The sequence below is a fragment of the Garra rufa genome, chromosome 14 (assembly GCF_049309525.1).
Source record: "Garra rufa chromosome 14, GarRuf1.0, whole genome shotgun sequence".
Lineage (NCBI taxonomy): Eukaryota > Metazoa > Chordata > Actinopteri > Cypriniformes > Cyprinidae > Garra > Garra rufa.
The window spans coordinates 38,411,685-38,483,773 of record NC_133374.1 but is presented as its reverse complement, the minus strand read 5'-3'; the positions used below and the strand labels follow the sequence as shown (position 1 = coordinate 38,483,773).

The 72,089-nt window shown below is 35.9% G+C and overlaps 2 protein-coding genes across 2 annotated transcripts; both read right to left on the bottom strand.

The window, feature by feature from the left end:
* Positions 1-16,672: 16,672 nt before the first annotated feature.
* On the bottom strand, positions 16,673-33,039 carry LOC141284429 (rho GTPase-activating protein 31-like). Its single transcript, XM_073817406.1, has 5 exons — positions 32,420-33,039; positions 22,509-22,611; positions 22,223-22,367; positions 20,738-20,820; positions 16,673-16,784 (listed from the first exon to the last, which is right to left on the bottom strand). Exons 1-5 carry the CDS (start codon positions 32,517-32,519, stop codon positions 16,673-16,675), a joined length of 543 nt encoding a protein of 180 aa, XP_073673507.1. The 5' UTR covers positions 32,520-33,039.
* Positions 33,040-49,046: 16,007 nt separating this feature from the next.
* Positions 49,047-70,348, bottom strand: LOC141284814 (beta-1,4-galactosyltransferase 4-like). The gene is made up of 7 exons (XM_073817831.1): positions 70,283-70,348; positions 66,161-66,591; positions 62,139-62,371; positions 58,927-59,114; positions 55,926-56,048; positions 55,589-55,693; positions 49,047-50,583 (listed from the first exon to the last, which is right to left on the bottom strand). The coding sequence occupies exons 2-7, from the start codon at positions 66,417-66,419 to the stop codon at positions 50,442-50,444; spliced, it is 1,050 nt and encodes a 349-aa protein (XP_073673932.1). The 5' UTR covers positions 66,420-66,591; positions 70,283-70,348; the 3' UTR covers positions 49,047-50,441.
* Positions 70,349-72,089: the final 1,741 nt, after the last annotated feature.

Below are 72,089 nucleotides of genomic sequence, written 5' to 3'. Positions count from 1 at the left end.
AAGTTTAGGTAGTGTTAGAGTTTGGTTTAGGAATAATTAACTGTTATCGCTATGTAACCAGCAGAGCTTCTCACAGTAAAGTTTTGAACTCTTTGTGAATCATTTTGTACCTTGGTTCGATTGATTCAGAGTCTCAAAGTTTGCATCTCACAGATGTGAAATACATACTGCCAGGCACATCTGTCATTGGCCAGTGCTGTCATAAAATTTACCAGCCAAAATGTTTTTTTTTTGTTTTTGTTTTTTTGTTTTTTTACCGGCCATGTATAACTCTTTTTGCAAAAACAGGCAGTTATTACTACTACAATGACTAAACATATTTACAGAGTTTTTAATTTGTCCTGCTACTGATGTCTCTTTTAAATGCATTTTCCCTCAATTTTAGCTATTAACTATAGCTATTAAACATTATATAATTGAAAGCTATTATTTCTTATTTTAGGCTCTAAAATATATAACAGCATTTAATTTTAGTGATTTAAGTAAAACAATCTTCACATAAACTATAAATTGTATATGCAAAAAACTATACAAATTCATCTTTATGCAAGCCACAAAAGTTAATCAGCGACTAGAGCGGTCGATTGATGATTTCTCTTTTTCTTTTGTTTCTTTGATTTCCATTAATGACAGGCTTCAGCAGGTTTCACTGTAAAAGTAGCGCTGTCTCTTTAAAACCTGATGCACATGAAGTGGCTCTGACACACACACAGATATTCTCCCAACTCTTTACGGTCATTTTAGACTTTATAACTCATTTATAACACCTGAACCTAAAAAAAGCAAATGTGGCGTAAAACACAATCGCAAACATGCCGTCCAATTCCATGTCAGCTGAGCTACAGAGAAAGCATGATACATCCATAAAGCGAAACATATGGAGCTGTAATCATAACTGTGTACAAAAACGATTACAAGCATTCGCTGTTTTGCCACCTCTAGTGTTCATTTCTGTTGGAAACTGCTGTGATATGTACTTATTGGTATGTATTTTGCATCTTGTAAAAAAGTTCCCACAAGTATGTTTTTTCTAAGAGATCAGGTAGAGTTTGCCCATCAGTGTGGTTTGTGTGCTGGAGATCAAGTGAATGACACACACATATCATAATGGCATCTGGTCAAGCTCATATACAATCTGCTATCTAAAAACAGCCTCCGCATTGTTGGCCTTCAAGATTTTCTTAACTTCAGGTGTTGAGGCAAAGGTGATGGGGGCGTTGTGCTGCAATGTTTCTTTAACCTTTACATAGTCATTTCTGAAGTAAAGCAAATCTGTTGCCAGGAAATACAGCAGAGATGAATGTGAAATGCATTTTTGAACTAATACTGTATAATATCAGCCCTTGTGCTCTCTGAACAGATGTGTATTGTTTTATTGCCTACTGTAGAGTTTTTACTTACTTCCAACTCCCTCGCTGTCCTTTTTCTTTCTTAAAAAAACAAACAAAAAAAAACAAGCCATCTGCGATAGGCAAAGCTCTTGAATGCGCTAACCCGTTATTTTCCCCCTCCACCCACCTGCATCTCCCTGCGTCTTTGTCCTCGCCGTCTGGGACTCGTTTTCCTGTGTTGTCGCATTTGGCAAACAGGGCTGATGTTCAGCTCTCTGTGTGCAACTCGAGCAGATGCAGGGGGAGCCGAAAGCTGCCAAAGTTGAGCAGCAAGTTTTCGTTCTCTTGGAAGGGTGTTGATTTGCACAAATGCACTGCAGTGTTGTTATAGTGTAGGACAGAGTTTCTGCAGGTCTTAAAAAGGTCTTTAAAAAGTCATAATTCAGACTTTTACAAATTAGAGCAGAAAGTCTTTAGTTGGTAAAGTCATGGCATTAAATGTTGCATTTATTGCAAAATGTGTATGTCTGTCTTGTTTTCCATTACAAATATTTAAACATACTTAAATCATGGTACATGGTAACACCTTAGTTTAAGAACCAATTCTCACTATAGAATGTATATTACCAGCATATTGGTTGTTTATTAGTACTTATAAAGCACATATTAATGCCTTATTTTGCATGGCCATATTTTAGATCCCTTAAGGCGAGACGCTGCAGGTGAATAATTATTATTATTATTAAAAAAAAAAAAAAAAAAAAAAGAATAGTTATCACCTTACTTACCCAGATGATTAATTACATGAATAATTGCAAACATATTTTTGTATTACTAAGTTTTCTAAAATGTTAGGTTTAAATATGCAAACTATGCCATTATTTAAAGAAATTTTCACTAATTTGAATACATTTATATTACAAAAATCTAAACACTGGATTAAGTCATTTTCAAAATTCTTGTTGAATTTTTTTGACATATTAGAGTCAAATGATTTTACAAAGGGGATCTCAATTTGTAATTCGTAAAAAACAGACAGAAAACCATGTAGTTTTTACCATTTTTGGGGTTGTTAAATGTTATATCAAGCTAATTGTATATGAACAAATCTCTCTTTAAAAACCTTCAGGATATAGACAAGAATAAAAATGTCAAGTTTGGTGTGTGTAAGTGTTACTGAAGTGGAGATTTATGGCTCTGTGTAGGAGAAAAAACTCATTTAAAAATATGTATTGTAATTGAAATTGATTGACACAAATAGATAACGTGCTATAAAAGAAACACTTAACAGTGCCTCTCTTCCACTAGTCTGAAAAAAATACTTTATGAAAAAGCTAAAAGCCCACAATCTCAACAGCGTTTTTGCCTGCAGTGTCTCGCCTAAATTCTGCCCCATACCTAAACTTAACAACTACCTTACTAGCTACTAATAAACAGCTAATTGGGATTAAATTGGTAGGAAGCTTTACATTTAGAGAACACACTTACAAATTGTGTTACATTCAATGTATTCTTTACATTTTCTCTAGTTGGTCTTAAAAAGAACTTTACAAAGTCTTACATTTACCCCCCAACAATTTGCAGAAACCCTGGTAGGAGAAAATCTGAGTTTGAGAATCTCAGGTTAGGTGTCTACACGTGTATGTGGATTAAGAAAGTCAAGCATTAATTGGCTTGAATTTGCATTTTTAAAGATGTTGGATTTGTTTTAAAAGTGCGGCTCTGATGAGGCTTTGAGGGGATGAATTTAAAGATGCAACTTCTAAAAGAGGGTTTTAACACACTGACAGAAGTGCTGGTCTGTCAGCACACTAAAACCTTCTCTGAGACTGTTCTCCCTTTAAAGCAAGTCTTGTTTATGAGCTACTATAGAACGGCTGTAGAAGGATATAAAATTGCTGCTGTAATTTTATAATGGCATCTGTCAAGCTTGTAATAAAATGTTTAACAGTTGCCAGAGAAAACTATTGCAAGACGTTCTTCACGTCTAGGTCTTGACACAGGTTCACCGAGCTGAAATGTTTCGCTTCCATTGTGTGTGGAAATGTCAAGGCACCCCAGAAGTACTTTGTGAAGCAAAAGATGTGTGTGATTTAGAGAGTCGAGAGAGACAAGGTCTGCCTCCATTCAGAGGCGCTTCTATTTTTCTTCTTGCAAAGCTCAAAGTAGTCTGGTGTGTCGTTGCAGCAAAGTATGCTGGATAATTCCCACACAGCAAGATCTCACTGAATCGGTCAATTTGCACATGTAGCACTCCAAATGTAAATGCGATAATGTTTGGTAGTTGCTTTCAGAAAATGAAGAAAATAATCACGCAAGCTTTTTGAGTCCCATTAGCGCTGTAGCTTTCAGATGTAACGAGCTGAAATGAAAGGAAAGAAACTGAATGACTTGGAGACGGACACACAGGATGTGGTGAAAGACCAGTTTCAAGGACAGGATTGTTTTGCAATCTAACTCATCTCTTTCAGCAAGTTATGCAATCAAGATATTTAGTTTTTGTTCTTTTTGTAGTCAAATGTAAATCAGGTCTGCTCCATAGAGGATCCAATTATTTATAAAGTGTATAACAAAAAATAAGCAGAAATGCTAAGATAGTAACAAGAGAGATACCTGGGAAGAACAGGATGGTATACAATAGACTTGAAATAAATATGAACATAAATGTACTGTACAAACAATCACACCAAAATTGCAATACTGTACATGTATTATTATTTATTATTTACTTATTACTTTCAACCAAGACTGTAAATATAAACAATAAATAAATATCATTTGAATATTTAAAGATTTTGTATGTATGTATTCATTCATTCATTTGTTCAAAAAATGGGAAAATGGGCCTAGATTATTTATGTATGCATTTATTTATCAAGTATTTAAATTTGTGTGGATTCAGTTAAGTTTTAAATTACAAATTAATTTGCTAAGAAATTCATTAAGATATGACAACAAATATATTATTGTTATATATATATATATATATATATATATTATATGGTATATTTGAAATATTGTTTTAACATATTCTTACTATCATTAGAGGCCAAGCACTCTTGTGCAGTCTTCTTCTTTTTCTTCTTGCTTGTGGGAAAGTAAAGAAATTTGGCACACTAATAGAGGACAGTTAACATTACCCACAGCAAGTTTGGAGTCTCTAACTCAAACTCTCTAGAGCCACCACTTGTCCATAGTTTCACTCATGTTTATGCCAATATCTTGCATTTTAGAGGCAAAATATTTTTTTCCTCTAATTCCTTGGCTCATGCCAACATTAAAAACAAATGAATAAATAAATTCTACAGATTTTTTTAAATCTTTTTTTAGTGATTTTTCATAGTTCGAAAAAGCTACTTTGTCATACTCTTCCTAGAGAGTTTGTCTTTGAACTTTGAACTTTTGAATGGTTTGGTCAAAAATCTCAAAACTGGCCTCGTTAGATTTGCTCCAGCATGCCAAAATTTGGTGCAGTGGCCATTTTGGGTGATGCCCGTTTTGAATTTTGTCATTAAAAGTTATATTTTCTAACTGCATTGGTGTATCGTTACGAAACTCTGTATGTGTCTTTGTTACCATGCCCTGATGACACTCAAAACTTTTTGGAGCAGCGCCACTTTGTGGTTAAAACTTATAATGGCGTTTCCAAAAATGCTAATAACCTTTGAGTTTATTTGCCTATTGTAATGAATATATTCATTGGGCCATGCCGAAAACATAGATACCAGTTTTGACAGATTTCGATTTATGCTGACAACTTACTTTTTCAAACTCCTCCTAGATTGTTTGTCCAATTTTCACCAAATTTGACTTGGACCATGTTTAGACCATGCTGGCAACAAGTTATGGACTTTGTGTCGAAATACAAAACAGTTATCATTTAATGCATCAGCGTATTTGCTAGAATGATGTGTATACATCTCTGGTTTGCATACCTACAGCAATAAACAGTCGGTAGAAGCAACATTACTGGACCACATGTTCAGCCGTACATATGGGAAACCAAACACCCGAAAACAGTGCAGCTTGATCTTGCCAGCAATCAAAATTGTCAGCTGGCTCTCCTGGTGCGCTTTCTGTTTCACCGTGATAAACAAAGTATAAAAAAAATACTCACAGTACTCTCATGTTTGATATTTACGATTTGAGTTTGGGGACGCTTCGTCTCAATCTGGATTAATTCAATAAACATAATGACAAAACACAATTTAGAATTTTTGGGCAAAAAAAAGTTTTGTGACAAGCCTCAAATCAGACTACACCCCCCTATCATTCAGGGGTGCAAAGTGGGCTTAAAATCTGCCTTAAAATGTTCTAGCGTGTGGCCAGCCTTAGACAACGTCCGCACACAAATACGGTTAATATGTTTGCTGAGCACTGACCACACCACATTAATTTGGCAATAGTGACACCTACCTATTATTATTATTATTATTTACATGAAACAGTGTGGCATTGCGGTTTGGTGAGTTATGTTCGGCCTGACATTGCAAACAGATTGAACATCCCTCATCATCTACAAGCAGATCTCAACTGCTGCCTGAGGAGAGTAAATAAGCTTGTGTTCCATTAAAGAGCAAATACAGCATAGGCAGAGCTAAATACCGTCCTGCTCACAGACATACGGCAGAGGATGCATCACGATTAGAGCTGCATGCTGGCCAGAGTTGCTTATTGAGCGATTTTTAACAGCACAGGAGTTCATTAGTCTTACGCCGACAAGGAGAATGAGTCAAACAGTCAGCGGTGTACCTGCTTCACAGCTGATATCACACTCACCCCATATGACTCCTAATGAATGGCCTGGATTACACACAGATACTTTTTGCTCCTTGTGCAATGCTGTATGAGAGATGCAGCTTTCACTACATTACAAGTTCTTAGACAGACTGTATTACACAGAGCGAGCATGGGCAATAAATAAATAAATGCATCTTATTATATTCAGTGTAACAGACATTTAACTATTCTGAAGAACCATTTTTCCATTATAAAGGACATTTGTGTAGGATGGAAAGGTTCATGGATCCATCAATGGCCAACAAAGAACCTTTAAATGCAGAGTTATGCAGAGTTATAATTGACTGAACATTTAGACACACACTGAGTCTGTCCTTATTATGATTCAAAAAATAGCACAATGCGTTTCCATTTTCCAGGGTGTCATGAAGTTGCATCATGTGTTCAACAAAGTCAACATATCTGAGCGTTTGACTGATGAATTTCAAGTGGTTGTTTAAGCCTGTACAGATACTTCCAGTGAATGGATAATAGAGCATTCAGATCCCTAGAGAAGCACTGGTCATATTCTATGATCATGCGCCTATGAAAGCAAATCGAGGCTCATTACAGACACACATCAAATACAGTCTCATGCTGTTGAGCTGTCGGCATCCTTCTGCTTTAATCCATCTATTACAGAAACTCCAGTGGATTCGTAAATCGGTTTTGTCCCAGACTCATAAAATGCCAACCGGTTTTGAACAGTGCTGGTCAGAGGTCAAGCTCTTATATTGATTTTGTTGAAGTAGAAGTATAAATTCGATGAAAAATGCTTTTACATCCCACGACGCTGTGAGTCATTGCATTTGTTTTTTTGTTTTTTTTCCACCACAATTTTCTGCAAAACGCTAATGAGGTTCTCTGTCTGCTGGTCTACGGGAGATATTTTCAGTCTGTCTATTCATCTGTATAAACCGGTCCTCTGTTTCTTTCTTTTTTTTTTTTTTCTCAAATATCTCAGACGGTACCATTGAGAGGTATTTATTTATGCAGTAGCCTATTACTTGCAGTAGCGGGTGTATTGTGTGCAGCAAAGCAGGTAGTTTTGCAAACAGCTTGTAGTCATATATTGGATAGATTGCAACTTTAGAGTTGGACATTTTCCATTCCTCAGCGCGGCTTGAACAGCTGCAGATGAAAGCAGTTTTCCACAGAGAGAAATTGTCTTAGACAATCTGTGGCAGATGCCGTCTGAGACGTTAAACACTGCATTGTTTGACTACAAAAGCATTGCAGATGGAGAAACCTGCAACATCATCTGTTTTTGCTGTGAAGTTCATGTGCTTCTCTCCTCTTTCGTTTTAGCAGTTTATTGTTCATGTTGAATGCATGCATAATTAGTTTCAAATTAGTGAACTCGGGTAAGAATAAATGACCTACAGTAAGTCTAACTAAGTTAAGTGAAAACTAAACATATAATTGTATTACTACTGACAATGCTTTATCGCTGTCAATTACTCAAAAAAGTACTGTACATACTGTAAATGAAATGTCTCCCAAAGTTGTATGAATAAAGTTGACATGAATATATAAATATTTTCTGCAAAAAGCCACCAAAAGAGGGTAGACGTTACATTATTAACACAAAAAAACATGTATTATTTATAGATAGATTTGTTCTAAACAGTTCAACTGCCTGCTGTTCTTTAGAAAAAATCCTTCAGGTCCCACAATTTTTTGTTTTTCAGTATTTTTGTGTATTTGAACCCTTTCCAACAATGACTGTATGATTTTGAGATCCATTTTTTCACACTGAGGACAACTGAGGGACTCATATGCAACTATTACAGAAGGTTCAAACACTCACTGATGCTCCAGAAGGAAAAACAATGCATTAAGATCTGGGGTGAAAACTTTTGAACAGAATGGAGATCTGTACATTTCTGTTATGTTGCCTAAATATCATATTTCATTTCCATTTAGTACTGCCCTTCAGAGGCTATGGAGAATAGTTACATGTTTCCCAGAAGTTAAATTTGCCTCTCTTAATGCATCGTTTTTCCTTCTGGAATCATTAGTGAGCATTTGAACATTTTGTCCCTCAGTTGTCCTTAGTGTGAAAAGATGGATCGCAAAATCACACAGTTATTGTTGGAAAGGGTTCACATACAGTACACAAAAATGCAGAAAAACCAAAGAATTTGTGTGACCAGAAGAATTATTTTGAAGAACTGCAGGCAGTTTAACTGTTCAGGACAAACAAGGGACCCATGAACAACTATCACTAAATAAAAAACACAGCTGTGGATCATTCAGGTGACAACACAGTATTAAGAATCAAGTGTGTGTAAACTTTTGAATAGGGTCATTTTTATAAATCCAACTATTATTTTCTCTTGTGGACTATATGTAAACATTGTTTATGTAAAATATCTTATTTGTATGATCCCTCTTATTTTGGTAAAATAGCAGTTTTAGCAAGTAGTCGTTAACAATATCAATATAGTTTATGATTAGTCATTTGTTTTTTAGTTAGTCAGGTGGTTTGCTTGTTGGATAGTACTGTAAGTTGGTGGCTTGGTCACTTGATGATTTGTGTATAATTGCAGGTAAAGTGCCAGAGGATAAAATCTCAGGATATTGGCTGAAGCAATTTCTCCTTTTCATTATATTTGTAATTTATCAAAAGCAAGTCGTGGACCAGAAGAACAGAACAGAGCCGGAGGAGGGCCGTATGTATGATTAGACTGGGTGAGCCACTCACCACGACACCCGCAGTTTAATGGAGGAACATCATTACTTCTTCATTAAGTCTGAAATGCAGATTACATCTGAACAGTGGTTAAACAGAATGAGTCAGAAAGGAGGAGGAACTGATGAGAATGTGAGATGTGGAATAGACAGTGAAAGACACGCGCGATTTTCATTTCTTTCTACTGTACGGTCCGTGAAAGGCATCATCATGCATTCATTCAAGCAGTCTGTGCACCAATTAAAGGCAGGGTTGGTGATTTGGTTCAAAAACATTTTTTGTTATTCTGGTTGAAAGTGTCTTCACAAAGTGAGAGCAATCACTAAGTTAAGTGGTTTTGATGTGTTTTTCGTCTGTGGAAGTCTTAGGACTAGGCTACCATAGGCTGTCCTACTGTAGCTGCCTGTTAACATATGTATTTGCATACCTCTGTACGTCATCAGTGCACTCTATTACTGCAGACCGACTGAGAATGGAAATATTTATTATGGTAATATTATGCACTTTGTATTGTTTTAGGTTTTAAAAAGTTTTTTGTGTTGTCAATACGTCATTATTGTAAGTTAAATGCTGAAAATACATCAGTATTGTAAGTTTTAGTGCCCGTCAAAACTTAGTAAATGTATGTTTTGTAGAACCACATTTCTCATGAGATCATGTTGGCATGGGCATGAGGCATGGCTTTGGAGAGTGATTTGCAGGGAGATTGGGATCTTATGTTTTCAAGCTAGCATGCTATTGCTAGCCTCAGCGAAATCATCTACTCTACCTTTACCAATACGGAACAAAACAAAACAAGGATGGCTGTGATTACCTGCTTTTATTAATAGAATGCAATAATATACAGGTCCTTCTCAAAAAATTAGCATATTGTGATAAAGTTCATTATTTTCTGTAATGTACTGATAAACATTAGACTTTCATATATTACATACACTTACTTATGCATAGACTTTTCTTTTATTGTTTTAATATTGATGATTTTGGCATACAGCTCATGAAAACGTCTAGGTTACGTAGGTAACCCTCGTTCCCTGAAGGAGGGAACGGAGACGTTACATGGGAATTCGCTTAGAATCCAATCATCTCTGAGCCTTATACAAAAGGCCAATGAAAATTGGCGAGTGGCATTTGCATGACGCGCCACGCCCCGTACATACGGGTATAAATAGCGACGTCATGCGCCAGTCAGACAGGTTCTTCGCTGAGGAGCCGGGATGAGCCGGCGTCAGCGCGACGACAGGGACGTGGCAGGGGATGTAACGTCTCCGTTCCCTCCTTCAGGGAACGAGGGTTACCTACGTAACCTAGACGTTCCCCTTCAGTCGAATCACTTCGACGTTACATGGGAACTGACCCTATGGAACAAGCCACGTCCCTGCGCCGCGTTACGCAACGACCACGTGCCGGCAGGCGGACGTGTCAACAGGCGGACGTTAACGTAACCTTCCCAACGCCCTGGGGCCCGAGAAGGGGGGTCCCCAGGGATGCCAGAAACTGAAGCAGGGGTTGGGGGGGCGGAGACATGAATTCTGTCCATGTGAAAGTAAGAAATTCAATATATCCATAAGGGGGTTTTAGGGATATACGAGGGAAACAGAGGCCTTCTGGTTGACCCCTGGAAAAATATAGAGAAAAATAGCCACAACCTGCGGGGCGAAGGAGACCCGGCAGGAGCACAGTCAAGAGCTACTCCGCGTCTAGCCCGGACTGAGGGGCATGGAGGACCCAGGTTCGCCGGAGGGAACAAACTGGGAGATAGCGCACGGATCCACGTGGGAATGGCGCAGCAAGCCGACACTAGCCGTCCTCCCGGTCACCTGTCAGAACTCGGGAAGAGACGGCCTCTAAGCGAAGGTTGTAAAACCTGGCAAAGGTATTTGGTGTCGCCCAGCCGGCAGCTCTGCAGATGTCCGCTAATGAGGCGCCATGTGCCAACGCGTAGGAAGATGCAACACTCCGTGTGGAGTGGGCATGCAAGCCTAAGGGGCAAGGCTCTCCCTGATATAAGTAAGACAGGGAGATGGCTTCTACCACCCAATGCGCCAACCTCTGTTTGGAGACAGCATTCCCTTTCTGCTGACCTCCGAAGCAAACAAAGAGCTGCTCGGTGCGTCTGAAGTGCCGAGTGCGGTCTACGTAGGTGCGCAGAGCACGGACTGGACACAACGATGCTATAGCTGGGTCTGCCTCCTCCAAGGGCAGAGCTTGCAGGTTCACCACCTGATCGCGGAAAGGCGTGGTGGGAACCTTGGGCACATAGCCGGGCCGGGGTCTCAGGATGACGTGAGAATCGCCGGGCCCGAACTCCAGGCACGCTTCGTCGACAGAGAAAGCTTGCAGATCCCCCACCCTCTTGATGGAGGCCAACGCAGTCAGGAGCGCTGTCTTCAATGACAGAAACTTAAGCTCAACTGAGGCGAGGGGCTCGAAGGGAGGTCCCCGCAGGCCCTGGAGGGCGACGGAGAGGTCCCAAGAGGGTACGAGGCGCGGTCTGGGAGGATTGATCCTCCTAGCGCCTCTGAGGAATCTCACGACCAGAGGGTGCTTACCTAGGGATGATCCATCCACTGCATCGTGATGTGCGGCAATAGCGGCGACATACACTTTGAGAGTCGAAGGGGACAGCCTGCGCTCCAACTTCTCTTGCAGGAAGGAAAGCACTACTGCAATCGTGCATCTCTGTGGGTCCTGTTCTCGTGAGGAACACCAGTCGACGAATAGACCCCACCTCAGTGCGTACGCCTGCCTTGTAGAGGGGGCTCGGGACTGAGTGATGGTTTCTACCACGGCCTGTGGAAGGCCGGCGAGGTCTGAAGCGTCCCGTCCAGGAGCCAGACGTGCAAGTTCCATAGATCGGGACGTGGGTGCCAAATAGTGCCCATCCCCTGAGAAAGAAGGTCCTTCCTCAAGGGGATTTTCCAGGGAGGGGCTGCCGCGAGGGAAATGAGTTCTGGGAACCAGGTCCTGGCAGGCCAGTATGGGGCGACCAGGAGAACCTGCTCCTCGTCCTCCCTGATCTTGCACAGGGTCTGTGCAAGGAGGCTCACTGGGGGAAAGGCGTACTTGGGCCCCGGAGGCCAGCTGTGGGCCAGAGCGTCCCTGCCGAGGGATACCTCGTTGAGGGAGAAGAACTGCTGGCAGTGGGAGGATTCGGGGGAGGCAAACAGATCTATCTGGGCCTCCCCGAAATGCCTCCAAATCAGCTGGACTGTCTCGGGGTGGAGTCGCCATTCTCCAGGGAGGGTGGACTGCCGTGAGAGCTGATCGGCTGCACGGTTGAGTTCCCCCGGAATGTGAATGGCACGTAGCGATTTTAGCCACGTTAGACTCCAGAGGAGCAGACGGCGGGCGAGTTGTGACATGCGACGGGAGCGGAGGCCGCCCTGGCGGTTGATATAAGCCACAGTCGCAGTGCTGTCGGTACGCACAAGTACGTGCTTCTGACGCAACGTCGGTCGGAAGCGACGAAGGGCCAGAAGCACAGCCAACAACTCGAGGCAATTGATGTGCCACTGCAGTCGAGGTCCTGTCCAGGAGCCCGAAGCTGCTTGCCCGTTGCACACAGCACCCCAACCCGTGGTGGAGGCATCCGTGTAAACCACGATGTGCCTGGACACCTGTCCCAGGGGTACTCCGGCCTGGAGAAAAGCAGGGTCTGACCACGGGCTGAACAGGCGGCGACACTGCGGGGAAACGCCAATCCGGAGTGTGCCACGGTGCCATGCCCGTCTCGGGACTCGGTCGTGTAGCCAGTGCTGAAGCGGTCTCATATGAAGCAAGCCCAGCGGCGTTACCGCGGCCGCAGCTGCCATATGCCCCAGGAGCCTCTGAAAAGTTTTTAGAGGAACCGCTGTCTTGTGCCTGAATAAATCTAGACATCTCAGCACCGACTGAGCGCGCTCGTTGGTGAGACGGGCTGTCATGGAGACCGAGTCCAGCTCCACACCGAGAAAAGAGATCCTCTGCACTGGGGAGAGTTTGCTCTTTTCTCGGTTGACCTGAAGGCCCAGGCGGCTGAGGTGCTGAAGCACCAGGTCCCTCTGGTCGCATAGCACCTCTCGAGAGTGGGCTAACAGAAGCCAGTCGTCGAGATAGTTGAGGATGCGGAAACCTGACAGCCAAAGAGGGGCCAGGGCCGCTTCCGCAACCTTGGTGAAAACGCGAGGAGAGAGGGACAGGCCGAATGGGAGAACTTTGTACTGGTATGCTCGACCCTCGAACGCAAACCGAAGAAAGGGCCTGTGGCGAGGAAGAATCGAGACATGGAAGTACGCGTCCTTCAGGTCGATGGCTGCAAACCAATCCTGGGGACGAATGCATGTGAGCATGCGCTTCGTCGTGAGCATCTTGAACGGCAGCCTGAGAAGGGACCGATTCAGGACTCTGAGATCCAGGATGGGTCTTAACCCACCACTCTTTTTGGGCACGATGAAGTAGGGACTGTAAAACCCTGACCTCATCTCGGCTGGAGGGACAAGCTCGATCGCATCCTTCGCCAGTAGGACTGCGACCTCTGCACGCAGGACAGCGGCGTGGGTGTCTGAGTGGACACGAGTGTGAAGGACACCTCTGTACCTGGGCGGAGCTTTGGCGAACTGAATCGCATAGCCGAGACGTACCGTCCGTATCAACCACCGCGAGGGGCTGGGGAGCTGAAGCCAGGCCCCCAAGCGCCTCGACAGGGGTGTCAAGGGAACGTTGACCGACGTGACCGTGGTGGGGCAGCCTAGGGGGGGAACAGGAAGGGGAGACAAGCTGCTCTGAGCAGGGCCTACCTTCTTCCCAGGTTCCCGCGCTGGCGAAAGACAGCTCCGAGTCCGGCTCCGAGAGGGCATCCTGGTGCCGCCCGGAACGGGAACACGGGGCCGAGGCCCCGGAGGTGAAGGAAATTGCTCTTTTATTGAAGTTGTGGGTACCGCCGACCCGTGGGCCGGCGGCAGCGTTAAAGTGCACAACAACCCCCGGCCCTCCACCGGGAGCGGGGACGTAGATGTTCTCGTCCCCTGAAGAACAAACTTCTCCACCTCCGGGTTGCCCGCGTCAGGGACGTTTCGCGGCTCTTTTGCGGGTGTTCTTTGCAGGTCCCTGAGAGGCGGGCGGCGCCCCACCCCCGCGGCCGGCTCGACGTCGGGCCGTCTCCTTCTTGGGTTCAGCAGGCGACGGAGCAGGTTTGGTGGGGGCCGCGGGGGGGCGCCCTCGGCGACGAGCGGAGGAAGGCTGAGCCACCGGCGGCGGGATGGACTCGCGGCGAGGCAGGATGTGTTGGATGGCCTCCCTCTGCTTCTGGACTGCCGAGAACTGCTGGGCAAAGTCCTCGACAGTGTCGCCGAACAGGCCACTCTGGGAGACAGGAGCGTCAAGAAAGCGAGCCTTGTCGACGTCTGCCATCTGGGCCAGAGTGAGCCATAGGTGTCGCTCCTGGACCACGGCTGTGGACATCACCTGACCAAGGGAACGCGCCGTGACCTTCGTCGCCCGTAGGGCGAAGTCGGTGGCGGCGCGGAGTTCTTCCATAACTCCCTGGTCGGGACCACCCTCGTGCAGCTGTTTCAGGGCCTGGGCCTGATACACTTGTAAGATCGCCATAGCGTGCAGGGCGGTGGCGGCCTGTCCAGCGGCGTGATAAACGCGGCCCGCAAGAGCGGACGAACGCTCACACGCCCTGGACGGGAGATGCGGACGATCCCGCCAGGTGGCAGCGCCGCGCGGGCACAAGTGCACCGCTACAGCGCGCTCGACCCGGGGAATCGCTGCATACCCCCTGGCCGCCCCGCCATCGAGGGTGGTGAGGGGAGAGGAGCTGGGGCGGGGCCGTGATGAAAAAGGGGCCCGCCAAGATCTTGTCAGCTCCTCGTGCACCTCCGGGAAGAATGGGACCGAGGGGGGGCGAGGTGGAGCCGCGGGGGCCCTCCCCAGGAACCAATCATCCAGCCTAGAAGGATCGGCCGGGGGCGCCTGAGGCACCTCCAAACCGATCCCCCTGGCGGCCCGGAGAAGCATAGTCGACAGCTCGACGTCCACCTCAGACGGAGCGGCCACCTCTGGAGGGGGTCGCGCCGCCGAAGCGTCCGCCTCACCGAACGACTCTCCCTCTGATGCTGCGGTCGACATCTCATCCTCCGCAGGAGCACCGAAGGAGACGCTCAGCCCGCTGGGCGGGGAAGCGTACTGCTCCGGGAACTCGACGGGACCATGCTGTGTGACAGAAGACCGCAGGGCTTTCTGGGCCGGCGGTGCGTTCTGCACGGTGACAGTTAAGTCCCCCCCGCGTCTCGCCGCGGTGGCCGAAAAGCATTGGCGGCTTAACGACGGACCGCGGGAGGAAGACGGGGGGAGCCGCCTCGCGAACGAGCGGCGGGACTTCAGCATGGTCATGGTCATGCATTCGCAATGAATGCATTCACCATCCATGAACGCTGCCTCAGCGTGCTCACTCCCCAAACACGTGAGGCAGTGATCATGTCCGTCCGCAGGAGGGAGGAAACTACCGCATCCTGAAGCGCACGGCCGAAAAGCCATTCTGAAAAGAACGTCTTACGGCCGCGAGAAATTGCTCTTTTAGCTCCCGGTCTGCCCAGGGAAAAAGCCGCGGGGCGGCTGTGCACTCAACGGGACTTTTATCGCTGGAAAGCAGAGCGGCTGTATGGCCGTGAAAACGGCAGCCCGCAGGAGATCGCTGACGGTTGCAAAAGAATCTCTTTTAGTAAGCAACACGTCAGGAGAGAGAGCAGGAACTCTTTGAAGAACTTCTTGAAGAAAATCGGCTCTTGTAGAGAGACAACAGCTCAACATCAGACCGGATCTGAAGCGAAGAAGCTGTCTGACTGGCGCATGACGTCGCTATTTATACCCGTATGTACGGGGCGTGGCGCGTCATGCAAATGCCACTCGCCAATTTTCATTGGCCTTTTGTATAAGGCTCAGAGATGATTGGATTCTAAGCGAATTCCCATGTAACGTCGAAGTGATTCGACTGAAGGGGAAAGAACCTTTCTGTTTCACTGTTCTTTGTGGCAAAATAACCTTTTGTGAAACTGATTTTTTTTTAATGATTATTCTAAACGGCATTGTACACTGCAAAAAGTGCTTTTCTTACTTAGATTCTTTCTCTTGTTTCCAGTCAAAATATCTAAAAATTCTTAAATAAAGAAGGATTTTCTAGACGAGTAAAAATTGTTCTTGTTTTTAGTACAAAAAAGTCAAAATTAGATGAGTTTTTGCTTAAAACAAGCAAAATAATCTGCCAATGGGGTAAGAAAAATAATCTTGCTGTCTGCTTGAAATAAGTTTTTTTTTCTTACCCCATTGGCAGATTATTTTGCTTGTTTTAAGCAAAAACTCACTTAATTTTGGCTTGTTTTTACTAAAAACAAGACAATAATTTTTACTTGTCTTGAAAATCCTTCCTGATTCAAGCTTTTGTAGATATTTTGGCTGCGAACAAGACAACAAATCTAAGTAAGAAAAGCATTTTTTTGCATTGTACACTCTTAAAAATAAAGGTGCTTCATGATGCCATAGAAAGATTTTTTTGTCTAAATGGTTCCATAAAGATCTTTAAACATCTAAAGAACCTTTCTGTTTCACAAAAGGTTCATTGCGGCAAAAGAAGGTTCTTCAGATTATAAGAAGGTAAGAAAGAGATGGTTCTTTAAAGAACCTTTGACTGAATGGTTCCAAAAATGGTTCTTCTATGGCATCGCTGTGATTTTTAAGAGTGTAGCATGAATGCCTTTAAAGAAAATATCTCATCAATCATCAGCAGATTCATTAAAGCATGCATATAAACATTTTTGTTTAAATTGCATATAGTTGCAGGACAATGGGACAGTGGGTAATTGTGTACAAAAATGAAAGTAAAACCTCACCGGAGTAGATTTGGAGCCCACACCAGAGCAAGATTGCGAGTATGCATGTTGGTTTGGTGACTGAGGGTAGCTAAATTTGCCAAATGTTTGGTGAGGTATTCCAGAGTTCTAGAGACAAAAATAAATACATAAATTCACAAAATTCACCAACATGCACCAACATGCCAACTACCTCTCAGTAGAGTATTAGTAGACTGTCTGCTTAATATCTGCTAACTCTTTACTGCACTGCAAAAAATGCTTTTCTAGCTTAGATTTTTTGTCTTGTTTCCAGCCAAAATATCTAAAAACTCTTAAATCAAGAAGGATTTTCTAGACGAGTCAAAATTATTGTCTTGTTTTCAGAAAAAAAAGATAATATATTGTACATTTTTGCTTGAAACAAGCAAAATAATCTGCCAATGGGGTAAGAAAAATAATCTTGTTTTCTGTTTGAAATAAGATTTTTTTTCTTACCCCATTGGCAGATTTTTTTGGCTTGTTCTAAGCAAAAGCTCACTTAATTTTGAGTTGTTTTTCTGAAAACAAGAAAATAATTTTTACTCGTCTAGAAAATCCTTCTTGATTTAAGAATTTTTAGACATTTTGGCTGGAGACCAGACAAAAAAAATCTAAGCTAGAAAAGCATTTTTTGCAGTGTGTGATGGTCTCCAAACAGACATTCTATTGGCTATAAGTACACTCTTAAAAATAAAGGTGCTTTAAAAGGTTCTTCAGAACCATTTTTGGTTCCACAAAGAACCATTCAGTCAAAGGTTCTTTAAAGAACCATCTCTTTCTTACCTTTTTATGATCTGAAGAACCTTCTTTTGCTGCAAAGAACCTTTTGTGAAACAGAAAGGTTCTTTAGATGTTTCTTTATGGAACCGTTTAGATTAAAAAGGTTCTTCTATGCCATTGTGAAGCACCTTTATTTTTAACACTGCAAAAAATGCTTTTCTTACTTAGATTTTTTGACTTGTTTCCAGCAAAAATATCTAAAAATTCTTGAATCAGAAAGGATTTTCTAGACAAGTAAAAAAAAAAAATGTCTTGTTTTTAGTAAAAACAAGTCAAAAGTAAGTGAGTTTTTGCTTAAAACAAGCAAAATAATCTGCCAATGGGGTAAGAAAAATAATCTAGCTGTCTGCTTGAAATAAGATTTTTTTTCTTACCCTATTGGCAGATTATTTTGCTTGTTTTAAGCAAAAACTCACTTAATTTTGACTTGTTTTTACTAAAAACAAGAAAATTATTTTTACTTGTCTAGAAAATCCTTCCTTATTCAAGAATTTGTAGATATTTTGGCTGGAAACAAGACAAAAAATCTAAGCAAGAAAAGCATTTTTTGCAGTGAAGAGTGTAACTTTGCAAGTACATGTCAACTTACTCTAACCCTAACAAGTCTGCTAATACTCTACTAACACTTTAATGAGAGTTAGTAGACATACAGGTGCAACGTTACTTATAGTCAACAGAATGTGTTAAAGGGACCATCAAAATAAAGTAAAACCAATACAATGCATTTCAACCATTTCTACCAGAAATTACGAACTCAATGAACTGACAACGAGCGATGTATTTTTACAGCATTTATTAGCCTTTGCAAATGTTAGTTAATAAAATGTTCACAGAACTTTAACTACGTTAACAAATACAACTTTTGATTTGGAAATTGCATTAGCTAATGTTATGAATATGAAGTTTGAGATTTTGGGCTTTTTGGTGTTTCATAAAGTGTGTTTTCAGACTAGTGGAAAGAAAACACCCAAAAGACACTGTTAAGTGTTTCTTTTATAGCACTTTATCTATTTGTGTCAATAGATTTAAATTACAATGCATAATTTTAAAGGCTGTTTTCTCAAAATGAGGTTTTTCTCCTACACTGAGCCATAAATCTCCACTTCGGCAGCACTTACACACACCACACTTTACTTTTTTATTCCTGTCTATATCCTGAAGGTTTTTACAGAGGGATTTGTTCAGATATAATTAGCTTGATTTTATACATTTTATTCCCCCAAAAATGGTAAAAAATATAGTGTCCTATTTTAGGTATTTTCTGAATTATGTGACAAAATGAGATACCAAAATCCCCTCTGTAAAGACATTTGACTCTAATATGTCAAAAAAAATGAAAGAGTTTTGAAACTGACTCCATCCAGTGTTTAGATTTTTGTACTAGAAATATGCAAATTAGCACGTATTTCATTAAATAATGCTCATTTGCATATTTAAACTTAACATTTTAGAAAACCTGTAATACAAAAAATGTTTGCAACTATCAATGTAATCAATTAACTGGGTAAGTAAGGTGATAACTATGAGTTAATTCTTTTACCCTATTCACCTGCAGTGTCTCGCATTAACTCGCGTAAAATTCTAAAACCTATATGACTTACTGTTTTTCTGAGGATAACAAATAGAGAAATGAAGACGAGTGCACTGGTCATTCTTTCACCATGAAGTTATAATAAACAGAGCTTTCAAACACTAGTTAATACGTCAAGTTTTCTTAAGTCATCAGATCAAAAGACTGAAATGTACATAATTACTCACTTATAATTTTCTTCTGCAGAACCGGATCAAACCGTTTTTGGAATGATTCATTCAAAGGTTAGTTTCCTTAAAGCATCATTACCCAGCTTTGAACTCTTGTTATCAACATTTTCCCCCAAGTGAAAATTATTTTCTTGTTTTCAGAAAAAACAAGTCAAAATTAAGTGAGTTTTTGCTTAGAACAAGCAAAATAATCTGCCAATGGGGTAAGAAAAAAAATCTTATTTCAAACGGAAAACAAGATTATTTTTCTTACCCCATTGGCAGATTATTTTGCTTGTTTCAAGCAAAAATGCACTTAATTTTGACTTTATTTTCTGAATACAAGACAATAATTTTTACTCATCTAGAAAATCCTTCTTGATTTAAGAATTTTTAGATATAAAAGGGCTCTAAATAATCCCAGCCGAGGAAAAAGGGACTTATCTAGTGAAACAATCGGTTATTGGCTAAAAACATTGACCATTTATAAACTTTTTTAACCTTAAATGCTGGTATTGTCTAGCTCTGTGTGAACTCAAGCTCAAGACAGTTAGGGTATGTCTAAAAACTCCCATCTCATTTTTTGTCCAACTTCAAAATCATCCTACATCACTGTTTTACCTTTTTTTTTTTTTTTTGTAAAGGGCGTTTGATCTTCTTTGCACGCTCACTTTGTAAACACTGGGTTGGTACAGCAATGTAGGAAGATTTTGGAAGTTGGAGAAGAAAACAAGATGGGCGTTTTCCGACATACCCTAACTGTATTCAACCAGAATATAAGGAGTTCATGCAGAGCAAGACAGGACGAGCATTTAAGGTATATAAAGTACATAAATTGTCCCAATTTTTAGAAAATAACCAATCGTTTCACTAGATAAGGCTCTGCTTCCTCGGCTGGGATCATTCAGAGCCCTTTCACTGCAAAAAATGCTTTTCTAGCTTAGATTTTTTGTCTTGTTTCCAGCCAAAATATCTAAAAAATCTTAAATCAAGAAGGATTTTCTAGATGAGTAAAAATTATTGTCTTGTTTTCAGAAAAAAAAGTCAAAATTAAGTACATTTTTGCTTGAAACAAGCAAAATAATCTGCCAATGGAGTAAGAAAAATAATATTGTTTTCTGTTTGAAATAAGATTTTTTTTCTTACCCCATTGGCAGATTATTTTGCTTGTTTCAAGCAAAAATGTACTTAATTTTGACTTTTTTTTCTGAAAACAAGACAATAATTTTTACTCATCTAGAAAATCCTTCTTGATTTAAGATTTTTTAGATATTTTGGCTGGAAACAAGACAAAAAAGCTAAGCTAGAAAAGCATTTTTTGCAGTGTATTCATGATATTTATGGTGCTTTTTTTATATGGTGCATTTTTAACTTTCAAAATATTGAAAAACTCGCCAGAATATTCTTCAGACCTTTACCATTTGTGTTCCACATTAGAAAGAAAGTCATACAGGTTTGAAATGACATAGGAATAAATAAAGACAGAAAAATGAACATAATAAAGGCACAGATGAAAGTAACCTCAGTAATGTCAGCTGTACCTGAAGTGGGAATCAGGAAGCTCTTTAATGACTCTCCTGATGTTTCGGAGTTGCTCCTGCTCCTCTTTAAATGACACTGCATCCTTCACACAAAAATACAGATGGACGAGCATTAATTCCTGGACCCATGGGTACATCTTCCTTTAATGTTTTAAATGTGTGTCTATGGTCATGAAATGAATATTAAACTTATTATTTGTACAGCCACACTCTTCAAAAGGTTCTTCACAGCGATGCCATAGAAGGACCATTTTTGGTTCCACAAAGAACCATTCAGTCAAAGGTTCTTTAAAGGACCACCTCTTTCTTACCTTTTTATAATCTGAAAACCTTCTATAGCCACAAAGAACCTTTAGTCAAACAGAAAGGTTCTTCAGATGTTAAAGGTTCTTTATGGAACCATTTAGACAAAAAAAAGTTTTCCTATGGCATCGCGAAGCACCTTTATTTTTAAGAGTGTACAGGAAACACATGTTTACTATCTAAAATATTACACGAGAACAAACCATCAACTTTATTAAGGCCTGAAATATAAAATAATAATTAAAAAAATATAATTTTAATTGAACAATTTATTGAATATGAATATGAAGCTCATAGTTGAGGAGGTAAAACCACTTTTATTAACACTTCAGTTTTATTCAGAGGCCCAAACTTGCAATTTGGTGCAGATTCTGATTTTTATATGGCCCAGAAATTAAATTAAATTCGGATAGCTTGTAATGTAAATCAATTAAATCTTTATAACAATATAACAAATAATATACACTGCAAAAAAATGCTTTTCTTACTTAGATTATTTGGTCTTGTTTCCAGCCCAAATATCTACAAATTCTTAAATCAAGAAGGATTTTCTAGACGAATAAAAATTATTTTATTGTTTTCTGAAAAAACAAGTCAAAATTAGGTGAGTTTTTGCTTGAAACAAGCAAAATAATCTGCCAATGGGGTAAGAAAAATAATCTTGTTTTCTGTTTGAAATACATTTCTTTTTCTTACCCCACTGGCAGATTATTTTTCTTGTTTTAAGCAGAAACAAACTTAATTTTGACTTGTTTTTTCAGAAAACAAGATTTTTTTTTTTTACTTGTCTAGAAAATCCTTCTTGATTTAAGAATTTGTAGATATTTTGGCTGGAAACAAGACAAAATAATCTAAGTAAGAAAAATGCAGTGTAAATATCAATTTTCACTCTATATCTCCTAATAATATGTTTTAGTAAGAAGATATTTCAGTCTTTAGTTGTATATTGTATACTGGTCTATATTTTGTCTAATGCAGTGACATTCAGATATTTTAAGCATCTAAATAATGTTTTAAACATCATTTTAAAATGTTTTATTAGTCTCCAAACACTGAGGGGGTTATAAAAGTTATAAAAAATAACGTTTTATTTAAAGCTCTAGGCTATTCTCTGAGAAGCAGTCTGTTTTTCGGCTCTTCTAGTCTCGTCCAGCCCATCCCTTTTTGATCTGACAAACTTACAGTAAATTTCTTGTAGAGTTCATAAGTGAGGAGCGGGTTGGGCAGCTCTCTGAAGTACAGCTTGCATAGAGAGCCCACGCAGTGGATATCCTGAAGATACACTTCTTTCGTGAGGTCAGGACAGGTTTCAGAGCAAAACTCCTGTCTGTATGCACACAAACACACAGATACACACATTCACTACAAAGAAATGATTGTATGCATGATTTAAGCAAGAGTTTAGACAAGTTCAGTTTTATAGGAAACATTGTGCGTCATAATAATGTGAGTCAAAAAATTGCCCCACCTGAGTTTCTGAATGTTAGATGTGATTCCTGAGAGTCTGTAGATTCCATCCACAATGCCATGTTTCTCTATGAACTCTGCACAAGTCTTCAGAACGTAAGGAACTAGACAAAAAACAGGACACATTTGTAAATGGCCATTCAGATATAGAAATAAAACTTTGTTTATGAAAAGATCAGTTCACCAGTGTTGGGGGGTAATGCATTACAAGTAACGCAATTTATGTAATAATATGACTTTCCAAGTAACTAGTAAAGTAACGCATTAGTTTTTAATTGACAAGAAAATGAGTTACTTTTTTAATTAAGTAACGGCAGTTGTTTTTTCCCCTCATTTATTGATTAAAAGCTCTCCTGTCTCCATGTTGAGAGAAATTGTGAGTAAGATGTTACTTTAGTTCTAGAATAAATGTGAACATGCATTAATTCATCTCACTCACTAAAAAACAGAAATTCAACACAAACCTGCAATAATTAAATATGTTAAATAATACAAATATCCTTTATGTATTTAATCCCATTTTATTAACCGATGTCTTTGCTGCCGACCTTCGATGATCCAATTCATCCAAACTAATAAGCAAAAATTACTCAAGATAATCTAACATTTGTTGTCTTTTTTTATTGCTAAAGAGTTGACATTTGTTCTTCTGTGGTCTACTGTACAGACGTCAGTTTACTTTTCTCTAAACCTGAGGCTTTTGCTGTGAAAAGGCTTTTACATTTGACAAAAATAGAACTTTTTATATTAAAAACAAACAAGCAAGCCCTGCCCGATTTAAAAAAAAAAGTAACTTAAAAGTAATGTAGCGCATTACTTTCCATAAATAGTAACTCAGTAACGTAATTAGTTACTTTTTTGGGGAGTAACTCAATATTGTAATGCATTACTTTTAGTAACTTTTCCCAACACTGCAGTTCACCCAAAATGACACTTTAGTCATCATCATATCAACAAAAGACTTTTTTTCATCATGGAACACAGATAATATATAATATAACATATAATAAAAGCACACCATGAAAGTTACTTTGCAGCATATATGCCTTGCACTGCAAAAAATGCTTTTCTTACTTGTTTCCAGCCAAAATATCTAAAAATTCTTAAATCAAGAAGGATTTTCTAGACTAGTAAAAATTATTGTCTTGTTTTCAGAAAGAAAAAACAAGTCAAAATTAAGTGTGTTTTTGCTTAGAACAAGCAAAATAATCTGCCAATGGGGTAAGAAAATAAATCTTATTTCAAACAGAAAACAACATTATTTTTCTTACCCCATTGGCAGATTATTTTGCTTGTTTCAAGCAGAAATGCACTTAATTTTGACTTATTTTTTCTGAAAACAAGACAATAATTTTTACTCATCTAGAAAATCCTTCTTGATTTAAGATTTTTTTTAGATATTTTGGCTGGAAACAAGACAAAAAAAAAAAAGCATTTTTTTGCAGTGTAGAATGAGAAAAGGTTTTTTTTTTTTTTTGTTTTTTTTTGAGTCAGGAGAAAGTGTGTATGGTTTGGTTGTGAGCACTTTAATGGCAGTCAAAGGAAAGGTCCATCATTTTTTTCCAGACATCTTTTCATCAAATAGATCAAATGTCACGCAAAAGAACTTAAGTTTCCCTACAATAGAAATCAGCCTTCCAGGCGTGCGTGCTTCAAAAGCATCATTAGTTCCGTCATTAGCAAAATAGTCCAACGTTTTGGTGTTTCTTGAAACCATATTTCCAACATACATTTGCCAGCACCATTGCAAAGTTGTGTCGTTGGAATTAAAACTGTAAAATGTAATAAGTTGACTTTGCACTAAAAAAAACAAAGTAAAGTGAAATAGAATTAGTATGTTGTACTGACAAATGTTTATAGTTTACTTACACAAGAGTTCTAGTAACCAGAGAGCATTGATTGAATATATTATGCAATTGCTTTGTTTTACTGTTGTTTTTACTCGCCAGTTGTATTTGCTTTCTTGTGTCAGTAGCACAACAAAAAGAGCAAATAAAATGGTTATTGTTACAATTAATAAAAATAAACGAAATAGAATTGTTACCATTGTTGTGATTGGCGTGTTGAAGGTTAAAGTCTGTGTGTGACTCGAGCATATTAACGCAAATATTAAAGGACTGTATCAACCCAATTAAAAGCTTCTCAAGGTGTTTATAAAGAACAATAAAACAGTAAAGGATCATTAGTAAACATGTAAAATACAGCTAAAAACTCTGATTTCATGATGCATTGCTGCATCAACAGGAAAAAAGTTATAATAAAATAAAGTTCCAAGTGCCCCAAAAAAGTTAGACTAATCACTATAATGGTAAGTTTATTTATTTTTAATTCAATATTAATTTATAAAATCAGCTTATGTGATGTACTCTCAAATATTTCAGCTGTATTGAAAGTTCAACATTCAAGATAATGTAAGAAAGATAACGTCAGACATGGAGGAAATTATTAAAAAATGTCTATTAAGAATCGCCCCACCTCAAAAACGTTTCTTTTCTTCCTCTTCTGTTGTTATTTTAAGTAAGCGTTACTCGAAGCAGTAAGTAAATTATTTTACTTGCATTGAAAGTAGCTGTAACTTAATAAACCCTAGTAAGTATAGCAACTAGGTAAAGATAACTAACTATATCTAAGTAAGGTAAACTATTGGATTTTACAGTGATATACAGATCGCAATCTGTGGTTAGAAGCATGTTTTCTTGTTAGAGATATGGACTCAAATAGATCATGCTCTTGAGCAAATTAAACAAGCTTACATGTAGTGCATTCTATTTCATTGCTAAATTTCATTTAAATATAAATGCATTTTAAGCTACATATTTTAGCTCTCACCAATCTTGTTTGTAAAGAGCGCACTTGTGCATAAAGACATATAAGAGAATCCTGGATCATGATTTAAGAGAGAACCTTTCAGAAAATGATTGATGAAGAGCCTAAGTGTGCCGACTTTTTTCTGTTTTCATTATTTATCAATATTTTTTTTGTCGAACACCCCATTTGAGAGTTTTTCAGCGATGCATGTGCTCAGATGCCATGCAAAAGCATCTCAGAGAAAGTACGCTGCAGACAAAGCTGCTGACTGAAGAAACCACACGTGTACAGGAATAAAGTGTACATGATTGTTAACATGATACAAAATCAAGAACGCCTTCTGTTGTTTGTGCAAATGAACTATAATAATCCGACATTATGTCACTGTACAGGATACACACCCCAGGTTATTATTTCTGTGGTTTCGTATAATCTGACGAACGACCTAGAAGCAGATGGTTAAGTAGTTCATGTTTGGTATTGTGTACTTTGCAAGTCCCAACAAATGTAAGGACATTATGTGCTCATACGTAAATGGTTTGGTTTGGCTCATCATCCGTTCCATAGCATGGCTTCTCAATGATCTAGGCAAATTTTGGTGAAGACTGGATGAACAAAAATGTAAAAAGACTGTCCTCTATCTGTGTGCAAAATATTACAACTTTTACCATCTAGTTCACTTACACTAACAATTACATGAGTAACCATTACTGACATACACTCTTAAAAATAAAGGTGCTTCACAATGCCACAGAAGAACCTTTTTTTGTCTAAATGGTTCCATAAAAAACCTTTAACATCTGAAGAACCTTTCTGTTTCACAAAATGTTCTTTGCGGTGCACTGTAAAAAAAAAAAAATGTTTCAACCTAAAAAAGTAAGTGTTTGTGCTGCCTTGAAATTTTACGTTTACTCAACTCAAATATCCATGTTTTCATATAGTATAACTTAACATTTCATGTTGACTAAACTTAAAATTTTAATGCAGCATGAACACTTACTTTTTTAAGTTGAATCAACTTTTTTTGTTACAGTGTGAAAGCTGGTTCTTCAAATTATAAAAAGGTAAGAAAGAGATGGTTCTTTAAAGAACCTTTGACTGAATGGTTCTTTGTGGAACCAAAAATGGTTCTTCTATGGCATCGCTGTGAAGAACCTTTTAAAGCACCTTTATTTTTAAGAGTGTACAAGAATACAGACCTACATACAAATAATGTGCGTAATATTAGTGAAGAGTGTTGGAGTTCAAAGTGAAATCTTTAACTGTCGAATTTAAACTCGTTCAAGAATATTTGGGTATGTAGTTGACTTTGGCTCTGTGTGACAAATAGTTGGAAGATTTTGACAGTAAAACCAAAACTCTTTACCCTAAAGGTAATACTTTGAAGTCAAAAAGCAATCGTAATTTTGTTATGTAGCCAGGAGCAATAGAAATGTATCATCGTTGTTGGAGAACGTTACTTTTAAAAGTAATGCATTACAATATTGAGTTACTCCCTAAAAAAGTAACTAATTACGTTACTGAGTTACTTTTTATGGAAAGTAATGCATTACGTTACTTTTGCGTTACTTTTTAAATCTGGCCAGGACTTGCTTGTTTGTTTTCAATGTAAAAAGTTCTATTTTTGTCAAATGTAAAAGCCTTTTCACACCCAAAGCCTCAGGCTTAGAGAAAAGTAAATTGACGTCTGTACAGTAGACCGCAGAAGAACAAATGTCAACTCTTCAGCAATAAAAAAAAGGGAAAACAAATGTCAGATTATAATAAAATAAAATGGGATGAAGGATATTTGTATTATTTAATTATTGCAGGTTTGCGTTGAATTTCAGTGTTTGTATTCATTTTGAAGAACACTGTATCTGTTTTTTAGTGAGTGAGATGAATTAATGCATGTTCACATTTATTCTAGAACTAAAGTAACATCTTACTCACAATTTCTCTCAACATGGAGACAGGAGAGCTTTTAATCAATAAATGAGGGGAAAAGTAACTGGTGTTACTTATTTGAAAAAGTAACATTTTCTTGTCAATTAAAAAGTAATGCGTTACTTAGTTACTTGGAAAAAGTATTATTACGTAACTTGCGTTACTTGTAATGCATTACCCCCAACACTGTGTATGATATAACAATTTAATATCATACCGATGTTAACTATTGCAATGCAAAATATATAAGAAACATATTAACTCAAGTCTGTGTCCTTAACCTTTTAAATAATCTGTATGTTCGTTTCTGTTCTCCCTCTTTGCAACAGTGTTTCATGTAGACTACAGTACTATTACACCGTCCTTCCTTTATCCTGTCAGGCCGCTTATTGTGGAGAAGGTGGGCCAGGGCAGGAAGTTAAAAATGGTTTGTTTGTTTCAGAGGAAACCTGACACACCCAGGCCTTGCAGCTGGTATTACTTATGACACTTCCTCTTATTCTAAAAGGCCTTTGGAAAGTTCCCACCCAGCTTCATCATTTCCTTACCATACCTTCAGCCATGATATCTTTAAACTGTAGATTTATTTATACTTATTATAGTTTAGGTTACATCTCTAAATAGACATCATCAGGATGAGCTAGAATTTCAAAGGTATTTCACGGCAGCTTACACATTGTTAACCCTGAAGTCTCTGACTTTAATTTACCGTGCTTCTTTCTACCATAGCAAGCAAATGGAGAAATGACGTTCTATATCATGAAACTGAAGGAAACAAAGGAAAACGGACCATTTGAGCTCCATCTATTCTTCCATTCATCCATCCATTTTCTAGTCTTATCATATGCCAGAACCAGGTTTGATGTTATCAATGCATCATCATGTGAAATGTCAAATTTCGGCCTGTTCTTTATAGAAAGTCATCTTTTTATCAATTCGGAAACCACTGGATCTGCATGAAGTACACTTTCACACAACACACTTTAAAAAATAAAGGTGCTTCAAAAGGTTCTTTAAGCAATGCCATTGAAGAACCATTTTTGGTTCCACAAAGAACCATTTCTTTCTTACCTTTTTATAATCTGAATAACTATATTTACCACAAAAAACCTTTTGTGAAACAGAAAGGTTCTTCAGATGTTAAAGGTTCTTTATGGAACCATTTAGACAAAAAAGGTTCTTCTATGGCATCGTGAAGCACCTTTATTTTCAGGAGTGTACGCTTGTGTCTTTTGGGACCTTGAAACTTTAAACCCTATTGACTTTCACCGTCAACCATTAAAAGACATTTGTGAGTAAAGCAATTTCATTTTTAGAGTGATATTACCTTTAATTTTTCATTGGTTTTACTTGGGGTTTCCAGTTTGAGTTCCAATGTACTTTCAATTGTTTTTAACTACTTTTTTATACTTAATCGCAACATTGTCAACAAAGTTTTGTTCTAATATCAGGTGAGGATGCTTTCAGAATAAGAACTTCTCTTACTTGGTAGATGTGGAGTGGTAAATAGAGCTATTATCAATTGTTGACGAAATAAAATAATTCATTTGCAAAAGAATTAAAAGTAGGCTTACACTCACGATGCCATAGAAGAACATTTTTTGTCTAAATGCTTCCATAAAGAACCTTTAACATCTGAAGGATCTTTCTGTTTCACAAAAGGTTCTTTCTGGTGAAAGAAGGTTCTTCAGATTATAAAAAGGTAAGAAAGAGATGGTTCTTTAAAGAACCTTTGACTGAATGGTTCTTTGTGGAACCAAAAATGGTTCTTCTATGGCATCGCTTTGAAGAACCTTTTAAAGCACCTTTATTTTTAAGAGTATACAATGTTTCACTAAAAAAATGTGTTCCTAATAATTCACAGTAATGAAAAAGACATTGGTAGCACTTTATTTTAAGCCTATAGTATTAGACTAAAAGTCGTTTCAACAGAAACTTAAAATATACCAGTGCCTTTGTTTTGTCTCAAGATTCACACCAGTAATGTATTTTTCAAAGCACATTTATTAAAAAAAAAAAAAAAATACTTAAATGTCCTAATTTATCTGTGGCCTAATTAAGCCCTGTCTGTGAAACCGGGCCATTATGTACTTAACCTACTCCTAAACCTAACCTTAACCCATGTAGTTACTTTATATTACTAGTTTTGGGGTAAGTACACTGTAAACGCTGCAAAAAATGCTTTTCTTACTTAGATTTTTTTTGTCTTGTTTCCAGCCAAAATATCTACAAATTCTTAAATCAAGAAGGATTTTCTAGACAAGTTTTCAGAAAACTTCATTTCAAACAGAAAACAAGATTATTTTTCTTACCCCATTGGCAGATTATTTAGCTTGTTCCAAGAAAAACACTTAATTTTTACTTTTTTTTTTTTCTGAAAACAAGACAATAATTTTTACTCATCTAGAAAATCCTTCTTGATTTAAGATTTTTTACATATTTTGGCTGGAAACAAGACAATCTAAGTAAGAAAAGCATTTTTTGCAGTGAATACACATACTGTAAAATAAAGTGTAACCAAAACCAGTCTGAAACCAAATAAACCACCCAGAGTCTTACTTAACTAAAATCTGAACCACAAATCTTTTACCAAAATGTGCATGCATGAAAGAACTTTCATAAAGTGAATTTCATTTTCCATATAACTGTGGAGAAATCAGCCTAGAGGATCCTTTCACACACAATACCACACATCCCTCAGCGAAAGCAAACATTTTTTGAAGAGAATTAAAGAAAGCAAAAAAGAAACATTAAAGAAACTACAAGAAAAATGGGGGGATTCAGGGATTTTAGAAAACCCAGATCAATTGCTATTCATAAATTCAGCTTTGGACGCAGTGGAGACCTCCAACAGGATGGATGAATGAATGATTGTTCTCTGACAGGAAGACGACTGAGAAAAGCTCTCATTCTGACCTGCCAGCAGAGATGTTTCCAGTGTTTTACAGTTATTGGTAAATCCTGCTTAAGCTTAGTAAGGAGATGCTGACATCTGACATAAATAACTGGCTTGTGCTGTGTTTTGGAGGCCAGTTCTGTTATTACACAGTAGTCAAATCTTCTTTATTAGCAATACCTGCAAAACTCTCTGCGAAAATGCACAAAATAAACAGGCCTTTCAAGAGGGCGAATTCATCCTAAATGTATTCTGCCTTTCCATTTCGGTGTTTTTGGACACACTTTTTGATATCACGCAATGGGGTAATGGATATTGCTTATAATTAGTGTCTATTCCACATTAAAAAGTTGCCAGTGAGTGACCCAAAGGTGACTGTGGCATACACTCTTAAAAATAAAGGTGCTTCACGATGCCATAGAAGAACCTTTTTTGTCTAAATGGTTCCATAAAGAACCTTTAACATCTGAAAGGTTCTTTGTGGCGAAAGAAGGTTCTTCAGATTATAAAAAGGTAAGAAAGAGATGGTTCTTTAAAGAACATTTGACTGAATGGTTCTTTGTGGAACCAAAAATGGATCTTCTACACTCTTGAAAAAAAAGGCTCTTCACGATGCCATAGAAGAACCTTTTCTGTTTAAATGGTTTCATAAAGAACCTTTAACATCTGAAGAACCTTTCTGTTTCACAAAAGGTTCTTTGTGGCGAAAGAAGGTTCTTCAGATTATAAGAAGGTTAGAAACCTTTGAGTGAACACTGCAAAAAATGCTTTTCTAGCTTAGATTTTTTTGTCTTGTTTCCAGCCAAAATATCTAAAAATTCTTAAATCAAGAAGGATTTTCTAGACGAGTAAAAATTATTTTCTTGTTTTCAGAAAAAGCAAGTCAAAATTAAGTGAGTTTTTGCTTAGAACAAGCCAAAAAATCTGCCAATGGGGTAAGAAAATTATTTTCAAACAGAAAACAAGATTATTTTTCTTACCCCATTGGCAGATTATTTTGCTTGTTTCAAGCAAGCAACACTTTTTTTTCTGAAAACAAGACAATAATTTTTACTCATCTAGAAACTCCTCCTTGATTTAAGAGTTTTCAGATATTTTGGCTGGAAACAAGACAAAAAATCTAAGCTAGAAAAGCATTTTTTGCAGTGAATGCTTCTTTGTGGAACCAAAAATGGTTCTTCTATGGCATCGCTGTGAAGAACCTTTTGAAGCACCTTCATTTTTAAGAACGTAGGGAAAAACACTCCATAAGATATTTAAGTAATACAGGAAATTCTAATTCAATTCTAATACCATTCTAAATAATCCTTTGAAATGGTGATTTCTTAGTTAAACATCACAATATTAGGATATTAGAATAGAATCTTACTTCAACACAGAAAATGAACCAGATCCTTCAGGATAAAAATCTTAAGAGCATTTATAGTCATTCTGTCTGTCGCGGTGATCAAAACATGTGAGCAGACAGGATCTAAAACAAAAGATTGTTTCACAGTTACAGACTTCTGAACTCTGTTAAGTCACATGGATCTGTCAAACTACCGGCGACTTCACACTGTTTCCAGATCAGTATGGTTTTGCTTCTTCTAACATTAGAGCTTAGGACATGGAGAGGAAAAGCTGTTTCTGGATCAGCATGAGGATGCAAATCATAGACGATATCTAGTAAAATTCATAATCATAACACACATTTGAGTTATAAGTTCATAAGTTCATATAATCACTTTGTTGCTTTCCAGTTGCCTTGAACAAGCTCCTTAGTATTTTGCTGATGTTTTATAATTTTGAATAAACATATTGGCATTTAATGTGAATAGTTTATCTTTAGAATCTAGTCCTCCCTTTTTCTCCTCCTCTTTTCTCTCTTCCTCTTCCTCCGAACATTTCCTTTGCTCTTTATTTTCTTTCAGTGCTTCATGTGTGTTTGCTAAATCAAAGCGCTTACATTCAGATTTCATACAGATTTAATTTCCACCCAAAGTTGAGATTTATACCTCAGGGTTAAGGCTGTTTTAGCCAAGAGAAAAGAGTAGACCGCAAAGACTCTGAATAAAGTATCTTCTGTTTCAAAAGCTCCGAAACACAGACACATCACCCATCCAGCAGTGGAAATGGGTGTTGGTTTATTACACGTAGCTAATGTTTACGTAGAGGCCCTGGCTTCTGCTCCAGTGTGGCTTCGTAATAAAGTAAACTTATTATGACGGCCGGGGCTTTGAAAGAAGAGGCAGCCGTTATATGAATGGCCAGAGGAGGAGTGAGTACGGAAAAGAGGAATTTACCGTCTTGTCCTGAGTTCTGCAGATGTTCAGTCAGGTCACAGCCGAAAGCATTTTCAGTTCCTTTCCTTTTGGACTTCAGCTTAGCAGCCTTGTTCTTCATCAGGCTTCAGTAAGTAATCCAGATCAGAGGAAATACACCTTAAAATCAACCATTGGCCCCACGACGCATGGGATGGGACGGGGGGAATGTGGTCAGAGAGAAAGTAGAAAAAGAAAACCCCCAAATCAGGAAGTCCACGGTGTTAGACAAAAGAAATCATCCGCTCACATCTTGACCGAGCCACCAAAGAGCTGGTGTGGGCGAAGAATTCTGGAGCGCGGTACACGCCCAACGTCACTTCATCATCCGGCTCTCTCCTCCCTCGTGCCCTTCTCCAGATTGTGAGGTGAGGGTCTGCGTCGCGTCCGAGGCCAGAAGTTACAACTCAAAGTCCCTTCCAGAAAAGAGTTTCCTGCTCTTTCCACTCTCTTTCTATTCTGTCTATCTATCTGTGCTTTTTAACGTTCCACGTTGTTCAGGAGGTCATGGTTCTGCTGTTGAGTGGAGGCTTGAAATGTCAGAAGTTTTTGCGAAGGGGAGGGCAGAGGAGCGAGGGGAGGGGAGAGAAATAACTGCCTGCTTTTTCTTCAGCGCTTCGGACATTACTGAACCCCTTTCACCCAACCCCCCCCACCCCGCTTTCTCTCTTCCTCCCTCCCTTTTCTTTTTTTCTTTTTTGTGACCATGGCTCCAACAGGAAACCTGCTCTCTGCCTTCCTGAATGCTTCCAGAATACACAATTTCCTGTGAAGGGAACCTTGTTTGGAAAACAAAAACAGACCGAGAGAAGGACGTCGCAAGATGGGGAGAGAGAAAGGCAGAAACAGATAGACAGAGAGGACGCGGAAAAAGCTGGAGAATAGAGAGAGGGGAACACACAAGGTTCCCGTTATCCACGGCTTGTTAGCCATTTTGAGCGTTTCTACAACCGCCGGCACTTTTATGTCCGAGGGGCTGATTTTTATTAACACGACGTTATCCACGTTTCTGATTGACGTTAAAACCATTTATTTTTCCAAATGCCTTTTATGTATAGATTTTATTGCTTTACTCTTGTCGCAGACTTCGGCCGTAAAATGTAAAACCCATCACACTAGGGGAGACTATGGCAAAAATCATAATCACAATTATTTTGATCAATATTCTAATCATGATTATTTAACACAATTATGAGTGGGTCCGGAGCTTTATATGATTGATTCATTTAAAGATACCAAAGAATTAAACATGCTTTGTTTCTTATAAAAACTACAAAGTCCATCTGTCAAGAGCAGTGAGTGATTTTGTCTTTGTCTTTTGTTGTTTGATTAACATTAAGCACAAAGACGGCAGAAGGAATATTACTTGTGGCCGCTTTAAGAGCTGCATGGATCCAATATACTGTTACACACGTATTTTCATTTTCAACTATTCATGTTCATTTGAGACATAACTGATGAAGGTTTACACGAAAGTCACCAAACGCCACATTTTGACACATATTTGCATGTATTTGACCGTTCATAAGCTAAACACATCTTAAGCCAAACGTTCACTTTACTTGTCCATATTCTGTTCCGTCTCTGAGCGCATACACAGAACAGCGCAAATAAACTTTAGTGCTTTTAAAAACACAACTTTTTTCTGATTCTGGGCTTTTATCGAGGAGCAAAAGCGTATAAAAGGGGCGGAATCAGGAGCAATAATCGTTTTATCTGAATTATTGTGTTTTCATAATTGTTTGAAGCTGAAATCGAAACTGAATTTTGATTAATTTCGAAGCCCCTACGTCAGACCACTTCAATATTTTTCATATCCCTGCTGAAGAAAACAGCTAAAACCCGCTGGTCAACCAAGCTGGTTTTAGCTGGTCAGCAGGCTGGTTTTAGATGGGTTTTGGACACTTTTCCAGCCTGGTCAATCTGGTCTTAGCTGGTCAGGTTGGGAGACCAGCTAAAAACAGCTACTTCCACCTTAAACCAGCTCAGCCGAGGCTGGTTTTAGCAGTTTTTTTCAGCAGGGATGAAAATGTTTTATATTAGTTTTTACAGTTTTTGATTTCCACCCTCAGCATGATGCCCATCACTGTCAAAATGTTTTGCCACTTAAAATATATTTTAAAAAGTTAGTGTTTTGTACAAAGAGTCAAATATGTAGGAAATAATTGACGATGGGCCGTTGAATGCTTATAAAATAATGCACACCGAGGTGGTGATGCCTTAGAATTCAACGGACCGAAGTAAATTATTCCGCTTTTACTATGGTTACCACACCTCAAGACATTGATGATATATTTCAAGACATTTGTCTGGTTTTTGTCCTTAAAGGGGTCAACGGATGCCCATTTTCCACATGCTTGTATGATTCTTTAGGGTCTTAATGAAAAGTCTCTAATATACTTTGGTTAAAAATTCTCAATAGTAGTGTAGTAGTGTAAAAAAACCTTTTCACCCTTTTTGTCAAAATCAGCTCTGCAAAATTTCAGCTTATTTTAAGACATGGCCCCTTTAAATGCCACCGAGCTCTGCTCGCCCCGCCCCTCTCTGGGATTATGTTTACTTTAGCCGGCGAAACTTGCCAACAAGCACATTATTAACAAAGGCCATTTGCAAAGATGCATAAAAACCCCTTCTACTCACTTCTGCTGTGGGTGAAGCTGCATCAGGAAAGATTCGCACGAAGACAGACGCATATGTAGATCGGGATCTGCGCTTTCCATTTAAAAACGAAAGTTATGTTAAACCTCTGCGTCTTCAGCGGCTCAGATGTCGGGAGTAAATGACGACTGCTGTGTTCATTATTACATCCAACAACAGAACACCTCAATCGCTCAATTAGAGTCTTCCTCTGCACCTGAGTCACACAATGGCGATCGTATTCAGACTGTTTCAGTTCGGTGAGGGCGGGGCTAAGGTAAGGCACTCATGTCAATCAAATGTGTTTCGTCACAACGACAAGAAGCTGATTTTAAAAAGGGGATATTACTTTTAAAGATTAAAAAAAAAAACACAGCAGCTCAACCAACGCCTTTGTTGCTAATTCCAAAACGTAATTTTAGACCTAGTAATGACACTTGAGCTGTTGATAGCAAACTAATGCAGTTAATAATGAAGTTTAGACAGACTGGCAGACAGAAAGAGAGAGGGAGAGAGAGATTAAACTCGTGAATTATCTCTCTCAAGTCTGCGTGTCTCTCAGAAGTGATTGGCAATATTCTCTCTACTAATAGTGAAATTTAAAGCTCATTTTCTTCAAGACCACGCTGTTGTTACCTCGCTTGTGAGAAATTTCATGTAGCTTTTAAGTTGTTAATCGTCTGAGTAACGCTAACAACATTAGCGGATATGTTAACGTGTGTGCAATAGAGAAATAGAGTATGTGTTTTCGTACATAATAAAATGTAATATATTTTGGCAAAAACATGGAAATAATCTGTCATTTTTATCCTATTGTTTACTGTATTCATTTTTTTGGCCAGTGTCATTGTGGGTTTTGGTTATTTTGCTGTTTTAGGCTGTAACCTTTGAAATAACTAAAATGGTGTGGAGAAGTGATATAGACATTTGATGGGGTCAAGTGCTGCCTACATTCGCGTGCGTTTCCCTGAAAATATTGCACACCATTAGAACGTTCCTTGATTAAAACACAAATGCAGTGCAAATACGCGAATAGAGTCGAATTTGCGGCGGGCGACGCAAATGATGAGAAATGCGTGACGCGTTTGCCGCGAATGTGCGATATTCGCCTCAATCACGTCTTTTGTCCAAGTTTAAAAATTTCAACTCCAGCTAAAAATTTGCATGACGCGAATCAGCTAAGAGTTTATTGACTGCTCCGGGTTGAATCAGAAAATGGAATTGAGCATTATTGTAGACTTTCTTCCTGAACAGAAAGAATGCATTGCATTTCCGGCCTCCGTTGTTTCTAGTCAAATTACTGTATATTCCGAGTTAATAATCTAATATTAAACCTGTTCAAATGTTATTAAATATCTCATGGCTCCATAGCGCCATCACTTTGCAATGTTGCAATGACCTTCATTTGTCAGTGCCTCACTTTATAGCCTTCAGTTCGCAACAACACAAGCTTGTTTCTGCAAAGACGTTTATGATGTTTTCCACAAAAACGTCTGACGTATTTACGTTTTACCTGGCGTGAAAACGTGAAAAAGCTTCGCCAAATCCGATCTGACCGGTCAGACTGAAACAGATTTCCAGGAATCCGATTTGAATAGGATTCTAAACCACATACGAATGTAGCTCGAAACGGATTTGACTAAATATGATACTAAATATGATCGGATTTTAATCGGATTTGCATACAAATTTATGATATAGGTATGTGGAGCATAGAAAACAATTAAAATCAGTTGTAGTGGTATTCGTATTTTATTAGCATGGCTACAGAGATGCTGCTATCAATAAATAATGATAATAATAATGTCAGTGTATATACCGTAGTAAAATGAGGCACCTAATGTAGGATTAATACTTATCCTCTGGATGGGGCTGTGAACCCAGACACTTCGGCGTTTGGCTTTCTGGCGTATTTAGGACTTCCACAGCAGGTACAAAGCCGTGATCGTATTTATCTCCGCCATGGTTGATCGCGCCTTGTTATTACTCGCGCGAGTGATTGGAAAAACATTCCGCGAGTAAACTAGAGCGAGTGACGCGATGCGCACATTCGCTTCGCATTTGGTGTGAACCAGAGCCGCTGAGAAACAAAGTTGCGACACGCTTTGATCTCGCCGCCGTGCGGTCACGTGGTTCATGGAGCTCTCAACAGTTCCAAACAACTCCGCGCTGTCACTGTGTTTGAATGGGTTTAAGTAGGATAGACAGCAGTTTCACTATATTTGCAGCAATTTCGAGTAATTATTAACACATAATGTGCATTGATTGTGTATTGGTAACTACTCTGAATACGATAGAGTGATAAAGAGACATCATTAATATGTTCTCATACTCTTTGGCAGTCAAATGTGACCAAACACCTTAAGTGTGACTTTTATTCAATTAAATAATTGTAATATATAGTTCAGTTCTATTAAGTTAATATTTTGAGGAGTTTTTTTGTAGGCTACTAAATAATATGTGCAATAGTGATCCTGGCCATTTAAAAGATAACATTTTCTAATATGTGACCCTGAACCACAAAACCAGGTGTATTTGTAGTAACAGGTGATTTTCTGAATATTTTTTTTTTTTTTTTTTTTTTTTTTGCACCCTCAGATTGCAGTTTTTCAAATAATTGTAACTCAACCCAAATATTGTCCTATCCTAACAAACATTTTTATTTATTTAGCTTTCAGCTGATGTATAAATCAAAGTTTAAAAAGAAATGTACCCTTATGACTGGTTTTGTGGTCCAGGGTCACATATAGTATTTATATTACAGTTAGCGTAATATTTAAGGTCAAATACATTTGAATGTGTATTTGCACATGATCAAACACTCATTTTTTCTTATGTTTCAATTTAACGATTTAATGTTAAATAAAAAAAAGTAATTTACTCGTGTTATTTTATGATATTTACATATACAACGTAAGTGAATATTACAAAAGGCAAGCAAATATGGCATTTAACATAATAGAAAAGATGAAAATAATGTTTAAAAAAACACAAGGCAACCAATTGCATTCAGCATACATTTTTGTTGTATTTCTTGAATGCAGTCTTTACTGAAACTCATTCAACCTCCTACAGGGAGAGAAAGATTGCAGAAAGACTAAAAACGTACAAATATGACAACTAGTATCTGGTTATGGTCGCTATTGCGGTAATTCAGTAATTTCTTCAATTTACCAGCGGATGTGCTTGAGAAGCACTGAAATGAATGGGCTTCAATGCAGGAGCTATTGGTTGTTTGGAACTATTGGTCGCTCCATGATGTTTAAAGAAAACAAAGAAAGAACATTATATTTGTGAAAAACTGAGTACTGTTTTATTGTGAATCGCAACCAAACTGTCTAATATTTAAAAAAAAAAAAAAAAAAAAAAAAAGTAGTTTTGTGTGTATCTGGGATACACAAAATCAAAACACATATCAGTGTGAAAAAACATAATTGAGACTGGCAGCAAGGAGTCATTTTGCCGTGATCTGAGAGGAAGGAAGTATGAAGGATCCAGGACAGTATATGCTGACAAAGCCGTAACCTTGACATAATCAACACAAAAGAGCCACCAAGTAAGTGAGCTGCTGTCTTCTACAATGTTAAGACAGTTTGTACATCCAAAAGGCTCATTCTTGATGCCATTTGTGCAATAAAAAAACATTTGGTAATTTTTTAAAGCAATTTATTTGTAAATGTTGTTGCTAAACATTTTTTGATCCAAAGCACCAGGGCAGATTCTAACCTTTTCAAATTCCAATATTTAGATTACTGGTTATGAATAAATAAATATATACACACTCCTGTTCAAAAGTTTGGGATCAGTAAGTTTTTAAAGAAGTCTTTTCTGCTCATGAAGGCTGTGTCTATTTGATTAAAAATACAGAAAAAAACAATAATATTGTGAAATATTATTGCAATTTAAAATAGTGGTTTTCTATTTGAATATACTTTAAAATGCAATTTATTCCTGTGATGCAAAGCTGATTTTTTAGTCCAGTCTTCATTGTCACATGATCCTTCAGAAATCATTCTAATTTATTATCAATGTTGGAAATGCTGTTTCTTTTTTTTTTCTTTTTTTTTTTTTTGTGATACTTTTTAAGGATACTTTGATAAATAAAACATTAAAAAGATTAAAAAGGCATTTATGTAAAATAGAAATCTTTTGTAACAATATATACTCTGCTGTTCAAAGTTTTGGGGTGAGTACTTTTTTTCTTTCTTTATTTCTTTGAAATAAATTAATACTTTTATTTAGCAAGCATGTGTTCAAATGATAAAAAAGTAATAGTAAAGACTTATATTGTTAGAAATGATTTATCTTTTGAATAATTGCAGTTCTTTTGAATGTTTTATTCAGCAAAGAATCCTGAAAAAGTATCACAGGTTCCAAACGATATTATTTAAAACTGTTATTTTAAATTGCATAATATTAGTTTTTTTTTTTTAGTTTTTGGTATTTTTGATCAAATAAATTACACTTTGGATGAACATAAGAGACTTTAAAAAACATTCATAATCTTACTGATCCCAATCGATCAAAGACTTGGGGAAAAAAAGTAAAAAAGCACAAAGACTGCTCACAAAAACTGCATTTATTTAATCAAAATCCTGGAAAAACTGTAATTTTGTGAAATATTAATACATTTTTTAGATTACTGGTTATAAATAAATAAATAAATACAAACTCCCGTTCAAAAGTTTGGGATCAGTAAGTTTTTAAAGAAGTCTTTTCTGCTCCTGAAGGCTGTGTTTATTTGATTAAAAATACAGAAAAAAATGTAATATTGTGAAATATTATTGCAATTTAAAATAGTGGTTTTCTATTTGAATGTACTTTAAAATGCAATTTATTCCTGTGACCAAAGCTGAATTTTTTTGTCCAGTCTTCAGTGTCACATGATCCTTCAGAAATCATTCTAATGCTGATTTATTATTTAGTGTTGGAAACAGTTTTGCTGCTTCTTTTATTTATTTATTTTATGGAACCTGTGATACTTTTTTAAAAAGTATTAGTAAAGACTTAAATTGTTAGAAAAGATTTTTATTTTGAATAAATGCAGTTCTTTTTTAATGCTTTATTCATCAAAGAATCCTGAAAAAAAGTATCATAAGTTATGAAAGATATTATTTAAAACTGTTATTTTAAATCGCATAATATTGTTTTTTGTTGTTGTTTTTGGAATTTTTGATCAAATAAATGACACTTTGGATGAACATAAGAGACTTTAAAAAACATTCATAATCTTACTGGGGGAAAAAAGTTAAAAAAGTACAGAGACTGCTCACAAAGACTGCATTTATTTAATCAAAATCCAGGAAAAATTTTAATTTTGTGAAATATTAATACAATTTTTGGATTACTGGTTATAAAAAAAATAAATATATACAAACTGCCATTCAAAAGTTTGGGATCAGTAAGTTTTTAAAGAAGTCTTTTCTGCTCATGAAGGCTGTGTCTATTTGATTAAAAATACAGAAAAAAACAATAATATTGTGAAATATTATTGCAATTTAAAATAGTGGTTTTCTATTTGAATATACTTTAAAATGCAATTTATTCCTGTGATGCAAAGCTGATTTTTTAGTCCAGTCTTCATTGTCACATGATCCTTCAGAAATCATTCTGATTTATTATCAATGTTGGAAATGCTGTTTCTTTTTTTTTTCTTTTTTTCTTTTTTTGTGATACTTTTTAAGGATACTTTGATAAATAAAACATTAAAAAGATTAAAAAGGCATTTATGTAAAATAGAAATCTTTTGTAACAATATATACTCTGCTGTTCAAAGTTTTGGGGTGAGTACTTTTTTTCTTTCTTTATTTCTTTGAAATAAATTAATACTTTTATTTAGCAAGCATGTGTTCAAATGATAAAAAAGTAATAGTAAAGACTTATATTGTTAGAAATGATTTATCTTTTGAATAATTGCAGTTCTTTTGAATGTTTTATTCAGCAAAGAATCCTGAAAAAGTATCACAGGTTCCAAACGATATTATTTAAAACTGTTATTTTAAATTGCATAATATTAGTTTTTTTTTTTTAGTTTTTGGTATTTTTGATCAAATAAATTACACTTTGGATGAACATAAGAGACTTTAAAAAACATTCATAATCTTACTGATCCCAATCGATCAAAGACTTGGGGAAAAAAAGTAAAAAAGCACAAAGACTGCTCACAAAAACTGCATTTATTTAATCAAAATCCTGGAAAAACTGTAATTTTGTGAAATATTAATACATTTTTTAGATTACTGGTTATAAATAAATAAATATATACAAACTCCCGTTCAAAAGTTTGGGATCAGTAAGTTTTTAAAGAAGTCTTTTCTGCTCCTGAAGGCTGTGTTTATTTGATTAAAAATACAGAAAAAACAGTAATATTGTGAAATATTATTGCAATTTAAAATTGTGGTTTTCTATTTGAATATACTTTAAAATGCAATTTATTCCTGTGACCAAAGCTGAATTTTTTTGTCCAGTCTTCAGTGTCACATGATCCTTCAGAAATCATTCTAATGCTGATTTATTATTTAGTGTTGGAAACAGTTTTGCTGCTTCATTTATTTATTTATTTTATGGAACCTGTGATACTTTTTTAAAAAGTATTAGTAAAGACTTAAATTGTTAGAAAAGATTTTTATTTTGAATAAATGCAGTTCCTTTTTAATGTTTTATTCATCAAAGAATCCTGAAAAAAAGTATCACAAGTTCCGAAAGATATTATTTAAAACTGTTATTTAAAATTGCATAATATTGTTTTTTGTTGTTGTTTTTGGAATTTTTGATCAAATAAATGACACTTTGGATGAACATAAGAGACTTTAAAAAACATTCATAATCTTACTGGGGGAAAAAAGTTAAAAAAGTACAGAGACTGCTCACAAAGGCTGCATTTATTTAATCAAAATCCAGGAAAAATTTTAATTTTGTGAAATATTAATACAATTTTTGGATTACTGGTTATAAAAAAAATAAATATATACAAACTGCCATTCAAAAGTTTGGGATCAGTAAGTTTTTAAAGAAGTATTTTCTGCTCATGAAGGCTGTTTATTTGATTAAAAATACAGAAAAAAACAGTAATATTGTGAAATATTATTGCAATTTAAAATAGTGGTTTTCTATTTGAATATACTTTAAAATGCAATTTATTCCTGTGACCAAAGCTGAATTTTCAGCATCATTACTCCAGTCTTTAGTGTCACATGGTCCTTCAGAAATCACTCTCATATGCTGATTAAATATATTGCTGCTCAAGAAACATTTCTGATTATTATTATTACAGTTGAAAACAGCTGTGCTCCCCAATATTTGGTGGAAACCGTGATGCTTTCTTTTCAGGATTCTTCAAATAAATAGAAAGTTCAAAAGAACAGCATTTACAGTATTCAAAAGATTTTTTATTATTTAAATATTTTGTAACATTATATAGTCTTAACTGTTACTTTTACTCAATTAAATGTATCATTGCTGAATAAAATAATAATTTCTTAAATAAATCTTATTAGATTTATTAAAAGATAGGAAATATGCTTCTGTTTTCTCTTTGATTTGTGACAAATGCTCTTCTATCAGTAATAAACATTTCCTCGAACTGCGTTTCCTAGCAGACAGAAATTATTAGTATCAACAGGCAGAAAAAGGATCCTTTCAAATATGACATAAAAAAGTCAGATCACTGATTAAAGCGTTTGGAGCGTAAGAACAGACAGGTTTTTGTGTGTAGTCTCCATGTGCCAAAGGTTGTTCTTCTTTCTATAGGGGAATCTTGCATCATGTGACAGAAGCCAACAAAGGGCGAATTCAGTGGGATGCCTGTCAGACAATCTCAGTCCATGATGTAATAGAGCGCAAAACTGCCCACTTTTTCAGTGGCCTTGATTCCATAAGTGTTTTCCTATTCATTTTCTCCATGGGAATTCAATAACAAACTCTTAAGTAAGAGTGCAGGGCTTTATGTAAGACATCAATGCTGCAGAATGCTCTTTTGCTGACACTCAGTCCCAGTAATCAAAAGCAAGTTCAGAAGATGAATGAAATTACCTGAATGTGTTTTTCATACTGAGGAAGCATCGGCTTCTGCTGTGTCTCAAACCACTCCATATCCCCTGCATAGTGCACTATATAGCCTTTTTGTAGCAGTGTGTGAGTAAATCTGAAATTGCATTTAAGAGAACAGCATTTGTCTGAAATAGAAAGCTTTAGAAGACATTTAGAAGAAGACATTAAATAAAATACTTTTCTTGATCAAGGATTTGATCAAAAGTGACAGTGAAGATAATGTTACAAAAGCATTGTTTTCTTTTGAACCTTCTGTTCAAAAGTACACAACTGATAATAATCAGAAATGTTTCTTGAGCAGCAAAACAGCATATTAGAATGATTTCTGAAGAATCACTGAAGACTGGAGCAATAATGCTGAAAATTCAGCTTTGCATCACAAAAATAAATAACATTTTTATAGACATTCACAAGAAAACTGTTATTTTAAACTGTAAAAAATATTTCACAGTTTTACTGTATTTTAGAATAAATAAGTGCAGCCTTGAAGAGGAGAAGAGACTTCCTTCAGTACAAATAAGCAATACACTGCAAAAAATGCTTTTCTAGCTTAGATTTTTCGTCTTGTTTCCAGCAAAAATATCTAAAAATTCTTAAATCGAGAAGAAAAGTAAAAATTATTGTCTAGTTTTCAGAAAAAAAAGTCAAAATTAAATGCATTTTTGCTTGAAACAAGCAAAATAATCTGCCAATGGGGCAAGAAAAATAATCTTGTTTTCTGTTTGAAATAAGATTTTTTTTCTCACCCCATTGGCAGATTATTTAGCTTGTTCTAAGCAAAAACTCACTTAATTTTGACTTGTTTTTTCTGAAAACAAGAAAATGATTTTTTACTTGTCTAGAAAATCCTTCTTGATTTAAGAATTTTTAGATATTTTGGCTGGAAACAAGACGAAAAATCTAAGCTAGAAAGGCATTTTTTGCAGTGTAGGCTACTGTTTTTAAGTTTTTAGCAAAGAATTTAGCTTAAATATTTTTACTTTTAAATATTAACAGTTTACCTCAAAATTCAAGATTTATTTCTGGCCATTTAAATTTATGAAGAAAGAATTTCCCACAAAAAATAACTAAGCAATTGGTAAAAATAAGGTTGACATCTTTGTGTTTACTGTAAAATATTGCTTGTAATAATTATTTTGAAATCATCTCTTCAACTGTATTAGTTAATACGTGTTGTTCAATTGATTTATACTTGTTATACAGTATATATTGCATGTTAACATTCTAGTAAACGACACTAGGGGGGGTAGTTTTGCTTCTGCAAATAGATCTAATGTGTTTTTGGGGATGATGGGATGAGATCCAGCATCACTGGACCCTAAAGACGACAAGCGGTTTGGAGAATAGATGAATGTTTTTGTTATTCTCTAATATCTAAAAATCTATCTTAGTATGTCTTTTTCAAACCAACAATGTAGGAGTACTGCTTTCTCAATGCTTTTTAAAAGTAGGCAAACATTTTTATTAGCCTTTTCTTTCTAGTCTTATATGTGACTTCATTTCTAACAGAAATATCAAATATTGAATGCATTTTAGTGGTAACAATTCATGAGTTATTTTTTTTATACTATTGTCTAATACTTTGAGAAATATTAAATTGTTATTCTTTATGGGTGGTTTTGAATGTTGTCCACATTTTTTCTCCACAATCCAAACATTGTAGAATTCACTTGTCCGTCCATCATTACGGATTTGTTCTCTTTTAATATTGCATAATCTGATCCAATTGAATACTATTTCTGCATTACGTAAGTTCCAGGAATGCATCATCAGTGATTGCATGTTATTTAATTAATTTTGTAAAGATAGCAATTTCTGTTAGAGGGCAGGTGTTACTGGTATACAGGGTCCCACGAAATTGAGTTATAAAACATAAAACTTTTCAATAATTTCATTCTTTGTATAATTTAATTTTTTACAACAGAACTCATTAATTCCATTTTTCTACTTTATTAAAGTATCTATTATTTTGCCTTTATTTTCTAACCATTTCCTTCTTTCATCATCCTTCCTCACTTAGGCTTCCTTTGTAGTATATTTAACTTTACAGATTGTGCGTCAGTGTATGTAGAGGATAGAAAGTTTCATTGATGATTCTCTATACGTATATAATTAATAGTAATAATAATATATCAACAATTACCTTACCATTTTATAGCTATAAGCAAGTGTTTCATTGGGATTTGCTATGCAGGGGGAGGAGGTTCTGTGGTTTCTGGCTTTTGAGGGGTGCACATGTGTTTGCAAAGCCTACATAATCGTATATCAGTTGACAAACCCTCTGTTATGAACACTAACACTGATCAAAATCATTCTAGATGATGGCAGTGTGCAAAGCTACATCTGTCTGCAGGATTTTTAAAAACTAAATTTAATACTTCTTAAGACATTTTTAAGACCTGCAAAAAATATTACAAAAATAAAAAAATAATGCCATATGAGCAGGGTAGGGCAATGTCTATGGTAACATATTAAACTGTAAAATGACTGTAAAAATATGATTTACAGTTGAGATACAGGTTTTCACATTAAAACAAAAAAACAAAAACAAATTGAAACCCACATAGACTCCATTGTAAAAAAGGGCTTTCTTCAACAGCTGAGGAAGTTTAACCTACCACAGGAGCTGCTGAAACAGTTCTACTCAGTCGTCATCAAAAACTGTCTGGTTTGGCTTAGCTACAAAACCAGACACCAGAAGATTACAGAGAACGGTTCGGACTGTCGAGAGGATTATTGGTGCTCCCCTGCCCACCCTCCAAGAACTGTATACATCCAGAGTGAAAAAGGGCTCAGAAGATCACTCTGGATCCCTCACATCCAAGCCATCCCCTTTTTGAACTTTTGCCATCTAGTCAACGCTACGGAGCCCCAAATACCAGGACAACCAGGCACAAGAACAGTTTCTTTCCCCAAGCAATCTGCCTTATAAACAGTTAAATGTTCCCCATATTATGCAATAAAAGTATGTGCAATAACCTTATTTTAATTTGTTACCACCTACATCCTAGTACATCCCGGCATCTCATTCTATTCTATTTCTTTTTCTATCATCTATAGCACAACTGTACATAAAATGTATTTTATTTTTCATTGCATTTTTTATTGTCATTGTATATTTATTGTCTCTGTGTACTGGAACAATAAACCCTGTGACACTAAAACAAATTCCTTGTATGCACAAGCGTACTTGGCAACAAAGCTCTTTCTGATTCTAATTCTGATTCTCTTTATTTCATTAATTCATTGTCTGGTCTTGTTTCTTCATTGCATTTCCTCATTGCAGAGCTACCCAAATGGACAAGATTTGTTCAAGATAGTTAAATAATTTGTGTTTGGGGAAGGTTGAAGAATCTGTAATAAGCCCCCGAGAGCAGAAGCATTCAATGCAGAAGACAAAAAACAAAAGTTGGCGAGCTGCCTGATCCCAGACTACTTTCAGGACTGTCAGACAGGAAAGGATGACGTATGGTGACCCATACTCGGAATTTAACCCATCCAAGTGCACACACACAGTAGTGAACACACACACCGTAACATATTGCTGCGGCGCCCAGGGAGCAGTTGGGGGTTTGGTGCCTTGCTCAAGGGACTCAGCTCAGTCGTGGTATTGAGGGTGGAGAGAGCACTGATCATTCATTCCCCCCACCTACAATCCCTGCCGGACCTGAGACTCGGAAGTCTGAATCTCTAACCATTAGGCCACGACTGCCCCAGGCAGAAGGCTCACACAAGAAGAGGAGCAAGCTTGCTCAGAATCGGGAACAGGCCATGGTCATCTGCTCGAGCTCCTGATTCATATGTCCGTAATGATTGTTGGACTGTGAAATACTAGCAGTAGCACCGATCCGCCAACAGAATTCCCTCCAAAAATTAAAAACTAACTGGGACCCACTGTCAGAGACCATGGCATGTCCACTATAAGACTATGTACCCTAAAAAAATTTTGCCCACATCTATATGGGTGGTCTTCAAGGAAGACAGGAGTTTTGTGAGAAGAATGAAGTGAACCACTGTGGAATACCACGGCATAGTATTGCTTCTGGATGGAGGGAAACAGGTGAAGTTCAGAACAATATAAGATCAGAAGCAGGAGGAGATAGAAAAGCGATGTAGCTGTCCAACGGGAGAACTGGATGACTTGTTTTGAGCACAGACCTAATAGTGGATGTCTTCCACCATAAAAGTAAAACCAAACCCCTGCTGGTGCCCAGCTTACTCCTAGATGGCAAGTTGGAGCGAGTTGGCCAGGGTACAAACAAGAGATAATAGGTAGAAACATCCACATGAACACCAGGACTCCACTGGCTCCACACTGCTTTCTTCCCATAGCGTATCCTGATGCCATCTCTTCCTTTCCTCCATGGTCTAGTTCTGATGGTCACAAGCCCATTATAGGCACTTTCAGCAATGAACAGGGGTTCATCATGGGCTCTCTGACCAAGGACACCTTAGGACAGCAACTGTCCTGAACATCTGCCGGTGACCAGCTTACTCCTAGATGGCAAGCTGGAGTGAGTTGGCCAAGGTACTCATAACAGAAAATCTAAGGCTTATGTTTTGACAGCCATGTATTAATAGCCCATACAGTTGAAATCGCAGTTGCACTCCTTACCCTTTTCATTTGCTTCATTTCCTGGTCACTCCTATGCCACATAACAGTTTCATCTATTCAATAGTACTCGTGACTGGCACTCCCACAAAAGTAATGCCTACTAGCTGAGGCTATCAGCTCTCTCCCTGATATTATCTGACAATGCTGTTTTGAATTTCAAGAAATAGGTTCTTTTTAGCTTGGACACTGGGCCCTTTTTAATGGCATTCCAGGTAGATGAGTCAACTGTTTGCCCTCTATTCTTGGCACAGTTACGTTTGAAATGTAAGCTACGGACAAAAACTATTGTTCTTGGTTTTGGAAGAGGAATCCCACTTGACTATGATATTTCTGTTACTATCACTAGTCAGTTAGAAAATGGTGCAACACAGCTTGCTCTGCAATGCAGTAGCTTCATAAAAAAACTTGACCAGTAGTTTCCAAACAATGCAAAAAATAATGTATATTATTTGAAGTTTTGTACTTCAATACACACTAATAGATATTTGATATTTGACTTGCAATGCTGCAAAAACAGCTCTTGTTTGGATTGAGGCATGGACTACACCAGACCTCTGAATGTGTCCTGTAGCATCGGACACCAAGACATCATTTAAGATCTGCCAGTTCCAAGGTGGGGTCTCAATGGATTGGAAATGTTGGCACATCCCATAGAAGCTCAATTGGACTGAGATTTGAGGAGTTTGGAGACCAAGGCAACACCTTGAACTCTGCTGTTCTTCAAACCATTCCTGAACAATTTTGGCAGTGTGTCAGGATGTGTTATCCTGCTGAAAATGGCCATTACCATCAGGGAATACCGTTACCATGAAGGGCTGTGTGTGTTCAGCACATATTTTAGGTAGGTAGTATGTCAAAGTAACATCCACGTGAACACCAGGACTCAAGGTTTTCCCAGCAGAACATTGTCCAGAGCAAAACACTGGCTTCTTCCTATACTGCATCCTGACGCCATCTCTTTAAATAATGCACATGCACTCATCACCTGGAAATGTTCTTCCATTCCTTCCATGACACTCACATGCCCATTGTAGGCACTTTCAGCAGTGATCATGGGCATCAAGGACAGCAACTGTGCTACAGTGCATGTTCTGACAGCTTTCTGTCATGCCCAGCATTGTTTTTCAATATGAGCTACAGGCCACACCAGGCTATTATTAAAAGTTTCTTTAATAATACATTTTATATCAATTATTTGAATGACAACAATCCAAAATCTAGTGCCTGTAGTGAGTAGTATGCTTAGATCACACATAAAGCCATAAACCTGGAAACCTGTATACAACATATTTGACAAAAGCTACTGTGTATATTTAATATTCTTTATTGCAGTATTAACATCAGTAAACTGGCTTTTCATCAATAGCCGACACACATAGCTTCAACACTGCATCAGTGGTAGGCACTTTCCATGAAAAGGGTACAAATCCAGACTTCAAGCTCTTGTAAAAAGTTTCCTTTTTCAACAAAGATTGATTAAAATGGAGCGCTTCACATTCAAAGAAACCTCAAGAGGTCAAACAACATATACTTTTTTATTAAATCACAATTTTAAGAGAGCTGGCTGAAGTAGAGATATTCAGTGTTTTTAGAGGTAAATACTTGCGTGGTAACTTCATTTTAGATAGCCAGTTTTCACAGAACATATGATTTTTGCCCTTTTGACTGCTTTACAAAAAGAAATAAAAGTAATTTATACCCTATTCACGGAAAGTTCTCATGAATATTCACAAACCTTTGCCCATGATTTCTGCACAGTATAAAATTCATAAAATGTTCACAGTTACAACACCCAAATTATTGTAAGTGTCTGCCACAGAATGTAAAATTTAAAGAAAAACTGAGAATTTTAATTATGAAGCCAGCTTTTCTGTAATAAAAAAAAAAAAACGCAAATCATATCAAACCAGTAACGTTCACAGAAAATAAGAGGTTACTTAAAAAGATCGCACTTTTTATAGTTTTTACAGTGCAATTGTTTAAAGAATTGTCTGATTGTGTATTTGTTCTTTAAAAAATTACATGATATTATCCTAAGCAGACAAAATCTCTTTTTCTCTGATCATAAATTTTATGAGTGAGCAGCCATTCTGTCTGAACAATGAAAAATGTAAAATAATTAACCCATCTACAGCTACATTTCACTGAAATGAAACTGAACTGATTAAACCATATCATTGGACCCAAACACCTACTACGATATCTACAATTTTCCACCAGATTGATTTATTATAAAGCATGTTCAGCTGGAATCATCATTGTAGAACATGCAGACTTGTTATAAAGACTCAAGTACACCTCCTCTGCCCATATACATTCATGTCTAAATCAAGATTTAGATCTACATAATATATACCTATTGGCCCACCAGGTACAGCTCCTCTGTTTTCCATTACCTCCAGATGTTGTGCCAAATTCTGTAGTGAGTACAGAACACCTATAACTTCATATAAATTAGTTGTGGTTTCAACCCCGAAAGGTTTACCTGATCAGACTAACTCAATTCTACTTGATTACTGTAATACTTAGAAAGTAGTGTTTGATCAGAATGCTGGCCGTTTTATCTTGCAGGGCCATAAAGAGTAACGTTGGACAGATCCATAGTGCAACTTGGTGTGAAGAACAACAACAACACCTAGCACTAGATCTGCAAGGCACTGGGTTTCAACGCAAACCGTCTCTTAAATGTCAGTCTCCAAAAGCTCAATGATCTCGCTCCGGCCGGCCAATGTCCACGGTGACGTTAATGTAGAGTGGGGCTCTTTGGACAGACAGAACTTTGTAGGAACAGGTGTTCAAACCATCAGTTTTCCACGCCTGATGAGTGCGCCGTAACAGACGCATCCTGTGTTGGGCAAAGCCAAAACAAAGCATTAATAAATACCACACTGAAAATACACATATCTCAAGTCTCTCTTATTTGGAAACCTTTACATTTCAAGTGTAACATTATCACATACTTGAGTCTTTAGGAAGTTTTTGTTTATTCTACAATACAGGTGCGTCTCAGTATATTAGAATGTTGTGGAAAAGTTCATCATTTCAGTAATTCAACTCAAACGGTGAAACTCGTGTATTAAATCAATTCAATGCACACAGACTGAGGTAGTTTAAGTCTTTGGTTCTTTTAATTGTGATGATTTGGCTCACATTTAACAAAAACCCACCAATTCACTATCTCAACAAATTAGAATACTTCATAAGACCAATAAAAAACATGTTTAGTGAATTGTTGGCCTTCTGGAAAGTATGTTCATTTACTATATTTGTACTCAATACTTGGTACTGCCACTTGATATTGCAAACCAGCATGTCTTATCATATTATTTGAATGCATTATCTTTATTTTGAGTATACTGGTTTGTAGAAAGGTTTTCTAACAATATACACAACTGTTCAAAAGTTTGGGGTTAGTATTTTTTTATTATTCTTTCTTTTTTTTTAAAGAAACTACTAGGATGTGTTAAATTAATAAAAAGTGATAGCATAGATTTACATTATTTGAAAAGATTTATATTTTGAATAAATGCAAAGAATCGTGAAAAAAATATATATATATTTGGTAGCACAACTCTTTCCGACATTGATTATTCAAATAATAAATCAGTATATTAGAATGATTTCTGAAGGATCATGTGACACTGAAGACTGGAGTAACAGCTGATGAAAATTCAGCTTTGCATCACAGGAATAAATTCTATTTTAAAGTATATTAACATAAAAACATTGTTTTATATTGTACTAACATTTTGCAATATTACCATTTTCTTCTGTATTTTTGATCAAATAAATGCAGCCTTGAAGAGACTTTTTAAAAAAACATTACAAGCCTTACTGATCCCAAATTTGAGCAGCAGTGTATATAGTTTGTCCAGCTCAATCACTACCATTTTTGAACAAGGAGAAACATCACAACCCTAAAATATAAATGTACTGTATAAATAAACATGTTCATTTTCTTTTTTTGCACTATAGAATTGGCTTCACCCAATATATTTTACCTACCATTAAAACATGCATGTAGTCTGTCAACAAATAAGTAGAAAAAAAAATTGTATATAACAAATATGAAATAAAACTGCATATAAAAAATGAATTTTTCATACAACATAAAATGAAATATTTGAAATGTGAAAAAAAAATCTAAACATTTTATTAGCTTGGCTCACATGATGCCAAAAACACTATTAATAATATAATCTACATGATATTATTAATAGCCGAAAAAAAAAAAAAAGAAATTTTATTGCAAGTTGCATTATACTACTGGCCAAAATAAGTTTTTTTTCTAAGTCACTGACATAATAACTGGGTTTTAAAGCATGCATTAAAAGTTTTGGATGAGTTACTACATTTTGCAGATATGCAATTCTGTCTGCCAAATGTAATAACTCATGCAATTGCACTTTCAGTTTAGAGAATGTTAAGACTGTGCCAAAGCAATTAAGAAAAACTGTAATTCACAGCAGTCACTTCATATGTATTTGTGTAATGTATAAAACCATGTATAATATGCTCACTTTAATATATGTAGTGATGAATCGTAGTGTGCGTTTGTGGGCATCTCTGATGCTTTTAACTCTGAGACTGAAATAAACCAGACAGCATCAGAGCAGTACTGTCGCATCTCGCTTACGTGTTGTGACATTAATGCTGGGTCCAATCATGCACAATGACTGGTTTAGAAATGAATCCGCTGTGAAATGCATTAAACAAACAAATAATGCTCTACTGATCCGATTAGGCACATAACCATCAGACACTATTTCCTAATGTTCAGGCGATAATGAAAGAGATTCAAACTGCACAGCACAATCTCAGTCATCATCCACAGAACACCTGAGCCAAAGAAGCAACGGTGGATAAGTAGATCTGTCACTGCAGAAGCTGATTTATTCAACTATGTAATGCTTATTAGTCTCAATAAATGCTCTTTTTTGTACTAAGGATGATGTTCTGAAAATTACAGTTTGTTTTATAGTACGTATATGACTATAGAAGTATTTAAAATTGGTTTAAGAGCAATACAGACTGTATACACTGCAAAAAATGGTTTTCTAGCTTCGATTTTTGTCTTGTTTCCAGACAAAATATCTAAAAATACTTAAATCAAGAAGGATTTTCTAGACGAGTAAAAATCATTTTCTTGTTTTCAGAAAAAACAAGTCAAAATTAAGTGAGTTTTTGCTTAAAACAAGCAAAATAATCTGCCAATGGGGTAAGAAAAATAATCTAGTTGTCTGCTTGAAATAAGATTTTTTTTCTTACCCCACTGGCAGATTATTTAGCTTGTTCTAAGCAAAAAACTCACTTAATTTTGACTTGTTTTTACTAAAAACAAGACAACAATTTTTACTTGTCTAGAAAATCCTTCCTGATTCAAGAATTTGTAGAAATTTTGTCTGGAAACAAGACAGAAAATCTAAGTAAGAAAAGCATTTTTTGCAGTGTATAACTTCCATCCTGTTTGACAAATGTACCGAAATTGGTTTCATAATATCAAAATGGCAAAACATGCAGTTAAAAAACGTGAAAACATGACCCTGGACCACAAAATCAGTTTTAAGTGGCTGGGGTATATTTGTAGCAATAGCCAAAAATACATTGTATGGGTCAAAATGATCAATTTTTCTTTTATGCCAAAAATTATTAGGATATTAAGTAAAGATCATGTTCCATGAAGATATTTTGTAAATTTCCTATTGTAAATATATCAAAACTTTATTTTTGATTAGTAATATGCCTGGCTAAGAACTTTATTTGGAAACTTTAAAAGGCAATTTTCTCAGTATTTTGATATTTTTACACCCTCAGATTGCAGATTTTCAAATAGTTGTATTTTGGCCAAATATAGCACAGTTGATTGGAAACAACGAGGCCAATTTTCAACCCACCTTTACTCCCTAGGTATCTGTGAAATGCTGCATATCAATTTTTTTTTTTATTATTTCAGACACTAAAAGTGCCCTCTTTTGGGGCAAGCTTTTCATTAAAGGAGTAGTTCACTTTCATAACAACAATGCACAGATAATGTACTCACCCGCTTGTCATCCAAGATGTTCATGTCTTTCTTTCCTCAGTCGTAAAGAAATTGTTTTTTTGAGGAAAACATTTCAGGATTTCTCTCTTTATAATGGATATGGATGGAGCCCCGAAGTTTGAACTTCCGAAATGCAGCTTAAATGCAGCTTCAAAAGGCTCTAAACGATCCCAGTCGTATCTAGAGAAATGATCAGTTATTTTCGAAACAAATTGACAATTTATATACTTTTTAAGCTCAAATGCTGGTCTTGTCTGGTCTCTGCGCAGCGCATGTGTAGTCAGTATAATGCGGGTCAATGCAGTTAGGGGATGTCCAAAAACTCCCATCTCATTTATGTCTTCAACGTCAAAATCGTCCTACAATGCTGTTTTTACCTTTTTTTTGTAAAGGGCGTTTGAATTTCTTTGTATGTTCTCTTTGTAAACACTGTGTCGGTACTTTTGGTGATTTTGAAGTTAGGGAAGAAAATGAGATGGGAGTTTTTCGACATACCCTAACTGCATTTACCCCAATCACACAGACTGCACAAAGACGAGGCAAGACGAGCATTTGAGGTTAAAAAGTGTATAAATTGTCAATTTGTTTTGAAAATAACTGATCATTTCTCTAAATACGACTGGGATCGTTTAGAGCCTTTTGAAGCTGCATTTAAGCTGCATTTCGGAAGTTCAAACTTCGGGGCTCCATCCATATCCATCATAAAGAGAGAAATCCTGAAATGTTTTCCTCAAAAAACTATTTCTTTACAACTGAGGAAAGAAAGGCATGAACATCTTGGATGACAAGGGGGTGAGTACATTATCTGTGCATTGTTGTTATGAAAGTGAACTAATCCTTTAACATCAGTTTTTTTAATGCATGTCAATGAAGGAAAGGCTTTAATATAACTTCAGTAAACTGACTTTTGTGAGGTATTATATAAATGCCGTTTTTGCAACAGACGTCACAGAGACTTTAGTGACAGGTAGGATCATGTTTATTGCACTACTCTAAATGTTTACTTTTAAGATGCAAACCATCACTGAAAATTAAAAATTATAAAAATTGAAAGTGATTCAGAATCTGATTTTTATAAGAAATGTGGATCTGAAAAGTTGTGATAATTTGATAATTGTATTATTGTTGATATGTTTGTTTTGGCTTGTAGTTCACAGTGGCTACACTGCAAAAAATGCTTTTCTACCTTAGATTTCTTGTCTTGATTCCAGTCAAAATATCTAAAAACTCTTAAATCAAGAAGGATTTTCTAGACGAGTAAAAATTATTTTCTTGTTTTCAGAAAAACAACTCAAAATTAAGTGAGCTTTTGCTTAGAACAAGCCAAAAAATCTGCCAATGGGGTAAGAAAAAAAATCTTATTTCAAACAGAAAACAAGATTATTTTTCTTACCCCATTGGCAGATTATTTTGCTTGTTTCAAGCAAAAATGTACTTAATTTTGACTTTTTTTTCTGAAAACAAGACAATAATTTTTACTCATCTAGAAAATCCTTCTTGATTTAAGAGTTTTTAGATATTTTGGCTGGAAACAAGACAAAAAAGCTAAGCTAGAAAAGCATTTTTTGCAGTGTAGTGACTTTAGTACCAGAAATGTAAGACAGTGTCCTTGCATGAAAGTTCTTTTTTTAATTACTTTGAAAAAACGTTTCATTATCACTGGATGTACTAAGCAGATTTTATTATTAGTTTTAATTTAACAATGCATGCTCTCAAAAAATGTTCCTTACTTTAGTTATCTCTTGGAAGACCAGAATTGCACTCTAATCTCAGCATTTTACATTTATTTCTCAGTCGCACTTAAACTGACCTGTCTTTATTGACTTGATTGCCGCTGTCCCTTTTGTGAAAGACCATGGTGTATCGCGCCACTTCCGGAGATGGGCGGATTATTGACATTTTCTGCAGCGTCACCCTAAAAAAAAGATGGTTCTGTTAAAATCCAAAACAATCAGAAGAAGAAAGCAATGTTCAGACATAGACCACAGCAGGAACTGACATCTCCTTTTACTAAAACACACACTCGCTTTGCATTTCTATGTCCTTTTTGACGTTTTAAATATTGAAAAAGCCATTCTGTGAAGTCAACAACTCTATGAGTACTTGTAAACTTCCTAAACCATATCGTTTCCATAAGTTTCTCTTACCTAATTCTCAGGTCATCGTCCTCTCCACCCCAGCCCCAGTAGGAGTTTGGGAAGCCATTGACCTTGAAGAACTGCTCCTTGGTCATGGCCGAAACTCCGCCGAAGTAACCTTTGTATCTGAGTCTGGAAGTGACAAGCAAAAAGTGATGAATGTCTTACTCAGACTTAACATTCTTAGAACTATCGCAAAACATACATCTCCATAATGCACAATGCAAAATACCTACATAATAGTTTACAAGAAACAACTATTTTAGCTTTTTTATTTTGTTAAAAAAAAAAAAAAAAATTATCTACAAACAAAATGCATGTGAATTGATTAATTTTATTTGCATGCATGCAGCTCCTACTTGCAGATTTAAGTCAAATAATTGTTTTAAAACAAATCAGTGACTCCAGGATTTTGTGATTTTGCAATTGCAATGAATTTTTAATAGGGCAACTAGCAATATAAGCTTATCAAACACCATAAAAGATAATATTTCACATTTGAAGTGATTTGTATCTGGCAAATCATTCATTTACGACCTACACTTCAACCTGACCGCTTCCAAAAGCTGTGAAAGACACACGGTTGCACAATGCTTGCTTACTTTGTTTTCTTTGTTTTATATTGCTTGTGAAATGTTGGACAAAAGGAACAACTATAAACTACTAAACTACTATACATGATAGTGAATTTAATGTTTATTAGGGTGAATATTTGGTCATAATCATGCATGGTTTCACTAGGAATTAGGACTGTGCAATTAATCGAAATTCATTTTCGATTTCAGCTTGGAACGATCATTAAAATACAGTAATGGAGATGGATCCGTGTGGCTCTTAAAGCGGCAACAAATAATATTCCTTCTGCCGTCTCTGTGCTTAATGTTAATAAAACATAAAAATACAAAGAGAAAAATCACTCACTGCTCTTGAATGAAGGACTTTTGTAGTTTTAATGAGGAACAAAGCATGTTTACAGTGAAGATGCTGTTTTATCTTACATTCAAATTACATTTTATTTCTGTAGTATTGTTAGACTACTTGCATAAAAATAGTCAGTATTTTTAAAAAAAATTCTTTATTAATTTATTATTTTCATATTAATATTTTTCTAATTTCCATATTTTGTTTCTATTGTATTGCCATCTTTAAATTAATCACTAATATAAAGTTTTGGATCGTGTTAAACAATCGTGATAATGATTTTTGCCAAAATCGAACAGCCCTACTAGGAATTTAGATTTTCAAAAGTACATTAATTTACTTGATTCAAACTTTTTACTATATCAAGTGAATGCAATTACTGATACTACTATTACAGTTATTATCTATTTACTACAACACTTTTGCCCTGATTTACAGTCATTTATGACGATCACTTTGAGACAAATGGTTTTTGTTTGTCATGCATCTCCTAGCTTTTCTCTGTAACTATTTTTCTCTACAGTGCCTTGCATTTTTTCACATTTTGTTATGTTGCTGCCTTATGTTAAACTACTTTAAATTATTTTTTTCCCCACATCAATCTACACTCCCTACCCCATAATAAGCCTTTTTCACAAAAATCGGAAATGACGTCAGCGCAGGGTAAAGTCAGTTCCGCTACAGGTCTGCGCCTATTATTTTAATATGCTCTTGTCTCAAATAATGCCTTTTACCTTTTCTGTTTTGTCTGTTTTCCAAGTTGTTGTTATATAATCAACAAAGAAACAACATTTTTACTTGTTTGTGATTTATATGGCCACTCGGACCGCTGACTCCTCAATATAATATAGAAAAATAGCTATAGTTTCTGTTCTCAATCTCTGGCATATTTAAGCTATTTTCTCAATTTACTCAGTCATTTCCCTCGAATCACCACATCATGGTAAATTATGACAGCATTTGACAGCCTTTATATCCAAATGCACATTTTCCCAAGATTAAATTAAACGATTCTGAGTCCGGATGATGCCTAAACTCAATACAGCAACGTAATCCAGATCCAAATGGAATAAAGCCATTAATCTGAGTATTTTGTTTAGTATTATATTATTTTATTATGCATATCCCTGGGCACATTATGCAACATACATTTACACCGTAAAATGAATAATGCAAACGAGAGCAAGTAGAAAATACAACATTACTTTAATAATAATAACAACATTAATAATCGCGAAAAAAACTGACGTGAAGAGTGATAATGCACAGCCAGCACCAAATAGACAGAACGGCAAAACTCAAAACTGTGCTGTATTATAAGTGCTATCATTCATAATTAAATAAACATAGTCTTTGTGATGACCAGAAGCTGACACAAAGTTTTTGAAAAAATGTTTGCTATTTTTAGAGTAAAACCCCGGTATATATCTTAGTATCATAGTATCTATTTTGTAAAAATAGACTTAGATTGCTGAACTTACGCATGTTAAGTACGGCCGCTGCTGTCACCGGAAAAACTTTTACCCTGCGAGCCCCAATCCGGAAGCCAGAAACACGGAAATGTGAAAAAGGCTAATGAGCAATCCAGTCATTATATAGATCAGTGGGAAAAACTAATTTAAAGCAGTTTAACATAATGCTGCAACAAAACGTGAAAAAAAATGAAGGGGTATGAATACTTTTGCAAGGCACTGTAATTAGTTTTTCTTTGTAGTTATAAAAAAAAATGGTGCATGATGCCTTGTGCTTTTTAAAATCTGTTGAGACGTCACTCTTTTGGACATAGAGAGCTAATTACAAAAGGAAGAGGGTGTGTTTATTACCTCTTGTGATACAAAAGGAGATGAAGTGTTTGGTCGCACTTCAATAGGGTTTGTTATTTAAAATGCAAAATATCTGAACTACTAATCACTACAGAACAATGCAGTTAAACTAGTAGCGTCGGTGCTTTTAGTTACTTCCGACACTTCTATTGCTTTAGTATTTTAGAGATAAACAGTACTTCTAAATGTTTTCAGTCTAACCTAAGTCTTGTGTGTTTAAATCCAAGAATGTGTGTTTGTTAAACGAAGGAGAGAGCATTACTCACTTGTACCCCGTGGAATTCCTCCCCACTACTAAGTGCTTGGGCTGTTCCCCACACATGTAAAAATTATGATCGTTCTCAGGAACTAGATCAACATCATGGAAGATGAAACAGTCCCAGCTCTGGTCGTTCAGAGCCTCGAGGTAGCCAACATTTAATAACTTTGCTCTGTTAAATGTGGCATCTCCAGCCTACAAGACAAACAGACACATACTAATACCAGAATAAATTAACAAATGATTATGTGTACACTGCCAGTGACGTAAAGAGTCAGAGAGTTGCTTTTAATAATTTTGTAGTGTTTATTTTCTTCAGCAAGAAAATAATTGTTGTAAGCTTTGAATCTGACCTTAAATGTTTTTACTGGCAGAACTAGAAAAAGCTGTTTTATGACATGAGAAAAAAAAAACATGCATGCCTTTTAAAACACCTTGAGCATCAGAGCCTATCATTTTTATTTTCCTAACCATGCATTTCCTCAAAACAAAAACTCTACAACGTTGTTTTTTCATGCACCTGTCAAGGAGATTTTGGGCTTTTTGTTTTTTCATAAAGTGTTTTTTTTTTTTCAGACTAGTGGAAAGACTTCAAAGGCTGTTTTCTCAAAATGAGGTTTTTCTCCTACACTGAGCCATAAATCTCCACTTCAGCAGCACTTACACACACCACACTTTACAGTTTTATTCTGGTCTATATCCTGAAGGTTTTTACAGAGGGATTTGTTCATGTAGAATTTGCTTGATTTTATACAATATTGTATTCCCCCTAAAATTGTAAAAAATTGTGTTTTCTGAATTATGGCATGACAAAATGAGAATCTCCTCTGTAAAAACATTAGACTCTAATGTCAAAAAATAAATAAACAAGAATTTTGAAACTGACTTCATCCAGTGTTTAGATTTTTGTACTAGAAATATGCAAATTAGCACATACTTCATTAAATAATGCTTATTTGCATATTTAAACCTAACATTTTGAAAACTTGTAATACAAAAATTGTTTGCAATTATCAATGGAATCAATCAACTGGGTAAGTAAGGTGGTAACTATTAGTTAATTTTTTTTCCCCTATTCACCTGCAGTGTCTCGCTTTAACATATTCATATTACCAACATCAGCTGGTGGCATTTATCTCTATTGTTGGTTTTTGTTTTCAAGTTATTTGTAATATGAAAACAATTAAGAACTAAAGTCAAAGAAAGCTGAAAAAGACAAAAACTGCAAAAACAGACAACTGCCAACATTTACTTGTCAATTCGGGAGTCAGAAACTTGGCTTGCTCAGTCACTGAAATAACGAGAACGATGAGACGTTCAAGTTTCTGTATATAACTAACATAAAAAAAGAGCGTCTTTCCAAATGGACTCAATGTTAGGAAAGAGAGTTTAATATTTGCAAGGCTACCAGTTTTTGCACAACAGATTGTTTGGTGATGGTGTAACAATGTATTTGAGGCTTTGCAAACAGACTGTGCAAACTATAACGGACCCATGAGCAAAGCCATAAGTAAACACTCTTATGCATTTTACATATGAAGAAGGCGTATACATTTGAGTCTCAACAGTATAGAACCAATAAAGTTCTCTTTCGACAACAGAGCAAGCAGGAAACGCTCATAAAACTAGGGATGCACCAAAATGAAAATTCTTGGCCAAAGCCGAACAAAATTAAACACTGGGCCAAAAACCGATTACCAAACACTGTTTTTTTTGTTTTTTGTTTTTTTTCACCATTGCATGAATTAAATAGCCGAAATGTCAAAATGTGCTTTTTACAGTTTTTTCTTGCTTTTCAAAAAAAAACAAATCAATTACAAAACAGCAATTTTAAAATATTTACTTAACACTTAACATTTTGAACATTCTAGTAGACGCTAAAGCCTACCAAAAAAGCATAATTTAACTTAAAATTAATAAGTTAGTAAAATAATATTCCTTGGCAAATTTTTAAGACCCCCTTCTTGAATCAGGCATGTGTTTTTAACGTACAAATAATTCCTCAACGAAAATGAAGAGACATTTTAGTATAGTTTTTAATTTGTAAACCACATTTAGTCTCGTTTTTATTCATCAATGATATTGCATTATACATTTAATTATAGTCATCGTCACATGACCAGCATTTACTTTTTGTCTCTTCTCATTTTCCGTCACGTGATAAAGGTTCGTTGACGACGATATTTAGTCATAATTTTCGTTGACGAAAGCAACACTACCTTCAAGAAGAGCTCAGTCCTAGTTTTGTGAATGATTGTCATCTTTGGTCTTTGAACCCTGGCTAAGGAGCTGCTGTCAGAATAAATACAATTGGTGTCTGGTGTATTAGACAACAGAACGTTCTGGAGTTGATTGACTAATGGCTTGTGTGAGAAGCACATCACAATTTAAGTCATAATTAAGTTGGCTAGAGCAACTTACTGAAATGCTATTTAAACTGGCTAGTGACATGCTAATCATGCTAACATGCTAATCGCATTAGAAACATGCTAACGACATGCTAATCATGCTAGTAACATGCTAATAACTTGCTAGTCATGATAGAAACATGCTATCAACATGCTAATCATGCTAGAAACATGCTAATCAGGCTAGAAACATGCAAACAACAAGCTAATCATGCTAGAAACACGCTAACAACAAGCTAATCAGGCTAGAAACACGTTAACAACATGCTAATCAGGCTAGAAACACGTTAACATGCTAATCAGGCTAGAGAAATGCTAACAACATTTCAGGACAAATTAATGCCTATGCACATTTCTCTCGGCTTCTGCATAGGTTTCTGTTCTATAGTTTCGGCCTCTTAGACCTTTTTTAATTTTTATTTATTTTTAAAAATTTATTTATTTTTCTTGGCTTCTGCCTAGGTTTCCCGTCTGTAGTTTCTATGGCTTCGGCGTCTTTGATGTTTTAATTTATTTTTTTATTTTTTCTCTTCTTCTGTCTAGGTTTCTCATCTAAGGTTTCTATGGCTTTGGCCTCTTTGATTTTTTTTTATTTTTTATTTTGTGCTTGGAAGGATTTTTGTGTCTTTCTCGGACAGTTTTAAATGCTTCCACACTGACCACATGTTTTTTGCATTAGTGCACGCCTCTATTTGATCGCGTCACATCATTGTTCGGTATAATATATTCAGTCTTATTGCTTATTTCGGTTTCGTTTGCCAAAGATTCGGTGCATCCCTACATAAAAGCCCTCAATGGGAGTTTCTCCTACCTGGTGAATGACATAGATGGCGTAGTGAAGCTGCTGTCTCTGTAAGAAGGGGTGAAGGTGGTGTAAGAGGTAGAGCAGGTGCTTCTCTCTGTTTCGGTGAGGGATCAGGATGGCCACACTTTGTCTGGCCGTACAGTCAGAGGGGTTGTACTGACCCTCCACCACCTCCCCGTTTTCGCTCTCTACCTGCCCTATCGTCAGCGAGGGATCAAATGACAGCTTGATAGCGCCTCCTGTGGAGAAGAACAATCAGAAATAAATAAACACACATGGACACAGGCCCACAAGTAAGTGAGAGGCCCACGGACCAGGTGCAGTCCTTAAATACAGCACCAGCTGGGGCCCACATTAATTACAGGGCCCCATCTTTGGAAACAAGCCTGAATTAGCAAGCAGCTGTGGAAGGAAAAAACAGTGATGTGTAAACATTGACATTCACATAGAGGTGGTTCCCACATGTTTTTCTGTGTTGCAGTTTCACGGTTCAGATCTTTATCCTGTATTATCAGCTCAGTTTCAGAGTTACTGGTATATACAAAAAACAGTGACATTTACAGAAATTTTTATAGTAACTATAGTAAAACGAAAGTCAAATTTTTGACAGAACAACAAGTTAAGACCTAAATGGTGAGCTGTATAAACTTATATGTGACTCTGGACCACAAAACCTGATATAAGTGTATTATTATTATTTTTTTTTTTGTAACTGAGATTTATAACTGTATGTAACTGAAAACTGAATAATCCATTGATATATGGTTTGTTAGGATAGGACAATATTTGGCCGAGATACAACTATTTGAAAATCTGGAATCTGAGTGTGCAAAAAAAGAAATAAAAAAGAAATCGCCTTTAAAGTTGTCCAAATGATGTTCTTAGCAATGCATATTCCAAACTAAAAATATATATTTTTAACATATTTAGAGTAGGAAATTTACAAAATATCTTCACGGAACACGATCTTTACTTTTAGATTTTTTGCATAAAAGAAAAATTGATAATTTTGACCCATTCTGTGTATTTTTGACTATTGCTACAAATACACTCATGCTGCTCAAGACTGGTTTTCCAAAGTTCCAAAAAGAAACAAAAATGCACTACAAAAGAACCGTATAGCCGTTCAGAAGATTATAGTCTTATAAAGCAATTTGATAGGCTTGTGTGAGAAGCACATCACAATTTAAGTCATAATTAAGTTGGCTAGAGAAAGCCAACTTACTGAAATGCTATTTAAACTGGCTAGTGACATGCTAATCATGCTAACATGCTAATCGCATTAGAAACATGCTAACGACATGCTAATCATGCTAGTAACATGCTAATAACTTGCTAGTCATGATAGAAACATGCTATCAACATGCTAATCATGCTAGAAACATGCTAATCAGGCTAGAAACATGCAAACAACAAGCTAATCAGGCTAGAAACACGCTAACAACATGCTAGTCAGGCTAGAAACATGCTAATCAGGCTAGAAACACGCTAACAACATGCTAATCATGCTAGAAACACGTTAACAACATGTTAATCAGGCTAGAAAAATGCTAACAACATGTTAATCATGATAGTAACTGGCTAATCATGCTTGTAATGCTAACATCATGCTAACAACATTCTAAACATGCTAGCTACATACTAGTTACACAGTAATCATGTTAGAAACATGCTAGCAACATGCTAATCATGCTAAAAACATGCTAGCAACATGCTAATCATGCTAAAAACATGCTAGCAACATGCTAATCATGTTAAAAACAATGCTAACGACATGCTAATCATGTTAAAAAAATGCTAGCGACATGCTAATCATGTTAAAAACATGCTAGCAAACATGCTAATCATGTTAAAAACATGCTAGCAACATGCTAATCATGTTAAAAACATGCTAGCGACATGTTAATAATGCTAAAACATGCTAACAACAAGCTAATCATGCTAAAACATGCTAACAACAAGCTAATCATGTTAAAAACATGCTAGCGACAAGCTAATCGTGCTAAAAACATGCTAGCGACAAGCTAATCATGCTAAAACATGCTAGCAACAAGCTAATCATGCTAAAAACATGCTATCAACACACTATTGACATGTTAATCATGTTACAAACATACTAGAAACATGCTAGCATCAAGCTAGCAACTTGCTAATCATGTTAACTGCATGCTAGTAACATGTTAAATAAGTTAGAAACACGTTATCTATCCATTTATCTGACAGACTGTATTGTCTTCAAGCTTTAAAACTACTTTAAACTTCAATCTTTTTTTGACTGAAAACCATCAAATTTCTACAATTTCTTCTTTTGCAAATTTTTAAAACTTTTAAAAACAAACTTTTTCACACTTTCTTATCAGGTTTTTCAAGCCAAGTTAAAGATGTCTTGACAAACTTTTTTTTATTTTTTTAATCTAGTTCTACAATAATCTTCCCCTTTTATGGACCTATTTGTGTGTTCAAAAATGACAATGTGTATGGCTTGAGTAACACCGAGAACAAGATATATTTGGCAGTATAGGTCATCATGCATTTTCCCTGGAGAAATAACAGACTGGAACATCCTGCTTGGGCGTTTCCTCATTTTACCGAGACAGTACCTTTTCAAAAGGAACACCTTTTATCCTAAAGCGTCTGCATTGGTACCTCGAAAGTACATACTACACTGCAAAAAAATGCTTTTCTTACTTAGATTTTTTGTCTTGTTTCCAGCCAAAATATCTAAAACATTCTTAAATCAAGAAGGATTTTCTTGACGAGGAAAAATTATTGTCTTGTTTTCAGAAAAAAACAAGTCAAAATTAAGTGCATTTTTGCTTGAAACAAGCTAAATAATCTGCCCATGGGGTAAGAAAAATAATCTTGTTTTCCGTTTGAAATAAAGCAGATTGGCAGATTATTTTGCTTTTTCCAAGGAAAAACTCACTTAATTTTGACTTATAATAATAATAATAATAATTAGTTCTCATCTAGAAAATCCTTCTTGATTTAAGAATGTTTTAGATATTTTGGCTGGAAACAAGAAAAAAAATCAAAGTAAGAAAAGCATTTTTTGCAGTGTATTGCATAAAAGATACTGCTCCATGACAAGATTTTATACCTTTATTACTGAGATATTTTGTCTTGTTTCCAGCCAAAATATCTAAAATTTCTTAGGATTTTCTAGACGAGGAAAAATTGTCTTGTTTTCAGAAAAAACTAGTCAAAATTAAGTGTTTTTTTTTTTTTTTTTTTAAACAAGCAAAATAATCTGCCAATGGGGTAAGAAAAAAAATCTTGTTTTCCGTTTGAAATAAGATTTTTTTTGCTTACCCCATTGTCAGATTATTTTGCTTTTTCTGGGGAAAAACTCTGGGGAAAAAACTTTTTTCTGGAAACAAGACAAAAAAAATATCGAAAAGTAAGAAAAGCATTTTTTTTTACAGTGTAGTACATAAAAGATACTGCCCCATGACAAGATTTTACACCTTTATTACTGAGATATTTTGTATTGTTTCTAGCCAAAATATCTAAAAATTCTTAAATCAACAAGGGTTTTCTAAAAAAAAAAAAAAAAAAAAAAAAAATTTAATTTTACTTTAAAAAGTAAAAATGATTGTGCTGTTTTCAGAAAAAAAAACAAGTCAAAATGAAGTGAGTTTTGCTTAGAGCAAGCTAAATAATCTGCCAATGGGGGAAGAAAAAACACTTATTTCAGACAGAAAACAAGATTTTTTTTTTTACCCCATTGGCAGATTATTTTGCTAGTTTCAAGCAAAAATGTACTTAATATTGACTGAAAACAAGACAATTTTTCCTCATCTAGAAAATCCTTCTTGATTTAAGAATTGTTAGATATTTTGGTTGGAAACAAGACAAAATCTAAGTAAGAAAAGCATTTTGAGATGACATGAGGACTTAATCATAACATAGTTTGGAGGTAACACTTCTTTTAAAACAAAGTTAAACAACTTTTGACCATTCTCTGTACTTGAAGCATAACATTCCATCGAGAAATAAATAAATAGATAAACTCAGACGAGACTCACGAAGCAGGGGTGACTGCTCTGGACAGCTCTCTTTGACAGCCTGCTCCTCGATGCTCTGCATCATCTCTGATTCCATCTCCATCTGTTCAAACCCACCCACTTTCTTATCATCAGGAGAATTGAACCCATCCTGGACAGCCTTATCTGTGTCATCATTTGTGAATGTTGCGATCCACGCTACAACGCAAAGACACAGCAGCAGAAGAAACAGACACTTCCCCTTCCTAATGATCTTGAACACGGATGGAAAGAGGCCCATGACTTTAGTTTATCTCGAGGTGAAGTCCAGAGAACAGCAAGCATCTGCTCGAAGATAAACAATCACTCCTAAAGTTGACAAGAGCTCCTCCGAAAGTCTCTTTCATCTGTTTTTTCGTTCATTTTTCTCATCTGAAGGAGATTATACTTCACTTGTGAGAAGTATGAAAAAGCTGAAACACAAAAAAAGATTCATATTTACTTTTTCTTAACCACTTATTGAGTACATGGATTATTGGATTAAGGGGAGACACACTGTTTTTTCATGCACCTGTCAAGTTTGAGATCTTTTGTTTTTCACCCAAAAGACACTGTTAAGTCTTTCTTTCATAGCACTTTATCTATTTGTGTCAATAGATTTCAATTACAATACAGATTTTTAAAGGCCAAGAGTTTTTTCTCCTACACTGAGCCATAAATCTCCACTTTAGCAGCACTTACACACACCACACTTTACATTTGTATTCCTGACTATATCCTGAAGGTTTTTACAGAGGGATTTGTTCTTATAGTATTTGCTTGATTTTATACATTTTATTCCCTCAGAAATGGTAAATAAATACATTAATTTCTGTCCGTTTTAAGTTTTTTCTAAATTACGGAGCGACAAAATGAGAATTCCCTCTGTGAAAACATTTGACTCTAATGTGTCAAAAAAGATTAAACAAGAATTTTATAAACGGACTTCATCCAGTGTTTAGATTTTTGTATTAGAAATGTCTGCAAGGTAGCACATATTTCATTAAACAATGCCTCATTTGCATATTAAAACCTTTTTTAGAAAACTTATCATTATTTTAGAAATTATCAATGCAATCAATCAACTGAGTAACTAAGTGATAACTATTAGTTGTTGTTTTTTTAGTTGTTTTTTTATACTCATAGCATAGTAAGCTGTTCTAACCCTTGTGCGACCTTATGGACATTTTTATCCTTTTCAGTTTTGTATTTTGTTATAAGTGTGCCTGCAACTGCATCAATTTTGGCTCAGGTGTTTATTTTCATAGAAAAATGTAATATTTCACCCTTTTTTCCATCAAAAAAATATTATTTATAGTATTTATGGTCGTATGCACATTTTCGCAAAAAAAAAGAATTGTGTAGTGAGCAAAATGTAAAATAAATCAAAAAGGATTTGAGACGAGTAAAAACTGTGTCGTTTTCAGAAAAATGACAAAATAGTGTTTTTTTGCTTGAAACAAGCTAAATAATCTGCCAATGGGGTAAAAATAATAATCTTGTTTTCTGTTTAAAATGAGATTTTTGCTTACCCCATTGGTAGATTATTTTGCTTGTTCTAAGCGACAACTCACTCAATTTTGACTTGTTTTCTGAAAACAAGAAAATCCTTCTTGATTTAAGAATTGTTAGATATTTCGGCTGGAAACAAGACAAAAAAATAAGTAAAAGAATTGCGTAGTGAAATTCTGGGTTGATATTCATAGCTGGTTATCAATAAAATTAGCAAAAAATCACCTAATTTTGACTTTTTTCTGAAAAAAAAAAAAATCCTTTTTGATTTAAGAATTTTTAGATATTTCGGCTGGAAACAAGACAAAAAATCTAAGTACAAAAGCATTTTTTGCAGTATAAGAATTGCGTAGTGAAATTCTGGGTTGATATTCATAGCTGGTTATCAATAAAATTATCAAAAATTCACCTAATTTTGACTTTTTTCTGAAATTAAAAAAAAAATCCTTTTTGATTTAAGAATTTTTAGATATTTCGGCTGGAAACAAGACAAAAAATCTAAGTACAAAAGCATTTTTTTGCAGTATAAGAATTGCGTAGTGAAATTCTCGGTTGATATTCATAGCTGGTTTTCAATAAAATAAGCAAAAACTCACCTAATTTTGACTTTTTTTCTGTAAACAAGAAAATCCTTTGTGATTTAAAAAATAAAGAATATTTCAGCTGGAAACAAGACAAAAAATCTAAGTACGAAAGCATTTTTTGCAGTATAAGAAATGCGTAGTGAAATTCTGGGTTGATATTCATAGCTGGTTATCAATAAAATTAGCAAAAAATCACCTAATGTTGACTTTTTTCTGAAAAAAAAAAATCCTTTTTGATTTAAGAATTTTTAGATATTTCAGCTGGAAACAAGACAAAAAATCTAAGTACGAAAGCATTTTTTGCAGTATAAGAATTGCGTAGTGAAATTCTCGGTTGATATTCATAGCTGGTTTTCAATAAAATTAGCAAAAAATCACCTAATTTTGACTTTTTTCTGAAATTAAAAAAAAAATCCTTTTTGATTTAAGAATTTTTAGATATTTCGGCTGGAAACAAGACAAAAAATCTAAGTACAAAAGCATTTTTTTGCAGTATAAGAATTGCGTAGTGAAATTCTCGGTTGATATTCATAGCTGGTTTTCAATAAAATAAGCAAAAACTCACCTAATTTTGACTTTTTTTCTGTAAACAAGAAAATCCTTTGTGATTTAAAAAATAAAGAATATTTCAGCTGGAAACAAGACAAAAAATCTAAGTACGAAAGCATTTTTTGCAGTATAAGAAATGCGTAGTGAAATTCTGGGTTGATATTCATAGCTGGTTATCAATAAAATTAGCAAAAAATCACCTAATGTTGACTTTTTTCTGAAAAAAAAAAATCCTTTTTGATTTAAGAATTTTTAGATATTTCAGCTGGAAACAAGACAAAAAATCTAAGTACGAAAGCATTTTTTGCAGTATAAGAATTGCGTAGTGAAATTCTCGGTTGATATTCATAGCTGGTTTTCAATAAAATTAGCAAAAAATCACCTAATTTTGACTTTTTTCTGAAAAAAAAAATCCTTTTTGATTTAAGAATTTTTAGATATTTCAGCTGGAAACAAGACAAAAAATCTAAGTACGAAAGCATTCTTTTGCAGTATAAGAATTGCGTAGTGAAATTCTCAGTTGATATTCATAGCTGGTTATCAATAAAATAAGCAAAAACTTTAATTATTTTTAGATATTTCGGCTGGAAACAAGACCAAAAATCTAAGTACGAAAGCATTTGCAGTATTGTAAAATAAATCAAAATATTATCCTCCCATCTTCAGATTCCTTTACCATCAAGTGTCACCTGTTAGTCACATTCTTCAAGTTTTTCACCCTGAACAATCCTGTTCTTTTTCCTTATTAAAAGCCTGCCCCTCTTCTCGAGTTTCATGTTGACACACTTCACTGCTTTGAGCCTGATGTGTGCATTTCATCATTTGTTTCCTTTGTAACAGGACCTTCTCTTGTCCTTGCCACGTCAAACAGTTTCTGAAGTTTACTGTTTTCGGCTTGTGCTTCCGAAGGTCCTCCTGTATTCTAAACGTGTCTTTATAATATGCTTAAATAACATTGTATCTCATGGCTGGGTGGAGATCAAAAGGATCTGTGGCGTAAGATAACAATGTTGCATTATTCTGATAATGTTTATCATCTCTTAAACACACTTCACTTGAAATCGCTTCATCTTGCGATTAATACTTAAAATTAGTATGCAATCAAGAGCTTTAAAACGACGTCTTAAGATGTTTATATATCAATTATTTTTGTCCCAAAGCATCTATAATAATTTTAAATAATCAGAAACGTAGAAAGAGTGATTTGCGCATGGCAAATTTATTAAACACAGCTTTAGCACTGCGAGACGCTCACAATAGTTACAGTAGTTTATTTTAATTAGTAATGTTACAAATTGCATATACGACTATTTGACAGCGTGATTTAGATATATGCTCGCACATTCGACCAAAAAATAGCAAAGCGTAATGTTACACACGTTACTAGATACGGATTTCCAAATCTGTATTTTTCAAAAAAGAACACAGATGCACTAAAAGAGAATGAAATGATGAGTAAATAAAGGTTGAAACAACTTACGGCTGTAAAAGCAGCTGCACTCTGAGCTCAAGCCCACCACTGTATGAACTAAAACACAGCACTTCCGCAAATACAGACGCTGGAGGGACGTCATTGGTCGCAGTCATCAACTAAAGGAGGATGGTTAGCTGGTTAGTACCGCAACACCTGCTGGAAGATGCAGTAACTACACCATTATGCCCGCAAACTGATTTTTTTATTTTTTTTACAATACATACTGTACAATGTGCCAAAATTTAGAATATCTAGGGAAAGTCCATTTATTTCAATCATTTGTTTCAAATAGTGAAACTTGTATGTTATATTAGTTCACTACAGACAAAAGTGAAATGTGACCCTGGACCACAAAACCAGTCATAAGGTTAAATTTTACAAAACTGAGATATATACATCATATGAAAGCTCAATAAATAATCTTTCTATTGATGTATGGTTTGTTAGGATAGGACAATATTTGGCTGAGATACATCTATTTGAAAATCTAGAATCTGAGGGTGAAAAAAAATCTAAATATTGAGAAAATCACCTTTAAAGTTGTCCAAATGAAGTTCTTAACAATGCATAATACTAATCAAAAATTACATTTTGATATATTTATAGTAGAAACTTTACAAAAAATCTTCATGGAACATGATCTTTACTTAATTTCCTAATGATTTTTGGCATAAAAGAAAAATCTATAATTTTGACCCATGCAATGTATTTTGGGCTATTGCTACAAACATACCCCAGCGACTTAAGACTGGTTTTGTGCTCCAGGATCACAAATATTTCAAGTTTTTATTTCAATTTTGATGATTACACTGCAAAAATGCTTTTCTAGCTTAGATGTGTTGTCTTGTTTCCAGCCAAAATTAGACTTGTAGTCAAGACCGCCTAAACCAAGACCAGAAGGTATCGAGACCAAGACAAGACCAAGACCAAGACCAAGTCGAGACCCGAGAAAAAAAACAGACTAGTGTTGAAGCTATGCAATAACTTGTATGAACAGCAGCATACTAGGGTTCAGCCACAGTTTACATTCAATACATATTAGACGGTAATACTTCAACTACAGGCAGAACAATACAGAGACAGACCATGTCATGTGTGTGACTGAGCTCACTGTAAATGTTTTTTCAGACTGGGTGAGATCAACTATGTGTAGCAATTGTATGACAGCTGTTACTGCACTATTAGAGGATTGAGACTCCCTTAACTTTTGTATACTGTTGAGGACTGACATTACTGGCACTGACTGGTTCATCTGACAAAACATCAAACACCCCCAACACCATCTTGCTCCTCCAACAACTGCCTAAAGAATGAGAAATATGTAACCAATTGAAATTATACTTAATGTGTAGATGAAATCGTAACATCAAATTAAAAATACACAATTATTACTTGGATTAGGCCTTATGTTTAGTCAACACAACAGAGATATGCAGATGATATTTAAAAGAACATTTATTTAGTAAAACATCATCTTAAATACAATACTGTAATCAAACACACACACACACACACACACACACACACACACACACACAGATTAAAGACACAAATTCATCAAAACAAATGTAAAATACAAATACAAAATATTAATACATCAAAAACTGTACATCAAATTGTATGTATAGAGGGCATAACGTTATATGGATGGATGAGCGCCAACGGCTGTCGCAAAAACAAAAAAAATAATAAAAAAAATACATGCATGTGATTGGTTGCATTTGATTTGAAGGGCGCCAAATATTAATGTTGCATTATCAAACGTTGTGTTGCACTGCAAAAAATGCTTTTCTACCTTAGATTTTTTGTCTTG

Coding starts and splice junctions, on each gene's coding strand:
- LOC141284429 (XM_073817406.1), bottom strand. CDS start 32,519: ATGAAGAACAAGGCTGCTAAGCTGAAGTCCAAAAGGAAAGGAACTGAA. Junction 22,612..32,419: donor GCAGAACTCAGGACAAGACG/GTAAATTCCTCT, acceptor TTTTTTGTCTAG/TTCCTTACGTTCTGAAGACT. Junction 16,785..20,737: donor CTTCCTGATTCCCACTTCAG/GTACAGCTGACA, acceptor TTTTGTCTCTAG/AACTCTGGAATACCTCACCA.
- LOC141284814 (XM_073817831.1), bottom strand. CDS start 66,419: ATGGGCCTCTTTCCATCCGTGTTCAAGATCATTAGGAAGGGGAAGTGT. Junction 62,372..66,160: donor AGAGCAGTCACCCCTGCTTC/GTGAGTCTCGTC, acceptor TCTTCTCCACAG/GAGGCGCTATCAAGCTGTCA. Junction 56,049..58,926: donor AGGAATTCCACGGGGTACAA/GTGAGTAATGCT, acceptor TGTCACTTCCAG/ACTCAGATACAAAGGTTACT.